Raw genomic sequence first — 72,089 nt, forward strand, 5'->3', positions numbered from 1 at the left:
CCCCATTTGCTTGCTGACTCTCAACTGAAGGACTGTTCCCATCTTTAGAGACTACCCACATTTCTTGACTTGTGGTCTCCATTCTCCATCTTAAAAACCATCAATAGCAGGTCGAGTTCTTCTCATCCAAATCTCTCCTCCTTCTCCTATCCCCTCCCTCAATGCAGATGGAAAGTTCTCAATTTCAAAGACTCTTGTGATTAGATTGGCCTCACCTGGATAATCCAGGATACTTTCCCCAACTAAAGGTCAGTAAATTTACTCACATCAGCAAAGTCCCTTTTGCCATGAAGTTACATATTTACAGGTTTGGGGGATTAGGACTTAGACATCTTGGTGAGCAGTTAAGTGTGTGTGCTTTGGAATCCTCAGGGGTTTGAATCTGAGCACCTAATGGCTGAGCAATCTTGGACAAGTTACTTTAAATCTCTCCTTTATAATAATGGCATCTTCCCCAACTGACTCTCATAAGAACTACAGAACACATACACTTAGCAGGTGCCTAACATACATAAACGCTCAGTAACTGTTAGCTATTATTATTAAACTTAAATGAGGAACCTTTTCTTATCTCAATTAAATTCCATCAAATTGTTTCCAACCCAGGGCCACAGCCAGTCAAGATAGTTTTTAATCTCAATTCTGTGGTCTGCAATATTTTAACTTCCTTTTAGATTTGTGTTATCTTCCCCTGGATTAGCACGCTTGCTGCTTCATCCTGGTCACAAAGTTAAGGAAGGTCAAGCTGTAGCTTTCACACAAATGGAGACAGCTCTTATCTTTGAGAACAATCATGTGAGAGACCCTGACTCTCTGGGTCAGGGGCTAAGAAGGGGAAAGGAAATACAAAGGCTCCCGCCCTGAACGCATTCCTGGTCTAATTAGTAGCCCCTTTCAAAATAAGAAAAAAAAAAAAAAGGGTCACTGCAGATGGCACCCAAGGCCCACTCTAAGACAATTTACTTTTAAGTGGATAAAGGGGATAAGGAGATATTAACATCCTCACTTTATAGATTAATAAACAACTGAGGCTCAGGCCATTTTAAATGACTTTTTGGGGCTCAAATAGCTGATAGCAGAGGGAGGCCATGAACCCAGGATTTCTGACTCCAAATCCTACATTCCTTCCCTCTCCACACTCTTCCTTCTAATGGTTTGGAAACCAAAATGGAAAACATCTTCCTATGAACTGGAGCAGGTATACCACCGGCATATAGTTCTGCTTGCCACACCTTGGAACCTGAAAAGCCCCAGAAAGGGGACAACTAAATGATGGAAGAAATCCTGGGCCTTTGATGAAAGAAGAGCTACTTCATTAGAATAGAAAAAAAAAAAGAGAGAGAGAGAAATTGGAACTCTTCAGCTTAGAAATGTTACAGCTAAGGGAAAAAAAAAACAACCAATCCAGACTGACAGAACAAAGACTGATGGGCACTATTTCTGTAATCTAGTTGGCACCTTTCAAACTCCTGGTAAAGTACTTCTTCACAGAGCAGAAATGTATCCAACTCTCTACTTCCATGAAGTACTGCTAGCCAGAAAAATCAGTCTTCATAACAGTGAGTTCCTGGAAAAAATTTATAAATTGATCATTAGGAATTAAATTGTGTTTTCCCATTATTTCCCATTTCCCAGTAGCATGATCAAGCATCTTGACCAAGGCAGTATTGTGTCAAATAAATCACAGATATGGCCAACATAGATGAAAGCCCAATATTATGACTTCAAAATTCCATATTCATAAAAAAGGGTCAATATGTACCACATCCTGGTCGTGTGAGATCTCAATTTACTATAACGTGTGTATATAAATATACACAATTCATATATATTCAATACTAAAAGTGAAATTCTATCACATAAACTTCTCTTAAACTATTTAATTTTGCCTGCCTTTAGAATTTAGGAGGGCTTTTATGGAGATCATATGAGTAAGTCAAGTCTTCAAGAAAACAAACAAAAACTGTCCAGATAGGTTGTAATAATTCAAACCACCAACTAGTTGGATTTACTATTATCTGAGATATACTACATTTTAATCTATAAAATCCATTTTTATTGTTGAAAAAGTCTCAAAGGAGCAGCTGACCATGAATCTGAAATGACAATGATTGGGTTGTGACAGCCTATATTTCCCTCCCAAGTGTCAACCCCATGGCAGTGCCGAGGCCCTCTCCAATGGAATTGCCCCCTATCTGTCCTGAAGATTTATACTACCACCAGAAGCACGTTTATATATATTATTTCATTGTGAGAGATAGGACAGATATTACTGTTCTCATTTTACACAAAAAGATCTAAGGTTTAAGGTACCTTAAATGACTTTGCTCAAGGTCACACAGCTCATTAGTAGAACAGCTGGGACAAGAAGTCAGGTCTCACAAGTCCCGATACACAGTGCTACCTCAAAGTTATTAGGAGTTATTTTTGACTCATCCAAAACAACCAGAATGTAGTTAAAAGAGTTCTGTTTCTGTCCCTTCTCAATCTCAACACATTATCTTGAAATATGTATAAATTGTGCCTTAACTGAAAAATACCACTCTTTGCTGCAGTATATCCAGTCACCTGTCTGCTAGGACAAAAAGATATTTCTTCTAAGAATCTTGGGGAGTTGGCAAGATGTATACGTGATCAAAGCGGGACTTCTGGTTGATACAGTAGGACTACAGTCCAGACAGAATATAAAGCTAGGTCTTTCCAGTAAGGTATCTCCCACTTAATGGAGCGGTTTTTAAAATGCCTATGATCACTCCCTCTCATTAGATGGCCAATGGCACAGTGAGATTTTCTTGTGATCATAGATGTCTAGATTTTTCTCAAAGCCATATAGCTTTGGGGATGGGGGGGCGGGAATCAAAGTTCTAACTACTGTATTTCTTTTTTTCAACTGAGTTAGAATCTGGTACACCTCAGATATTTCTTCAAGCTCAGAAAGGCAAAATCAATACCTGGGTGTGCCAACACTATCATTCCCCTCCCCCATCACAGCAACCCATCCCATAACCTGGCCCCATCTATATTACCCATGACCTGAATAGAGGTGGCTAGTGTCATTAGGGAATACCATGGAACAGAAGCACTGTTGCTTGGCAACAATCTCCTCAGCTAGCTTCCCATAAGCTGGGATAGAAATTTCTTCCCCTTATCCAAGTTACCTCTGTGATATATACCAGCTTTAAGGATCCTCACATGAGCACTCATGATGCAAGAAGTTGGTAGGCAGCCTGAGCCACTCCTTTATTCACTAAAACTTTGCTACAAGAGCAAAATTACTAAGGAACAAGAATAATTGGATCAATTTACGAAATCTATCTGGATAATTCAGACAAGAAAAAAACTGTTACTCAAGAACAATTTTACTCATTTTATCCAAATAATTTTGGACAGCCCCTTCCCCCAAGTGATAACTCTTGGGTCAGAAAAGAATTTAAAACAAAAACAAACACCACCACATAGAACTGCTTCTTGAGCAGATGGTGTCATCTAGCCTAAACCATATATTGTATCAATGCAGAGGTAGACCTAGGAACTCTTACTATAATCCAGGTCTCCTCCCTCAGTCTCTGCCCTTTGCACTATACACAGTCACGTGCTCTTCACTGGAAGAGCATCACAGCCCACCAAACAACCCTGGGTTTGTTCAATCCAATGCGTCACACCTGGTGGCAGGTAGGTTGGGAGGTAGGCTCCAAGGGGTTTTCCCTGTGCATTTTCAGTGGCTTATGCTACAATTTATAAATCATGTGGTCTCCATTCACACATAATGGAAATAATCACCCAAAGCAGTCCTACTTCCTCAGAAACATAAATGAACTAAGGAAAATAACAGGTTTTACTGATTCCAAGACTAGTGTATAGAGCGGAAAGTGTAGGGACTCCAAGGTTATTACACAGCAGGAGGAGGTAAAACAGGCTGTGAACTATTTCGGTCTTTTTGGTCCTGTGGTAGAAATTTCAGTTCAAATAATAGCACTTTGCTAAGAAATATTGTGGTATTAAATAAACAATTGTATGAGGCCTTTTTAGAACAAGTCTATCAGTCCTGTAGATATTACTTATCCTTTTAACAGTTTAGCAAGAAAAGCTCTACCATGATTGAGGTCACTGATAGTGGAATCAGTCCTCTCGATTAGTTTGTATTAGGCAGAAAAAGCTCAGGTTTTATCATGTATCATACAGATGCATAAAACAAAATGCAATAGCATTCTCATTTTAGATAAAAGCCTCCTAAAGCCCTCTTGAACATACCATGAACAAGAATTTATATACTATAGGGGCGCCTGTGTGGCTCGGTCGTTAAGCGTCTGCCTTCGGCTCAGGTCATGATCCCAGGGTTCTGGGATTGAGCCCCGCATAGAGCCCCCCCATCACTCAGCAGGGAGCCTGTTTCTCCCTCTCCCATCCCCCCTGCTTGTGTTCCTGCTCTCGCTATCTGTCAAATAAATAAAATATTTTTTAAAAATTAAAAAAAAATTTATATACTATATACATAAACATTTTTGGTTTTATGTATTATTTTCTACATAAATCAGTCTCTTAATGAATTTCTCAAGCCTTTGAACAGCTATGAATGTAACATATGTATCAAAGTCTAAATAAAATCAGGTAGACTAGATAAGATAGTCTATTAACTTTCAAGGAAATTGGGTATATTCATAAATGTCTGCCTGTAGTCCAGGGCTCATTAAGTAGAGACAGCTCAAAACTTTAGTACTAGTGTCCCAGCAGAACCTGAACTGAGAGCTAGTGTACTACTCTGGTTTAGGAGTGCAGAGAAATGCTACTTTCTACTTACGGAATCATACGCTCCCGCTTCTCAAACTCTCTTTCCTAACTGCTCACTGTTGACAAGACCCCGGTGGTTTCTCTTCCCTGCCTCCAAATCCCCTGCCCCATAGTCCAGGATGACAGAACGGAAGCAGCCAGCCATCAGAGCAATGCAACCATAAGCCAGATCTAGAATCACATCTTTGGCTGGTGTTGGGTGAAATTAACCCACACTCCCCTTGGCCCACCCCCTTCCTCAGCCTATCTAACCAGCTAATGAAAGCCCTGACACACCCACTCTATTGACCCTTGTCTAAACTGAAGGGCTGCTGAGCCAAACCTTTTTTTTCCCTTTGTTGAAAAATACACATAAAATTACCATTTTAACCAATTTAAAGTGTACAATTTTATGGCATTTCGTATTTCACAATTTGCCTAACCATCACCACTATCTAGTTCCAGAGCAATACTATCACCCCCCCCCCCGCCCCCAAACCCTGTATCCATTAGCCATCACTCCCCATTCACTCCAGCCCCCGTCCCTGGCAACCACTTATTCTGCTGTCACTTGCCACAGTGATGAATAGTTTGGGCTAACATAGCTAATACTCCAGTCACTAAGAAAGACCAATTAATTCAATGAAACAAAAGGGCTTTTTTGTTTACATAAGAATTTTAAGGATTAACATCTGGAAGTCCAATTTAACTTCAGGTCCTAACCTCCCTATAGGTTTTGTTAAACTTTAACAGATCACAGTATCTGGGTCTCTCATCATTAATTGGTGAAATAGAATATCATACCTGTTTCCCTCCACACTCCATGCAGTGCTAATCACTCCTTGACCTCATTTTTCCACTTTGCAGAATTCATAAAAGAACAGATTTAAGTTATATTACTCAAAGACTAGAGATTCACTAATCAATTTTTAGTTCCTCCTTCTTAGGAAATAGTGTTTCCTATCCCGGAAGATACTTTGCCATTCTTCTGTTGGTTCCTTTATAAGCTCAAATTAACCTACTGACTGCCTGAACTTTTAATATGTGGCACATTCTGTGCACTTAATAGATGTTAAAAAAAAATAAATGAGTTAAATGTTCAAGAAGCCAAATGGTTGCAAGTGACACTTCTGGAATGGTTTTTGTAGAAACTGATATTTGTTGGCTCCAATTGTTGTCATCTTTCCTTTGAACCTCTAAGTAATAACAAAAATAATCTTATCTACTTTACATTAATGCTTTGTGACATCATAAAATCATAAACATAAACTTCAAATGAAAAGCAATGAATAATACAATTTGCTTTGACTATTAGAAACACACACATATAGTCCAATTAGCTCAAAATCTGCAGACGGACCAGGATAGCAGTATGATTCTAGTTTGTACTCATGGAATCATTCCCTCCCCCAGGCCCCCAACACCTCCCCGCGTCCCCACAAAATCCTCTTTTCTGTTCAGAATCACTGTCAAATATTACTGGGCAACTCAAGCATCATCTACCACGTGTTTTTCTCCTACTGTCTTAAGAAGAGTGTTATTTCAAATAAACAAAACCACATCCATAATCATATTAACAACCTAAGTTTCACAATCCTAAATTGCAATCAAATTTCAAGTCCCCAAATTATCCCACTGGTATTCAGTTGTCTAATCAGCTACACTCCAATTATAGTAATAATCACAATATTTCAGGCCATTTACTGGCTTACTTTCCAGGCTCTCAAAAATCCGTAACTACTCCCCAGAAAGGATTAATATTGCTCTTGATTTCTCTTGGTATTTCTGGGGAGAAAAAAACCAAATGATAACCAAATTATCAAATCAACTCAAAGCAAATATTTCAGGGTTGTTCAGCTGCTTTAGCCTATCTGATTACTGTATCACAAAAGGGAGCTATATATGTTTTCAAATCAGAAATTGCCACCAATTCAGTGCTTCTGCTTAATTCAATCAAGTTCTGTAAGATTTTCATAAAAGGATTTCAGTTACACAATAGAATTTGTGGTTGAGTATATATTAAAGTTTTCTGCTCTTGAAAATAAGGCAGCTCATTAACAAATCTACAGAGAATAGTTTCACTGTAGAAGAGTCCAGAAATACTTTACTTATGTTTAAACTTTAAGATAGTACTTATGACGAAAAACTCAAAGTGAGAAAATACAATGGGTCATAGGCCCAGACTGGCAAAAAGATAAAAATATCTCAGGTTTAAAAATAGGGTTACCTTGGGTGGTTCAGATGGTTAAGCGTCTGCCTTCGGCTCAGGTCATGATCCCAGGGTCCTGGGATCGAGCCCCACATCGGGCTCCTGGCTCAGCTAGGAGCCTGCTTCTCCCTCTCCCTCTGCCTCTCTCCCTGCTCATGCTTTCTCTCTCTCTCTGTGTCTCAAATTAATAAATAAAATCTTTAAAAAAAAAATAAGTAAGACTAGGGCTACCCGTCAAACAATTGTGTTCTTTCATGTGATTGTGCTGTTTTACAACAGCTAAAGGTGAGATTTAGGCGCTTAGACATTACTTCAAACTGAAAAGGGAACACTGAAGACAGCAGTCTACTGAGCATGATCAAACTAGCCTATGCTCACAATGGTTTCCACAAGTTGTCTAAATTTAGGGTGTCTTTCTCTTCTGTGTATTTTTTCTCCACCTGCCGGTTTCTCTCAAGATAGCAAAGCGGCAACAGCAGTCCCAGGCCTACCTCATAGATGCAGGCCATACCCCCTTGGGAGAGCATCCCCTCACCCACTCACCAACAAATCCTAGGCTTCACTATCTGTGGATCAACCTAGATTTACCTGTTCAACCCAGAACCAGATTAGTTTAAAGCAATGCTTCCCAACCCAGACAATCTGACATCCTTATATCATGCTGAAATAAAATTCCTTGACAATACCTACCTACTACACACACACAGTATTTGAAGAAAAACACATAAAAACTTATATTATCAGGGAGAAATAAAACTTATAATCAATGCATATTGTGATACATAACTGTTCGGGAATGACTACAATAGAAGACAGAGGAGTAGGACTGCTGCAAATGAAAACTGACCCTGATGTGCTGTAATGTCAACTCAAATACTTACATGTAATGATATAATTTTCCAAAACAGCAAACAACTCTTAGAAATATTCCAAACAAAACAATCATCTTTCCTTGCTTTACAAGGCAGTTGCATTCCTAGGAAATTCATTGTACTGTATACAAAAACACTGAGTTTCTATCTACAAAAGAGAGTCAATTCTAAGATCAGATAATATCTGATGGGATACTGGCAATTCATATAGGACAAGGGACAATTCTTCCTAGTCCCTGCCCATCAAATATTTGTAGTATTAGCCCCCTAAACTGTGAAAAAGCACTCCTACAAACTGTTGAAATGTTCTCCAAGGGAGCACTAGGAGCCACTGGGGTGCAGGAATCAGATTAAGTCAGTAAGGCTCACTCAAACCTCAATTACTCTACAAAATGAAGAAAGGCGAGAGGCAGCAATTAAATTCATAAATTCATAATTCATAAATTAAAACTAAGAGAATTTCACCCAAAAAACAAATAATATGATTTAAAAATGGGCATAAGACATGAACAGACATTTCTCCAAAGAAGACATACAGATGGCCAACAGACACATTATCACTTAACATCAGGAAAATGCAAATCCAAACTACCTCACACTTGTCAGAATGGCTAAAATAAAAAAGAAACAACAGGTGTTGGCGAGGATGTGGAGAAAAACAAACCCTCTTGCACTGTTGGTGGGAATGCAAACTGGTGCAGCCACTCTGGACAACAGCACAGAGATTCCTCAAAAAGTAAAAAATAGAACTACCCTACAACCCAGCAATCCCACTACCAGGTATTTACCTAAAGAATACAAAAACACTAATTCAAAGGGATACATGCAACCTAATGTTTACAGCAGTGTTATTTACAATAGCCAAATTATGGAAACAGCCCAAGTGTCCATCAGCTGATGGATAAAGATATGAGATATAGATATATAATGGAGTATTATTCAGCCATATAAAATAATGAAACCTTGCCATTTGCAATGACATGGATGGAGCTAGAGTATAATCCTCAGTGAAATAAGTCAGTCAGAGAAAGACAAATAACAAATACCACACGATTTCACTCATATGTGGAACTTAAACAAATGAGCAAAGGGGGGAAAAAAAAGCAAGAGAACAAACTGATGGTTTTCCAGAGGGGAAGTGGGTGGGGGATGGGGTTAAATAGGTGATGGGGATTAAGGAGTGCACTTGTCATGAAGGGCACCGGGTGATTCAAATAAAAACTTAAAAACAAACAAAACACGAAGAGATTTTCAAGTGCTTCCTCAGATAAAGGGCTTTATATTCAAGAAATTTCTAGTGGTAAAGCAAAGTCTTCCGTATTTGTTCAAGTTCAAAGCATGTTAAAATTAAAATTGAGATGGCTAGAAAGGTGATTAGCTGAATGAACTAAATAAAATGTATCAGTTTTGAATTAGCACTCGAATCCGTTTGGTAAAAATGCTAGGCTTTGTTTCGGCTTTTTTTTTTTTGGTTTTAGGGAAAAAGCAATGACATTACAGATTAAATATCCACTAGATTTCAAATTCCCAATGGTTTTCTTGGCTTTAAGCAGGAATCACATTTGCACCACTTATTTTTTAGCTGACATTGGAAATCATCATAGTAGAAATAATTTAGAAGGAATAAAACATGCTGAGGGACAGAACCTATGAACCTTAATTTTTTGTTTCCTCTAAATCGTTTTTTGTGATTAACTCTATGAGCAAACAAGTGGTACTATGATAAAAAAAAAGGCTTGCTACTTTTTTTAAAAAAGATTTTATTTATTTGAGAGAAAGTGAGCGAGCATGAGTGGGGGAGGGAGGTAGAGGGAGAAGCAGACTCCCCACTGAGAGGGAGTTGGACTCACGGCTCGATCCCAGAACCCTGGGATCATGACCTAAGCTGAAAGCAGACGCTTAAAGTAGTGAGCCACCCTGGGACCCCAAAAAGGCTTGCTACTTTACATGGCCCTTTAATGGACTAAATTTTCTTAAGTCAAATGGCCATATGGAGGCAGGAAGGTTTATTGCAGTTATCTTTCTTACAAGGACCTTTGCGACCTGAAGAACTTTTTAAGTGAAGCAAAGCTCCTTGTGCTTTTGATTCTTAATTATGGAAGAATGCTCTACAGTCAAAATTGCTTTGCTCTGGAGAGGAATACAGTATCACTGATAACTACTAAAAAGCAGTTCCCTAGCAACCTATCCCTACAAATAGTGATTTAAAAAAAAAATGAAACATAATTGACCCTATTTGGTCATTTTTATTCTCTTCTCCCAGTTCAGTCCTAGAAAATATAGTCTGGATAACCAAATCACTAGGATGCTGGTAAGTCTTCTGTCAGCTACAATGGCAGTTTTGTTTTGTTTATTTGGGGTAATACCTTCAGCAGGAAAGTGGGACTTTAATAGGCAGCTTATATTCCTTAACTCAGTTATACAGAGGTATCATCAAATATTTAATGGAATTTAGATATGGAATAGGATTCCAATATTTAAAAAACAAAAGCTAGTATTATTTCTTTACAGCTATAGAGTCTGTTCTTTCATGTTCTCCTAAAAGCAGAAAGATAGCACAAGAAATGTTGTTAAGGCTAAGGAAAGAGAGAACGTTGCCAAAGCCAATTCCATTCTAGGATCGGATAATATCAGATATTAACAGCAGGGATGCCCAAGTAAACTGTCGAAGACATTACTGATAGCAAAGTATAGGGCTGACACACCAGTGCACAGATCAGTAAGGTACAACTTAAACACACTTTAGGAGCGCCTGGGTGGCTCAGTTGGTCAAGCATCTGCCTTCAGCTCAGGTCATGATCCCAGGGTCCCAGGATCAAGCCCCACATCAGGCTCCCTGCGCAGTGGGGTGTCAGCTTCTCCCTCTGCCTGCCGCTCCCCCTGCTTGTGCTAATTTTTTTTTTTTTAAACATACTTTACACCTGAAGAATTTACTCATCATTTTGTTGGGGAAAGAGAATTAAGAAAGAGTTCATATCTAAAAGTCAATACCACTTAGGGGCGCCTGGGTGGCACAGTCGGTTGAGCTACCAGTTCTTGGTTTCGGCTCAGGTCATGATCTTGGGGTCCTGAGATCTAGTCCCCCGTCAGCTCCATGCTCAGCGCGGAGTCTGCTTATGACTCTCTTTCCCTCTCCCTCTGCCCCTCCCTGTGCTTTCTCTCTAAAACACATAAATCTTTTAAAAAAATAAATAAAAAATAGTCAATACCACTTAAACCAAACCTAAAGGGGCACCTGGGTGGCTCAGTTGGTTAGGCGTCTGCCTTCGGCTCAGGTCATGATCCCAGAGTCCTGGGATCGAGCCCCGCTTCGGGCTCCCTGCTCAGAGGGGAGTCTGCTTCTCCCTCTCCCTCTGCCTGCCACTCTGCCTACTTGTGCTGTCAAATAAATAAATCTTTAAAAAATAAAAATAAATAAAAAATAAACCAAATCTAAATTAAATAAGCCCTGTCATCATCAAGTTTTTGTTTCCTAAAATACAAAATAATCTATAACCATCACCATTACTTTTCAGAAGAGGGGAAGAGAAGGAGACAATTATTACATAAACTCAGAAGTTATCTTTTAAAATTAAGACATCTTAATTTTGCAATAAATGTAGAAAAGTATTGAGGGAAGGGGGAAAAAAGCTTTGTTTATTGTAGAGTTAGGTAAACTTAGGTTTTAAATTGGCAATGAATGAATGAGGAATGTACATACACAACACAGTACCATACACTTAGAGTTCGTACACAAAGTTACCCTCGGCAAAACATACTGTATTCCATCGTTAAGAGTCTAAAACGCCTCTGGACTGAATTTAAATTTTTCTAGGTCTTTAGAGGGCTAAAGGGACATTGTCCGCAGCTATTAAAATTCAAGGGGAAGTAAATGTTAATGTGTGTTTAGTTTCCAGCTTAACTTTCTATTCAATAGCTCTAAACTTTTTAAACCCCTGTCTCATTTCTAAAAGGATTAAGGCAAACTCTTTTAAGTTAAAATTCAAAATAAAACTTTTACAAAAGATCTAAATGGAACGTCTACTTACAAATTTAAAAGTCTCAAGATCACAAAACTGCTATTGCCAACTATTCAGTTAATCTGGGTAGATGAAACATTTTCCCTCTTTTGAAGATAAATATAAAATGGCTATATCACATTTTTATTATAAAAAAGCTATGAATTGGGGGCACCTGGGTGGCTCAGCTGGTTAAGCTTTGTCTGCTTTAACTCAGGTCATGATCCCAGGGTCCTGGGATTGAGCCCCGCATCAGGCTTCCTGCTCAGTGGGGAGCCTGCTTCTCCCCCTGCTTATGCGCTATGTCAAATTAACTAACTCATCTTAAAAAATGAATTTGATAACAAGTGTACTATAGTCTCTCTTTTTTTTTAAGATTTTATTTTTTACAAGAGTGAGAGAAAGAGAGCAAGCACAAGCAAGGGGAGTGGCAGGCAGAGGGAGAGAGAGAGGCAGACTCCGCACTGAGCAGGGAGCCCAATGCAGGGCTCCATCCCAGGACCCTGGGATCATGACCTGAGCTGAAGGCAGACGCTTAACCAACTGAGCCACCAAGGCACTCAAGTGTGCTACATATAGTCTTTTTTTTTAAGATTTTATTTATTCATTTGACAGAGAGAGACACAGCGAGAGAGGGAACACAAGCAGGGGGGAGTGGGAGAGGGAGAAGCAGGCTTCCCGCTGAGCAGGGAGCCCGATGCGGGCTCGATCCCAGGACCCTGGGATCATGACCTGAGCCAAAGTCAGACACTTAACGACTGAGCCACCCAGGCGCCCCTATATGTAGTCTCTTAATACCATGTTTTACACCCTACTTACACCTTCCTTACGATATATTCTTTCTAAAAAAAGGAAAAAAAACAGATCCAGTGGGAGAAAGAATGTTTAATAAATGGTGTTGAAACAAATAGCTATCTGTTTGGAATAAAAATAAAATTAGATCCTTACACCTTGCACCATATAGAAAAATACATATATTACTGATGGATTCAAGAGTAAAAAATAAAAATGCAAGTACCCAAAATTCTACATACAATTTTAAGGGGTTCTGGGACTCCCTAAAGCCCATTCATGGATCTCAGGTTAGGAATTATTAATCATAACTTCTATTAAAAGCTTAATGCCAAATACCAGATGTGTTTTCAAGATCAAGTCACATGCAACAAATGAAGATGAACACATTAACTCATTGTTGTAACTTTATAAAATCTCCAAACTGGAACTAGAAACAGAGGCATGGCAATACAAATGGACAATGACTTAAAAAAAAAAAAAATTACACCAATTTAAATAAGTTTGAGTGCATACTGTACAAGTGTATCCATGTCTGTTAGCCTTTCAGAAATATAAAATCAGCTAAATCTTTAGTACTTAAAATTCATTGTGTGCAATGTTATTCTCAAACTTGATTAAAATACTTAATAAATACAAGTTATGTTTAATATGAATAACTGCAACATACTTAAACATCTAAACATATAATAGGAATTCTATAATATTAAAATGCAATACTTTCACCTGCATTAATCTCATACACAATGGAAAAATACTTGCAGATAATTAGCATTAAGAATGCAAATATATTTTCACTGTGGAAGAAAAATAATAAGATTAGAAATCATATATTTGCGTAATCTACAAGGAAGCTGTAGATAGTCTACATTAGGACATTCTATTTTAAAATGAAAACAATTCAATATTTAACTTTACAACAAGTTTACTCAAGGCAAAATATTTGTTTATTACAGAACAGGATCTTAAATCAAAGTAAGCAAGGCAACATTAGATCAACCATCTTAGTTTTCTTTTTAATGAAGTGTAGCTTTAAAATTGTAATAAAGGTGAACATAAATTCTAACATGCTCTTCTCTTCTTATAAATGGGATGATGTAGAAAAGCACAGCTTCAATGTGTAGGGATTGGAACCATCTGCAAAAATTAAAAAACAAAGTTAACAGGTCACTTCATCAAACTTTCAAGATTACCTTGAATTAGCAGAGTAAATTATTTCACATTTTTATAAAATCAGAAGCGGAAACATAGAGAAGGAAAATTTCCATGTAAGGTAAGGGGAAGATTACTTTTGTACATCTCTACCAGCAGGTAAGCTACATGAAGGTAGGAACTTTGTCCACTGCTACATTCCTACTGCTCTAAACCTTATCTGACACATAGAGACACTCAATATTTCTTAGTGAATTAATTAATCATTACAGATAAACAGTATGGTATTGGGCTTATGTCCATCAGCAAAGTTCACTTTGCAGAATATATTAGAATGGCAATTCCTCTATAAAAGTCAGTTCAAACTGAATGGGAAGTAATCAGAGAGGGAGACAAACCCTGAGAGACTCTTAACTCTAAAAAACAAACTGAGGGGGGCGCCTGGGTGGCTCAGATGGTTAACGTCTGCCTTCGGCTCAGGTCATGATCTCAGGGTCCTGGGATCGAGTCCCGCATCGGGCTCCCTGCTCCTTGGGAGCCTGCTTCTCTCTCTGCCTTTCTCTCTCACTCTGTCTCTCATGAATAAAAAAAAAAAAAAAAAAATCTTAAAAAAAAAAAAAAAGAAAACTGAGGGTTGCTGGAAGGGAGGTGGGTAGAGGGGATGGGGTAATAGGGTGATGTGATGAGCACTGGGTATTATACGCAACTGATGAATTATTGAACCCTACATCTGAAACTAATGATGTTCTATATGTTGGCTAATTGAATTTAAATTAAAAAAAAAAATTCAAATACAGGCTGGGAAATGGGTAAGAATGGAATGTACAGGAAGATATTAATAAGCTGAAAAAGTTCCAGGAGATCTAGTATTAAATTCTAAAATTACTCAAAAAAAAAAAAAAAAACAACAAAAAACAAGAGAATAAGCCACAAAAATTTTTCCATTTTATACATTTTTCTTTAACTTCTCAGACCAGGCAGAGATAATTCCTCCTCAATTAATTATACAAAGAAACAATTCTGGTATCTTAACATATTAAAAAAAATTTTAATTCCTATAAAGGAAAAAGCATATAAATTAACAAGTATTTGCATGCACTGGAGAGGATGAAAAGATAAATAACTGTTCCTGCCTCCAAGGAGTTTAAAATACATCTTGGGTATGTCTCAAATATGCATATAATTTTAAAGCCTTTAAAAACCTTCTAACAAATATTAGGCTTGATTTACTACTTAAAATTTACTTTTGTGGGAGCCTGGGTGGCTCAGTTGGTTAAGCGACTGCCTTCGGCTCAGGTCATGATCCTGGAGTCCCGGGATTGAGTCCCGCCCCTGCTCGGCAGGGAGTCTGCTTCTCCCTCTCCCGCTCCCCCCTCTTGTGCTCTTTCTCTCTCTCACTCTCTCTCTCAAATAAATAAATAAAATCTTTAAAAAAAAAAAATTTACTTTTGTGACTAAAAGTTAAATGAAAGGAAGTATTCCTATTTATTTTTTATCTTTTAATTAAAATTTTTAAACATAAAAAAATATATAGATTGATATGATAAACCACCTAGCTTCAATAATTGTTAGCATTTGGCAGTCTTATTTCATCTACCTACCCGACACACATTTTGGGAGCTGGAATATTTTAAACTAAATCCTAGATAAGTTTATTCTACCCATAAATCTGTCAGTGTGTATTTTTCTTTTTCCACATCACACCTAATAAAATTAATATTTTTTTCTCCCACTATTTAGAAAAATAAGGGTTTAACACCCTTTAGATCCAGAATCAAAATAAAGTACACAGCACAAAGCTTCAAAAGTTAAATACTTGAGCATACTTTGTGTGGTAGAAAAAGAGGTCGTTTACCATTCTGGAGAGAATAAACAGTGACAATTTCATTTAATACAAATTAAAACAATGGAATACCATTTTTCATCTATCATACTGGTTAAAGATTCAACATCTGACAAGACTCAGTGTTGGTAAAGAGTGTTGGGAAACAGGCATTCTCACATACCACAGGTAGAAATGTAAACTGGTGCAACCTTTTTAAAGGGCAATCTAGCAACATTTATCAGAATATAAACCTTTACGTTCTCCACTACTAGGAAATTGCCCTACAAATACAAAAAGTGCAATGATAAGGATGTTGTATTATAGTAATAGAAAAAACAAATTGGAAAAAAACTGTATTCATTAGTGGGGAAATGGGTAAATCAAACTGTGGTGTATATCTCTACTATGAATAGCTACTCTGCGTATGCTTTAAAAAAAAAAAAAAAAAAGTAATAGCTTTGCAAGTGCTGATACATAGTTCCAAGGCATATTAAGTGAAAATAGCAAGGCACTGAAGAGTTGTATAGAAGAACCATTTTGTATAACTTTTAAAAATATAGATATACATACACCGAGGAGGAGGAATAAAAGGAGACAATTGGTTAGAAGTTGTAGAAAGCTTTAACTTTCATTTTGTACCTGATGTGCTGTTTTAAGTTTTTTAACCACATAAATGTATGTATTGCTTTCTTCTAAAAAGATCAACAGAGACTGTGGAAGCCAGCATCCAAGATGGCCCCAATGATTCCTACCCTCCTGGTATTCACAGCTCTGTACAGTCCCCTCCCACACTGTACCACGGGTGGTCTGTGTGACCACAAGAATACAGCATAAGTGATAGTATGTCACTTCCAATGTTAGGTTATAAGAGACACTGTGGCTTCTGTTTTAGTCTTTTGCTCTCATCCCTCTTGGATCACTCACTCTGAAGGAAGCCAGCCACCATGATGAAAGGGCCAATGTAGCTTCACTGGACTTGCAAACCACCACATAAATGAGCTTGGAAATGGATTTCCCAATCTCCAATCATGACTTGAAATGACTGTAGACCCAGACAACAGCTTGACTGCAACCTCAAGAGACCCTAAGCTAGAAACACCCAGCTAAACTGTACATAGAATACTGACCCTCAGTTTGCTGTTTTAAGATGCTAAATGTGGTAATCTGTTACACAGCAATAGGTAACTAATACAAGGATTGTGTGGGTTGTGGGATTTGTAGGACTTTTTTCTTCATACTTCTCTATTAAAAAAAAAAACAAAAGCAGTAAGTGTTATTTTAAAATTATTGTCGATGTTTCTAAAGTAACTCCTACTGAATAGTTATGACACAATTTTACTTACTTGGAACTCTTATCTGGTAGTGATTAAGTGCTGTAAGGGCTTCTACTGCATCAGTTTTGCACTCCCATTCTAATAGCCCAGAAAGTGTTTTGGCAGAAGCTAAAACAAAACAAAGAAACACAAATCCAGTTGTTACGTGCTTGTCATCAGTTTAACCAGAAAACTTAAAAAGAGGGCATGTGCACTTACGTTTTGCATCAAACACTTTATATTTGATGAATGTAAGAACTTCGTGGTCATTACATAACTGTCAAAGAAATGTGAAACTCCATTAAAAATATGGCCAAAATAATATTCCCGCCTTTTACTTTTTTAGAAAGTAAACTTTATGGGGGCACCTGTGTGGCTCAGTTGGTTAAGTGTCCGACTCTTGATTTCAGCTCAGGTCATGATCTCAGGGTCGTGAGCACTGGGCCCCAGCGTGAAGCCTGCTTAAGATTCTCTCTGTGCCTCTCCCTCTGCCCCTCCCCGCCCCCCTGTGTGCACTCATGTGCTCATCATGCTCTCACTCTCTCTCTGGAAGAAAGGAAAATAAACTTTATGGCAGCATTTAAGTCTGGCATGAATGAATTAAATCAAACATGTTTTTTTTTTTTTGATAGAGAGAGAGACAGGGAGAGAGGGAACACAAGCAGGGGGAGTGGGATAGGGAGAAATAGGCTTCCCGCTGAGCAGGGAGCCCAATGCAGGACCTGATCCCAGGACTCTGGGACCATGACCTGAGCCAAAGGCAGACGCTTAACGACTGAGCCACCCAGGCGCCCCCAAACATATTTTTAGATTGGTAAGTTCTATGAGAAAATAAACTTTAAAAAGTGATATTCTATAAACTATGTAAATAATTTAGTGCTGTACAATAAAACCACAGATTTATAACTGAAATATGTATTCTCAGAGTTGTTAGGATTTATCTAGTACCTAAAGGACAGAGTGGAGTTCCCAGAAATTTTCCCAGAAAATCAATTCTTTTCTGAAGCATTTCCTACAGTTTGGCAAAAAGGCAGGGATATATAAAATTTTGTTATGGGCAAGATTTTTTTTTTTTTTAAAGATTTTTATTTATTTTTACGAGAGAGAGAGAGAGAGAGCGAGCACACATGAGCACGAGTGGGAGGGAGGGGCAAAGGGAGAGGGAGAAGCAGGCTCTCTGCTGAGCAGGGAGCCCAATGCGGGACTCGATCCCAGGATCTTAACCGACTGAGCCACCCAGGTGCCCCGTTATGGGCAAGATTTAAGGGCATAATAAAAGAACTCTCTGAATGCAGAAGTCAGGTATCTCATTCTAATTCCGACTCTCAAAAAGACCGAGCCACAAACCAACAAAAGACTAAAAAGGCTAATGCAGAATGGAGGCCAGAAAAGTACAATGGTCAAAGAGTGAACTAAATAACAAAATACTAATAATATCAAAAGCAGATGATGAACAGAGCAAGACTTTAAAATGAGGCTAAAATATTATAAATTTTAAAGTAAGAAACAGAAACATTCTACACAGCTGTATTTCAGCACCTACCTTCGTGAAGGTCTCTTCTGTGACACACAATGGAACATTGTAATAATGCAGCACACATGAGGGTGGCTGGATTATATTCTTAGATGCTTGACCAGCACTTGTAAAGCGATTATTTTTGCTCATTGCAAAATCTTTGTAGCTACTTGTACCATCCTCCAGCTCAAATATTTGACTTGGAACAACTGAATGTTGTTTAGACACACTAAAGGTTGGGAAGGAAAAAAGGTATAGAAGATACCTTGTTAGATAAAAAGCAACAAGTAGGCAGTGTCAAAAGGTTAATATCTATGCCTGCATCAATTTTAACAAATAAGACAAATGTAGCTATTTAAATGGGATTGAGTTATTTAATATTTTAAACATTTATTTGAATACTTAAATTCAGTTTAAGTTATAATCTATCACTCTTATAGTTTAGGAAACTTTATACAAAACTTGCCCATTTTTAACATGCTGCTTTATAATCATAACACTAAAAACTAGGTATAGGTGAGCAAAACCTGAATTATATGAACCTAACATACTTTGTCTAAAATGATAACATTATAGGTGCTAGTTTCAAATGTGCTCTCAATTACATTAAAATATTCTGAAATTGAAATTAGTATCTCTAATAAAAATGAAGATTTTTTTAATACTTTTAAAATGTACCACTTTTAAGATAATTACCAAACATTAAGTCTTTTCCCAAATAATTTGACATTGTTAAGGTGTGTGACAGCTCTTTCTACAGCATACTCATCACCCATTTCTACCAGTGCTGTACCAGGAATGGTCTTCATAAATTTTACCTGTAAATACAAAATCCCAAAAAGGTGACTATTTATTTCCCTTCTATAATAACGGAATTTCTGAAAGAGAGTATGATTTAAGTGGTTGAGGTCAAATACAGAAGATCACCTGGAATCTTGACTTTACTCTGCTGTGCTGTTAGACACTCGTAACTCTTACCAAAATTCAACAAAGTTAAAAAGGAAGCCTATAATTCTATTGTGTAGCACAATGAAGAAGAGCACAGGCTCACCCTGGCTCTGCTACTTATTGTGTGATTTGGGGTGATTTTCTTCTCTGAGCCACAGATCTCCCTATAAAACAGAGACAGTGATAATACCTGGTACAGTTCATCAACATTTATTCATTCAACAAACATTTATTAGGTGGCTAATGTTTTGATAAACACTGTGCTGGATACTGGGTATTAATGGTAAACGTAATAGACACAGTCTTCTTGAAACTTATATCTGGTAGGTAGGTCAGAAATTTAAAAGTAAAAAATAATTCCCAACTACTCAGAATGCTGTTAAAGCAATAAACAAGATGCTGTAAGAAATAATGCATGACGGCCTTGAGACAGCATGGCCGGTAGGAAGGCTTGTACAAGGTAGGGGCCGTTTTAAAAACAGGCCTACTTCACAATTCTTCATGGCATCTTGGGCAGAGGCCATACTTAGCCTCTTATATTATTCTAATTTTAGTAGATAACACTATAGTAGTAAGAGTTAAATGGGTTAATATATGATAATCATTCAGCATAGTACCTACCCCCTACCCCTTAGAAAGTCCTTCAATAGCTATTCTGTACCACGAACATTCATGACACCTTGAAATATTTATTTGTTAGCCTTAAAATACTACAAAGGTATTTACATAACAAATGCAGCATAGCATTTATATCCACCCTTGCAACTACCAATTTTAATGGGCTATTCCAGCATTTTTATACTATACCTGTACTTGAACAAAACTCAGTTGTAGCAGGACTTTTCAGCTTTACTCGAAATCAATTATCTTCTTGTGGGCAAAATTTCTATACCTTGATTTAATCCAATAACATCCTACAAATCTAACAATGACTAAATAAATATCTTATGTTAAATATGTAGCTCTTGTACTTGTAAATCTAAAAAAAAGGTGAGGCATACTTACCTATATATAGGTCTTTTAAAGGACTAGCATAGCCTAAGTTTCATGTATCATAATAGATTGTTTAAAATATTTTTTTTGACATGTGAGACTGGAATTGTTCAAATAGCACACAGAAAACTTTTAAGTTTATTAGACAAAATGACTTAGGTTTCTAAATCATGAGACAATTAGTTCATAACAGAAAAGACAAAGATATACTAAAGATGTTGATTTAACTGACTGATCTGATTGTCTACAAATGTGAAAAGCACGAAGAGAAAAGTAACATTATGTGATAAGGTTAAAATACACATTAAAGCCATTTAGTTATCAAACATGCAGTTCCTAAACCTTAACTAACAACTAGGTGTCTAAGATAAATGTCTGTGTGAAAAAATCTGAACTCCTTCTCCCAGTGTTGCTAAATCTGTCCATGTATTCCTGGCAAGTTATATAAGCAGAAACACCCCATATGTTATCCCTAGACCAATGTGGGATTTTCTTTCTTTTCTTTCCTAAATGCGGTCAAATGGTTATGCTGAGAAAATTCTTGTTCCAGCGATTTTCTGGGTTGCTTTCTCAGTTCAAGGGGCCTTTCCTTTAGAATGAATGAACTAAGAACTCAGAGCACCAACTTTGAAGCCATGCTCCCGCTCCCTCCCATTTATGACTCACATGCTTGTACCTTTTTGCTGTTGTGAAAAGAACATGAAAATCACTTGAAACAACAGAGAAAAATAACATTATCTCAGTACTGAAACTCAAGTTGGCAAGTGTAGCAAACAATTGGTAACTTAAGATGACCCATCATTTCCCCCAGTTAAATTTCCATGATTCTTGGGGCGCCTGGGTGGCTCGGCTGGTTAAGCGACTGCCTTCGGCTCAGGTCATGATCCTGGAGTCCCGGGGTTCGAGTCCCGCATCGGGCTCCCTGCTCGGCAGGGAGTCTGCTTCTCCCTCTGACCCTCCCCCCTCTCATGTGCTCTCTCTCTCATTCTCTCTGTCTCAAATAAATAAATAAAATCTTAAAAAAAAAAAAAAATTTCCATGATTCTTTAGAAAATAGTTTAAGTATCTACTTTATGATACTATTTTAAATATTTATGAGATATCAATGAACAAAACAGCACAGATCTGGGGAAATGGTTGTCTAATGAAAATAAGGTTATAGCTTTAAAGATCTTTAAAATATGTAAAATTTAAATATTTTGCTACTTTTTGAGTGTAAGCCTCCAGATAAAGTTTTGAACACATTTTGTCAGTTTCAAATACTGATAGAGCTAAAAGCACATTGTTCCTCAGAAGATACTGGAAATCTAGCATTTGGGAGGCAAGTAATTAAATCTAGAACTCTCCTAAAATTCATGACTTGTGGCCAAGCACCATGAAAGTACTCCTCTTTCGAATTCTATAGTTCGACATGTTAAGTGCTAGAAACACTTTGCAATGATAAAAAAAATACAGGCTAGTAATTAATTAAACTACTGTTTTGGACTTCTATTTATATTAGCTATTTTTAAAGTATTTTTAGTACCAACAACCTATACTGATCACTTACCAACAAAAAACAATTTCTAAAGCTCCTACCTAATGAATTTTTAGCTTATGTGGTTTACTACTAAAAGAACTTGTATGTTCCTAATACAAGGGGAAGACACATGTATTTGTTGCCTTTTCAAACTTTCCTACTAGATATCCTAGCAGAAGAAATTAATATAAAACGAAACTTACCTTTTCAATATTTCCATATAAGCAGAATAGGTTGAACACTCTTGAACAATTCATTTTTAGCTGATGTAATCCACTAACCATTACAACTGAACCAGAGGGATTTCCTCCATGCATGTAAGAGGAAGAAGCCTGTGGCAATGGATATGCAACAAGCTCAGGTGTATCTCGAGAGCCCATTCTGTAACGACTCGGTAAAGGCAATAATGGACCATGGGATCCTATAAAAATGATAAACAAAACAAAACACAACTTTAGCAGATATTCTTCACCACATTAAAAGTAAACTATTAATATTAGCTAGTTTGATGTATGTCCAAGGAAAACTCAAATAAATGTGTTAATATTCAAATAACCTGTGGGGATTAATAAAATCTGTATTTCTGTGTACCAGATCTAAGATACATTGACCTGCACATCCCTGCATATACATCAGGCTTTAAGTTTGTATTTTTAAAAATACGGTTTAACAAAAAAGTATATAAGATCAGGCCACAGATAGCAGGGATGGGGAGAATCAGTGTAAAACTTTGGGTCGCTGTGTATAAATTGTATCTTAATTTTTTTTTTTTAAAAACCTTCTGCCAACACCTTTTGGAGGATAATACAATAAGATATAGAGCGAAATCTTGGAAACTATCTCTATACAGACATAACAAAAAGAACATCTCTAGTTCCACTGAAAAGCTACCTCCTTGAATATATTTTACCATAACGTGCTTTCTGGTATTTTATTCCCCTAATTCTAATTTAGGAAACAAAACTCCTAATTTCATTAATATCTCACCTACTCAAAGGTGTCATTTATTCAGCATCCTGCATTATCTGAAACAACATCAAGAACCCAGAATAATGCCTGAATATCTGAAACCGTTGTCACAAAACACACGCAAATCTATGTCTCATGCTGAGAATCCTTATTAAGAATCAACTTTCTAATTTTAGAGTAGTTCTAAACAACTTTGATTTATCCAGTTTTCCCATCCATAACAGATTGGAAGTAACAAGAAAAATAAAGCTAAAGTGAATGGAACAGACAGGAATGGGGGAGTCTGGAGAAACTGATACTAAAAGCAGGCAGAGGGCACATTCACAAGAGCAAGAAGAGAGAGTCGTAAGAACTGAGAAGCAACTAAGAAACTGACTCATAAACTGGTGGTTGCCGGAGGGTAGACGAGAGGCGGTGAAATAGGTGAAGGGGATCAAGTACCAACTCCCAGTTACTAAAAAATAAGTCTCTGGGATGAAAAGTACTGTGGAGGGAATATGGTCAATAATATTGTAATGACGTTGTATGGTACTACACTTATCATGGTGAGCACTGCACAATGTATAGAATCATCCAATCGCTATGCTGTATACCTGAAACTAATATAACATTGTATGTCAGCTATACTTCAATTTAAAAAAAAGCAGCAGCAACTAAAATGGAGGCATAGCTCAGAAATATAAACCCATATATGTTAGGTGCTCCTGAGTTAGTGATTACAGACGTATACTCTTATAACATGCAAAGGTCCTCCTGATGTGCAAGAAACCAATCCAAAAACCCAAGTCTTTTCCTCATTTCTCAAGAAGTAAAGAATATGTAATGCTACTGACTCTCATTTTTATTTAAGGGATACTTGTCATCTACTAAGTAAGGTACTAAGAACTACATTTTGGTATTCATAGCATGCTATCAGAGCTCATGTGGACTCCAACTCAGTATTTAGTATTCTAAATATAGCTGCCATTCATAACAACACAGCAATACTACCACTGAGCACACACACAGTGTGAATTCCTACAATTTCATGGAGGAAGAAACACTTCATCAATGTATCGTCAGTGTTGCCTTAAATTGGAATGGTTTTCAACTGCCCTTCTCGCTGATAATTAGTTTATCAAAACAAACAATATAGCTCATGGTGAGTTACTTGTTAGTAACAACACATGTTTTGGCCTCCAATTTAAACTTTATATATACGCTGGGGTCAAATATCAATCATTCTTATCCCTATTGCAAAAGTACATATCCCTACTATACCGTCCCTCCACTACCACCATTTGCTTGTACAGTAATGACACTTCACTATTACCACTAAATTTTCTTTTTCATAGAAAGTAGAAAGATGTGTGGTGCATGGGCAGTGAAAACTTCCACTCTACTGAAGTTGGCCAAAAATGTTGAGATCCACTGCCATAGGTAACAACTGAATTCAGTGCAAGAGAATATAACTGATCAGGATTAAATTACGTTATCTACACTATTTAAATTGTTGCCTATATTGTTTAAGAAAATAGAAAATCTTTTTAAAGGTTTCTATACATAAAAAAGTTCATACAAAATGTTTTGATGCATAAAAAGCTAGTACTTCAGGTATTAAAAAAATTCACTTATGTGGGAAAATGCTACATAAATGGCATTATTATCATTTGGAAGGCATTTCTCATCCTTGTACTTTAAAATCTTTGGTCCAGGAGCCATATCCAAAGATGCTTGCAATTAATATACAAACTTTTCTTAGACCCACAGAAAATAAATCTGTATAAAAGTGGTAAAAATAATATTTTTCAAGTATAAGGACGTCTACCACCTCCCCTCATCGGACAGGGCTTCCCAAAGTAAAAGATTTAAAGAATTCTGAAAGCACAGATTTATACTGCTGTAATAAACCAATGAATAAATTTAATTAAATAATTAAGGCTTTTCTATTCCCTCATTCTCATATACCATCATAAAGGAAAAGCCACCCATGATACGACACCAAAATGCAAAAACACCTGTTTTGCTGAATTGCTGATCTGAGGGGATACAGCTACGCTTTGCAGTTTTTAAAAAGGCTCAATATATCACTAGCACCTACTCCCCATCTTCTTCGCTTTCCCCCCGATTTCCTCACCTTACTTCTCTTCTCCACCTCTTTTTATTTATCTCTCTCTCCTCCTATACTCCCCTAGGAAAGCAGAACAAGTTATCCTCAGAGAGTTAACTGTTTCAATAGACATAGCTCAGAATGGATGCCCCTACACAACCCCACCACAACCATTCCTCCTCAGCAGGACCCTATTTAACTGCCAATGCAAAGAATTTTGCACCTCTCTTTAAGTAAGCTTACATTAAAATGTACACACACACAAACATGCAAAATCAATTAGAGTATGAAACTGACAAAGAATTTCACAATAGGCTTTTTAAAAATACAAAGTTCTTCTCGGCATGCATATATTTTTATTTATACAATTTTTCAGTAAGATATATTTTATAAAGAAAGGCAAACCTGAAAACCCATACTGAGAAAATAGTCTGTGTCAACACTACCACAGTAAGGTTGTTTGTCCTTCATTTATTCTTTCACAGATTTTTCTAGACCCCTTTGGCAAAATATTTAAACAGTTTTTAGCCTTCCGCTGACTGCCATGACACATATACTCCACAACTACACTACAAACTTGTGGTTAGCAACTCTTTGTAACCTTCCATTATGGAAAGCACAGGAGGCTCTTAATAAGTGTTTCTTTACTGCAGGAGAACTATCCATATGACCAGATTTAATATTTATGCTGTTAAAGAAACAGCTAAGAAAAATGATCAAGGAACTCACTAAAACAGTAGGAAGATTTTCATTCTATACCACACTTACTGTTTTGACAAAAAAAAGAGATTGTTTCAATCACTTCTGCCATATAGACTACCATAGCAACCTGAACAAATAGACACACACACACACACACACACACAGAGGTACTAAATCCCAGAGTTCAAAAAACGACACTAAGGAATAAGCTAAAACTCACGGCTAAAGAGAGTCTTCAAACAGGTAGGCAATTTGAAAAGAGGCAACACAGGGAGATTTTCGAAGATAAATCCCGAGAGTACAATATAGCAATTTCTATCTTCTACCACTTCAAATAGCATTGTACTTCAGCTTTAAACCACAGAATAGGTGGGGCCAATAACTACTACTAAAAACTAAAAAAGATTAAAAAACACAGAACTTATAACCAGTTAAAAGTCTTATCAATAGCAATTCTCAACATCTACCCCTACAAGGACAATAGTCTGATACCTAACTTTTTCCTGGGGAAGAATATTCTAGGTTTCATGATCTTAATCTTACCAAGACAGCAAACATTAAAACTGAGAAGTTTTAAAAGAGGAATTAAATACAAACAAATTTTGCCAAAGCCAAAATACCAACTGTAGAACTAAAAAATTAGGCTCTAACCAGAAACATGTTTCTTTTTGACAAATGCCCCATTCTTTTTGCCTTTATTACTCAAAGTTCCTCTTTGTTCATAATTGCTAGAATGGAAGAAAATATACTTACTAACCAATAGTATTTCCCTTTGGTCCTCTAATAGACCAGAGCCCATTACTAATCAAAACCAAACCAAACCAAACCAAAATGGTAAAAAAGCTTTCAATCCCCAACCAATAGCTCTCATTCATCTCAAGGATTATATGATATATCAATATCCTAAGAAAACAAAGGATTTTGGACAACTCCTTGGGAGTACATTATAAGGGACTGATCCCCTATAAGCCAAGTCAGGTGAGCAGGAAAAATAGAGACAAGAAATGTGCCATTCTTCATCAGAAATGCAAAAATTCTAATAGTTCATCTATACTACCTTCCTTCTGCCTTGACAAACTTACCATAGCCATCATGTCTAAACGAAGAAGGGTGTTCTCCCAAAATGGCTTGTCTCTGGCGACCCTTTCCTCTATCTGACACAAAAGTAGAAACATGGTTTTAACAATTTTGACCCAAGTACTTAACAGAGTACTCACATGGGAAACACCCATTCAAAACATCCATTACAATTCATAAAAGAAATATGATTCCTGGTTAACTTTAAACATCCATTCATATCCAATTTAAATACAAACACCAAGAGTTTAAGGAAGTAATTCTATCTAACAAATTCCACTTAACTTGAAATATCTTTTTGGCAAATGCCAAATACAATCACACTTTCAAATTTAAGGAAAGAATGGATACTTTTCAGAAAGTGAACATACACAATGCTAGAGTTTGACACTGTACAGAAGTTTTTACCAATACATGTCTTTAAAACAAGCTTTAAGTGCAGTACTTTTGAAAGACAGTACCTGAATCATACTATTAGCTTCAACAGCAACACATTTTCAAAGTGGGCTTCTTTCAAGAAGTTCAGCATAAGCCAACAACAACCTGTATTACATGGTTTCACAATCAGTAAACACAGAGTATTTTGTATGTATATACACATATTTACAAACACCTACTGACTTGAGAGCTGGAAATTTGCACATCACTGGCCCATATTATATCATGGATTGGTCATTGTCTATAGACCTTAACACCAGGCAGGACTATGAGCACCCCCCCAAAGTTTAAATATGCCAAGATAAAGCTAACCAAGGGGGCTACATTATTGGATGAGAGTACTACAATACTCCTAAAAAATAATTTTTATTCTAGCTACGTTTTCAGGAAAGGCATGCCAATTTTCCTAAATTTAATTTGAGACATCAAAAAAAAAATTACTTGTAAGTTTCTAAAATAGCACTTCCTATTTTGGTTGGTAAATTTTAGAAATTACTGTACAATACTTTTAGAAAGTTTGCTGATCAAATTATAGTACCAAATAAGATTTTTTTTTTTTAATGTAGCTTATGAGTCTGGTCATTCTAATCTTTGAAAATTCATAGAAAGGCTTTCTATAAATCCTTAGTCACCTAAACAAATGAGGTTTATGGGAGATGAGAAATAATTTTCACTTCAGCCTAGAGAAGTATCATTTTAAGTACCTATTCCAAGTTATCATAGCATTATAAAAGGGACCTAAGAGGTCATCTTATTCAACTTTTATTCAGTGTATAAATTCTCTTTACACCATCTCTATCAATTGGAACTATCTAGCCCTCTGCTTACCCAACACCAATAACAAGGTACTCACTACTTTCCCTTACATTTTCAGTTGGTCCTAAATAATGAGATAATTTTTATATTGTATAGAAATTGGTTCTTTACCCATATTCTATCCCATTTGGGCCTCACAGACTTCGTCTTTCTCCAAAAATACTCTCAAATGCTTCCAATTTATCAAGATCCTCCCTCCATTTCCCCAAAGTCATTTCTTCTCCAGTCATTCACAGTTCCTTCTTTCCATTACATGGGTTCCAGCATCATAATTTAAGTCCCACTCCTCCTGAATTAATCCAGTCTGCTAATCCCTTCTGTTAATATTCTTCTACTTAAGCATGCCACCAAACACTACATGCAATTCCTTATCTGATCTAAGGAATCTTAACCAAAACCACCATAATGTCTTCATGGCTCAGTTTTATTGATACAGTTAAGAGTGTGCTATATAAAGGAAAGCGCACTAGACTCAGAAGATTCCAATTTAACCACTAATTCACTGTATAATCACAGAAACTCACAATCTTCATTCATAAAATGAAGGAGTTAGAGTGGATGGTCTCCCAAGGTATCTTTCAGCCAAACATTCTCATTATTAATAATTCTCTTCATTCGAAGCATTCACTACCTAATAAAAGGTCACATAAAACAGAAGTGTGCCGAAGAGTCAAATACTGATCACATCAGCCTACAAATAGTGGTTTGTGACTTTTCATGAATTCATCTGAAATCTGATGGAAACTGTACACCTTCTCCCCAAAAAGATGCACACATACACAAGTTTTTGTTTAACATTTCTGGAATGATTCTCTGGAGTCCAGGTTAAGAACTTTTTGCACTAAAATGTAATTTGGGCTGAAAAGGGACTTTAAAAAATGAGGTTATATTTATTACAGAGTTCTTTTTGGTAGAAAAAGTTACAATTCAGTATCAACTTGAGTGGAAGATGAAGTCACTACAAAAACAAGAACAGAAACTGCTAGTCTTGCCAGACAAGTATCAGGAATTAGAAAGCAAGAATGTTTTTCCCTTGAAAACCAACTAAACTTCTGCTTTACTACTTCTTTATATTTCACTATTTAAATATCTACCTCACACGTTTCTAACCTTTTCTGATTGTAATTCTTTGTATGAAAAACTAATCTAAGCTGGCTCTGTGGAAACTTTAGACCTAAAAGAACAGATGTAAACACTATTAAAATAAGAAGCACATCTACAAATGTTTTAAGAGACATTAAGAGAGAAAAAAAAAAAGAGAGAGACATTAAGAGAAATGTAACCAAAACTCACTGTTTCAAATGAGTTAAAAAAAAAAAAAAGTATTCAATAACAGACTGTAATTTGACAGAAGTGAGAGATTTCTCATCAACCACTTGTTCTGTTGTTTGAGTACTAAGGCTTTGTTTTCCAATACTGTATTCAACTGTACCAAGCCTATGCCAAACAGATTTGTAAATAGGGAAAAATGTGGGGTCCAGCCAAAGCTGCATCACAATACAAACCTCTGCAACCCCATGCATAAGGCAAGATGATTTCCTAAGAATTGAGAATTAAAGGGGCCAATCAGCCAAAGTTCTAAATACTGGAACATGCAAAGGATCATCACATTGTCCTTCATTTTCTCTTTTGGCAAGAGTACATGCACTACTGAGTCCCTACTGCCCAAGATATTTTGGATGCCATAAAAATTTTTCCTACTTTATGGACTTTTACAGATATGCTCATCTTGGTGAGTTTTTTCAACATGTGGTTCAAACACTGATATTGTAGTTGAGGTGTAGCCAATACTGCAGCCCCCTTGTTTTTACAAGATCCACATTTTAATTTGTATATTCCAGAATTGCCACACAGTTAGTTGAACAATTTTATCAGTCAAATCTATGCTCATGAAATCTAGCATTTATAAGTTATAGGTGAAAATGCATCTCAAATGAAATGCTCTTATTTTAAGATTTATCAAGTTTAAATATAGTCTACCTTGAACAGACATGTTACTTTCACCTACATTTGAAATGTCGAAATTTCTAGTTACACAAATTAACATGAGTGATAACCTTAAATCGTTACAAAAAGTAACAACTTATAAACAGCCACTTTACAAAAAATCAAACCACACAGACACCATCTTTTACATATAATGCAACTTTTCATCATTACGTTAATCTGTTCGATGTCCACAGTTAAGGGAAAAAACCCCAAGAGAGTAAATTTAAGTGCAGCAAATGTGCACCTTTCTAATCCTCTTATCTTTAATATCTGTGTGGATTGGTTGAGCATTAGCAGTTCTCAAGACCTATAGATAAATTGGCCCTGGTTATTTGCCAGTTAACAATTTAAATCTAAGCTGAAAACAGTTACATTAATGGGCATTAAGATTTACAACATTGTAAATAAAGTCTAGTACCCGTTAGTGAAAAGTCTTAAATTCTACAACTGAAACCTTAAGGGAAATCAGACCAATATTAACACATACAACTTGAATAAATGGGCACAGTCTATCATGGTGTTCATCCCATGCAAGTCTGAAGTACTGTTAAGTGTCCTCCTTTAAAAACTTGGGGTGATGGTGCATGCAGTATGCAGTCAAGGTGAATTGCAAGTCTGAGTTTTTCAGAGGGCTTTTTGCTGATGCCGATGTTGTGCATGATGAAGTGTAGAGTCAGCCTGCTGGAGTCCTCTATCCTTCTTAATGCCTCGTCCAGCTTGGGGGAAAAGTCCTTTCCATAGAGAAGCAGTGTGCAAGTTTGCAGTTTGTAAGGAATATTCTGAATCAGTTTCCTCTCCTCCAAAGAGAGAGAGCTGCTTGGAGAAATGCAAGTCCTTGAACTGCGGGCGTGCCTGTATGTGTGGGCTCCTTGTTGAACTAAATATAAATAACTCAGTACATACCAGTAGGGGGCACTAATTTCAAGGTTATTTTCCAGCATTACATGGCCTTTTGCAACAAAAGCATTCACCAACAAGGTTTTCTTTTGAATGAACTAGCTCACCTCCGGAAAAAGGAATCTAACTGTATGTAAAAATTTGTCAGCAGATTTAAGTACATTCTAAAATGCATAAAATACTTACCTCGTCTTCCCAAATACGGTTTAGTGTAGTCCCAACTGTCATTGTCATTCCTAATAACATTTAGACGAGTTGGCTGTTAAGATTAAAAAGAAAGTAAGCTCAAATTATATATCCAAAGCATAAATATTTCTTTGGCAAAGTGTTGAAAAAATATTTACCCTTGCATATTCGATTTTTAGTGTGCAACATCCAGCATATATATCTGCTCCATTGAGTGCTGCTTTAGCTTTCTGGGCACAAAGGACTGATTCAAACATAAGCTCTATTAAGGAAATTTGGTTTAAGGTGTCTAATATTTAATCATCATTCACTGCCTAAGAAAAGGACTGAAAATAAACATAATTCTCCCTTCTAGAAATGTTTTACCAATAAAATTTCTAGATGAATTTTAGGCAAATTCATTTTTAAGATCCAGGGTACCAAAGAAAACATAATAAACCAAACTATCTACATTAATCCTTCTAAATAATCAAAAGTACTTTATAAATTGAAAAGAAGAGGGGAAATGGAGCATGGTCCCATTCCCTGGTAAACGACAGTCTGCTATCTTGAAACAGGAAATATTTTACTCTTAAAGGAGGAAAAATGTCACAAAAAACCAAAACTATGTAAAACAAATATTTGATTTTTATATATTTCTGAGAAGGCAGAGTTTTATAATCATTTAACTATCTTCATTTTATTGGTTTTAAAAAATTACTTGGGTCTACAGTTGTTTAAAAAAATCAAACCACCAAAGTGGTTAAAAAAAAAAAAGGGGGACAAAAACACCTTGCTTGAAGTCAGCACTATTAAGAGTTTGCTGTATAGCCCCCACCTTTTTTATGCATACACATGTACACACAAGGTTGGGGGATAGTTATATCTTTACATGGGATTATACAATATATACTATTTTGCAACTTGCTCTTTTTACTCAACAATTAAATTTAACAAAAAAGTTTTTACATAAACCATGACCATTTGAAAAATTCAACCAAAAAAGGGAAGAAGAGTTTTGTATTACTGACTCTATAAAGTTTTAGTACTTCCAAACTACCTATTTTAAGGACAGAGTCAGAATAGTCCATTTGGGATACATTTTAAAAAGGTACAAATGAGCACTGGGTGTTATATGCAACTAATGAATCGCTGAACACTACATCAAAAACTAATGATGTACTATATGTTGGCTAACTGAACATAGTAAGAAAATTTTTAAAAAATAAAATAAAATAAAAAGGTATAAATGTACATATTATCAAATAATGTTATTTTTTCCCCATTAAAAAGACAAAGCATACTGTGAGATGAAGTACGGGAATGTTCTTAGGTAGTAGCAAGTTATTCTTATCTGTGGGTACTGCAGTTTCATTTTTTAAATCTAAAACAAGTAGATCTTTGGGGAAGAACTGAGAATAAATACCACTTGTCAGGATATGAGTAAGCAGGAAAAAATAAGACCATATTACACAGAAATCTTATACATCAATAAAAAAAATTTATAAGTAAAGGATATTCAACCATTGCCTGTATCCCATTTCTCTTGAATATAACAATACGTTGTACTTTTCCAACAGGGTTGCATACAGTGTATAAAACATCCTATGAAGGAAAGAAAACAAGATTTCTTCACATTTTATATTTGGAAAAACAAGAAAATTACACCCCGCTCTTTTCAACTTAAAAAAAAAAAACAAAACCTCAAGACATCATTTCTATTCATTACTAATTAAACTTTTACTAATTAAACTTTTAAAAACTGTTACACTTCTAAAGTTATTTCCTCACCCATACAGTATATCCAACATTAGAGAAGTTAAAATGAAACATTTCAAAAGGACTGCTACCTATTTTATCTCCTAAATAAATCCTTGATTCTTATTTTAAAAGGTACCTAAAATAATGTCTGACAATACACAATAAGTAAACCGAAACTATAATCAATTAATTTGTTTTGTTTTCCAAATGTGACTCCAGATTGTTTTATAATCCCTTGAATTATAGTAATAAATGTTTATTAAGAAGTAGTAACAGATCAACTTGGTATTCATTTTTCAAGGGACAATGACTATATAGAGAAAAGATTCTGGGAAGATCATTTATACAATGTTAGATGTCAGCAAACAAGATCTCTGAATTAAATAAGAGAGAACTTAAATACCTACTTAAGAACAATTCTTCAACTATCAAGAAATTTCTTGAGCACCTACAATTAACACAGTGGCACCATTAGGTTCTAGGGATACAACCATAAACAAATCAGAATACTTGTACTAGATTAGGTACATTCTTTCTCCCCAAACATCAAATACTGTAATTAATACTAATTAATACTGCTTATTAATAAGTCTAGAAGTATTACAGAGGTAAATATCTAATTTAAATAGTATCTTATGCTTTCTTTTATGTCCCAATATCATATATCCTTACTTGAAATCATACTAATTGAAGCTTCCCTTACTGTGATATACTATTCATCACAAAAATAAAGTGTCCTTGTCACTGGCTTATTATGAAACAGCATCTCATTATGAAGTAGAAAACTTAACTGGTTCAGGACATGAATCCTTTGTAAAAATTCTGCTAATATCACTTTTTTAAAGGGCGAAACAGGAAATTTTAAGTAAATCAGACAGGTTTTTAATAAGTTATCTCAAAACCACTTATAATATATACATCTTTGGGATTCTGTCCTTACCTAGTAGATGCTCTTAACACGTGCTGGCATGCAAGTGAGAGAAATTTCTTGGATTATTTCTAACAAGTCTGTCTAATTCCTTATCAGAAACAGTTAATATTGATGCTAAATAATACAAATTTTTAAAAGTGCTTATTTGTGACAACTGCACTTCTGACCTTTTTAGCTTCAGTGCTCACCATTTCTTTGTTCATTAAACATGATAGTCAAAATTAAGATTCATGTTAAAAATTCTTTTAAAAAACACTGTTTTTAAATATCTAGATGGCAGTGAAGAAAACTACAGGTTAGTCACTCTAGAGGCAATTTTCAAAATCACTTTTAATTTAGTTTATTATACTAAAATGCATACCACTGTAATTGGATAGAGAGGATTCTGAATTGATAGCAGAAGAACTTTGTTGCCTCCTGATGGATCATCAGTATTTCCTGGTCGAGTGATCCTTTTGCTTGTAGAATAGTTGAAAAAAGCCTGTTGACCAGCAATGTACACAGGTTCATCCGCAGCAAACGTCACACATTCTTTGGCACTATCTATGTTTTCAAATTCCACTAGAGCCTGCCGTTTAAACGGCATCATCATAACATAGCTGAGAGGGAGATTGGAAAGAATACCCAAATATAATAAATTCAGTTAACATTATTTATTCTCAATCAAGGAAAAGCAGACTTTAATAAAAATGTGTCAAATCACACAGATTAGTATCCTTCACTACATTTATCCAGTGTTAGTCAATTCTTAAATCATCCAAATAAATTGTGGTACACCAGATAGATGATGCATATTTGAAAGCTTATCTTCCTGTGACCGAAAGGTTTTCCACTTTTTGCCCTCCTCAAGCATAAGTCTCTGTTACCAGTTACTAATGACACCGCCCCATTTATTCTTCAGGCTGCCACTCCCAAGCAGTATTAGAAAATATCTAGATATAGAAACCAATGGAAATAAAACTCAAGAGAAGATTAGCAGATAGGACCCCTAAACAACAGAAACTACTACCTCTATTAAATTTTCCAAATAAATAAGTGCCCACGCTAATAACTAAGAACTGACTATATACTTTCATTTATCTTACTAAAAACTAGAGAATCAAAAGATACATAGAAGCAACTCCAAACCAACCAAATTTCATACAAATAATCTCCTCCAAAATATTTTTAAATATTAAAGAATCTACGAAAAGATATTCACTAGATTATAGTAATCATGGTTGCCTATGAGCAAGAGGGTGAAGTTATTCACATCTCACTGGAGGAACATATTTTAGTATATGAAATGAAAAATAAAGCAATGAAGGGAGGAAGGGAAGAAAGAAGTCAAAGCACATGGATCATACCAGGGGAAACAACATGTCCTCTGTTCACAAGAACAAGCACCTTAAAAATGTTTTAAAAAAACAATTATCATGGTTTTATAACAGTAGAAGGCTGCAGAAAAAAACATCAGATCAGGTACTCAGTGAAAGCACTGTTTCTCAATAAGCATCCAGACCTACTGCTACCCTTTAGAAAGTGGCAAATGGCTTATTAATAAGTAACAGACCACTTTGTAACCTGGCAAGTTACATAATTTCTTATGAATTTCAGCTTCCTCATTTATAAAACTTGAAAGAGTTTCAACTTGACAATCCTGTTGTCAAGATTATGTTACTACATACAAACTGCTTGCCTTGCCTCATTCATCTTCATATCCTCAGAATCTAGAAACAGAGCTGATGCATAACAGGCATTCAATCAATATTTGTTGGTCTATGAGGCTTGTTAGCTCTCCCCACCCACATCGTTCAAAATTAAAGAATACAGAAACAAAAGACCTTGAATTAAAGATTTACCAATTATGAATGCAAAATATAAATCCCAGGAGAGAAAAACATTCCTTTTAGAAATTTCTTGCTAAAGTTCTGAAGTCTTGCATACAAAAATTAGAAAACCCTGGAATCAGGACTACGCTAAAGAAATGAAAGAAGAATAAACATTCCCCTCTCACAAAAATATAAGTTGGTTGAATAGCTAAATGGTATTACCAAGTAAATACGTTAATAATGCCCTCTGATTCTTTGGCACACAGAAAATTATAAAGGTTCAAAAATAAATTCTTTATTTGCCTATTATAGACATGGTCATAGTAAAACTGCCTTCTATAACTACAGTAAGTGAGCTAGAAGCACAGACTTAAAAGTTAAGAAGTGCCATTACATGAAGATAAAGAAGGGGAAACTAGAATGTCACAAACATTTTAGAATGCACCTAAACTGTCTGGCACATAATTTACAAGAAATCTTTAAAAGCACTAGTATTGAGGAAGACGGGAAGACCAAAGAAAAGAAAAAAATTAACAAAAGGGCTAAGGGACATGGTAAGGTCACAGTGCTTTCAACTTGTAACTCGAAACACATTTACTAATTTTTAAATGAAAACAGGAGGCGGCAAAAGATTTATTATACAAATTAGGCCCCAAAAGTTTTGTTTTAAAATTTTAAACCAATACAGCTAATTATACGTCGCATCCTCTCCTTTAATGGAAGGGGAAAAGGGAGGAAGAGAGACTCAGTATGAATTTTTAAACATTCTTTTGATCCTAATACATGAATACATTACAGAATAAAGACAAAAAATATATAGAATTTTATTATACTGACACAACCATTCTCAACATTGTATTCTATCCTACGCATTTAGTTTTTAGGTATAAACTTACTGTATGTTGAACTTAGCGACACATCTTTTTAATATGAGCAGTTTCTATATAATCTTTATAATCCCACACACACCACTAAAGAAATAAACAGAGAAAGGTTCTATACATGCAATATTTTGAAGCAAAACTCCTCTTTGGAGGCTATTCAAGGTTCTTTCAGCTTCAACAGTAGCCACCTCTTATTCAAGAGCATTTCATACAATTAAAACTCCTATTCCACATATTTATGCCAATTAAACTTTTAATTATACACTAATTTGTTCCAATTATTTCATGACTTTTTTTTTTTAAGATTTTATTTATTTGACAGAGAGAGACACAGTGAGAGAGGGAACGGAACACAAGCAGGGGGAGTGGGAGAGGGAGAAGCAGGCTTCCTGCTGAGTGGGGAGCCCGATGTGGGGGCTCGATCCCAGGATCCTGGGATCATGACCTGAGCTGAAGGCAGACGCTGAATGACTGAGCCACCCAGGAGCCCCTATTTCATGACTTTTTCATCCACAAAACTACCAATCCTGGGGGTAGAATGATGTACTATGCAAATTATGAATTACATTCATATATAAAACACTCTACCATATATCTACCTGTATATCAAAAAGTATACAGGCTAAAAATGTACAGCCACTCAAAAGTGATTCAAATAACTCACCAACTTCAACAAATAGTCCTATTTCTTTAATGCCCAACATCTGGGTCATGGTCATAATTAACATCAAAATATCAACACAGTTATTATTTCTCTAAAGTTTCCACCAGTATTTGCTCATCAACTTGTTTTCTAATATTGCTTCAGTATTTCTTCACTTTAAGGAAATAACTTTAAAAGCCCAATATAAAAAAACAGAAGAAAAAATAAGCCAGAAATAACCATCTCTTTCTAACTCCATGGGATAATGCAACCCATAGAGTTAGTCTAGTGCCAACATGTCAAGTCTAAATAAGGTCTAAGGGTCTGCTTCAATATATAAAGCTCCAGACAAACTTCATTTCCAATATCCACTTGAAATGACAAGAAGTGATACAGTCATCTTAATGACACTTTAAGAAATGGACTTTCTCCTGCCCGTGTAGATTGCCAATAACAATATGTAACTGTGGTTTCTGAGGTACATAAGTTGAGGATAACAGGTGTCCCAAGTCATCCACCTCTCAATAAGGTCATCAAGGAAAATAAAATAAAATTAAAAAAAGAAAAAAGATGCCATGATGGAAGGTGTTACCTAACACTACTACTCCTTTGAAGCAACGATTCCTGCCAGACATCTCTGATTACTCCCTCACCATCTAGTTATGCATCCTTTCAAAACTCAGAACCCCACATAAATTTTTGTAAAATTGAAACAATCAATCTCAGCAAATATACTGAAATTTCTCTGCTGTTTCTATATTTTGAGTTAGTCTGTGTCTCTGATGCCTATAACCAAAACCCCAAACGTATTCACCAAGGAAAAAATAATAAAATCAACTCCAGGCTACCCATACTAAGAAGAGAACAACAGCCGGGCATACTCCAAAAATAATTCAGAAAGAATTTTTGAGTGTCTATTTTTGGCAGCAGATTCACTTTTCTGATTATGTTTTCACTTAAGTCAATATCCTTAAGCATACACCAGCTGTGGGAAGAGAAAGGAGGAGCCTGAGTGAATACTAAACACAAAAATAAAACAAACTAGGATAAAACACTGACTGCTCATGGTCTGCATAAGAACTCAGCAACACACACCTAAGCAAATAATGCCTATCCTTAATCTACCCACTGTTATTTGCCTATTAATTCTTAAATATTCCAAAATAAACAACAAAAAATCAGTTTTTAAGTACCACTACTTAAAACTCTGAAGACGAAGGGTGTTATCAACTCATTCAAACATTAAAACAGTGCTTAACAAGGAATCATGGACTCATTTGAAAATCAGATGAAAGATGCCATAATCTATTTTACATAAAACCTGGCTGAGGAGTGTGAGGTGATCATGGATCCAAAAAATACATCCATGCATCATCCCAGAAGGTTAAAAATAAGAGGCTTAAAAGAAATACAGAGGTTCTAAAGAAATAGTCACAGGCAAGCAATATATACTATGGTTAAACATCAAGGCTTTTACCATACTGTTCTCAATCTGCATGAAGTCCCTATGAGCCTTACCATATTGTCCCAAATTTCTCCAGAGCCTCCACAAGGTCTGCTTCCACCACAGATTCACAGAGTCCTCGAACATGGACAACAGGTGAAACAGAAACTTTATGATGACTTCCACCTGCCTCCTAGCAAAAGAAAATAATTTCTAGTTAAAAACTTTAGAAGTCTAAATTGCATCTTTAGTAAATTCAATTCTGCATTAAAAAGCAAACATTAAAAAAAAAAAAAATCCAAACCAAATTGCATTCACAAGTTAGCAAAAGGACCTGAGAATAAAATCATCAATTAAATGTTTGGCATGAACATTTTGATTTCTCAAAAGGGAGTATTCTCTCTTAAAAAGAAGTACAACATTAAGTTAATAACTTATTTCAACTTCAATAAAATCTCAGAAACAAATTCAGCAGATACAGAGTATGCTATGACTGGAATTATATTTTATATTCATAATTTCATAGTTTCACCTCCATAAAATAAAAATCTCAAGTAGTCCAAATGAACAAAAAGTCCCAATTTAAAATGTTTAATATAAAGATTGTAAACTTTATTTATATCCTCCTTTGCCCTTGTTTAATTGGTTATCTAGTCCCACTATAATTTGAAGCTTTTTTTTTTTTTAAGATTTTATTTGTTTATTTGAGAGACAGACAGATAGTGAGAGAGAGCAGAGCAGGGAGGAGAGGGAGAAGCAGTTCCCTGCGAGGAGGGAGCCCGACATGGGAAAGCACTACACTTGACAGCTTAAATTTATACAAGGTACCATCTCTATTGATGAACAAGTAACACTCAAAAATGCAAGCCTTCCAGGGCTTTTACGGAGTACTGTGTATCTCTGAGTACTCCTAGAAGGCAGTTTTAATATAAGTATATGGACTACATATGAGAATTACTTTGAAAATGAAAATAGGTCTCTCATTTACTTATTCAACTTCTATTAAGACAAAAATCTGTATTTACAACTAGCTACTGGGCATCTCTCTTATTTCACTTCAGAAATGACTTCCACATACGATCCATATACACACACCAAAAAAATCTATTAAATGAAAGGTTTTTTCCTCCTACAGACAGACAAAAAGCACCAATATTTTACCTTTAAAACTTAATCATTTTAAGAAAGTTAAATCTCTTTATGACTATTTTAAAAGACTCACCAATTTCTCTTTACTATAAAGACTATTAGAAAAATATAACAGTCCTGTGCCCTGCCAATAAAAAAATTACATCATGGCTTAAAGAAAAGAGCTGGAAAAAAAAAAAAAAGAAAAGAAAAGAGCTGATTTAAATATGTAAAGCAACCATGGGACGACTATTCTCTTACACTACTGTCAAATTCAACAAATAAATTCAGTCCTCTGCAAATACTAATTCAATAGGTGGAATTTCATTTGAATTGCTTATGCTGAGTCTTTTCTATGGTCAAGCAGATATTCATTAAATGCCACTAAGTTTGAAATGAATCATTCTGATTGTACACTATGTAACCAAACACTCTATTAACAACCTTAACAAATGAGACTCTACCTAAGTGAAACTCAACAACCAAATGTGCATTATCATTAAGCTACTAAATATAACTGGACAACAATGCAGGAAAAGAGCTCTAAATCACACCTGAAAACTTAATTCCGAACACATATTTAAACAAGTTTTACTCTAAAAACAATGAGACAACAATAAACTTCAAGAAATAAGTCATCTCAGTTGATCCTTAGAAATCAGCTGGTGAAGGTAAATGTGCAGAAGAAAACTACATTGGCCAAGACTCTTCAAAAAGTTAGTATAAAAAAAGTGGAAGATTTTAGATTAAGACTAAAGAGAGACAACAACCAAAGGCATTACTTGAGTCTTTATTTTATAATAGATAAAAACTGCTATAAAAGACATCTTAGGGACAACTGGAGAAATTTAAATACAGACAGGATATTATATTATGTAACAGAACTATTTATTGTCTTAGGTACCATTATGATAATGGTAATGTTTATGTGAAAAGAATATCCTTATTCTTAGGAAAGCTGGGATATTTAGGGATGGATTGTTACAGTGTGTACAAGTTACTTTCACAGTTTAGGGGGAAAAAATGTATATAAATATAGATATACACATATGGAGATAAAATCCCAAATGGCAAAATGTTAAAAACTGCTGAATCTAGGTGAAGGGCATATGTAATTGAATATTTCACATAATAAAAAGTTGGGAAATTATTTTACTATATAATATTTAAGGCCTACAATAAGGTATGAAGAACAGTATAAACAGTCATTAACTCACCACCCAGTTTAATAAATAAAACACTACCAATCAGCTGAATATATCTCCTACCTCCCTTCCCATCGTGGATAACCACTATCTTGAATACAACGCTAAAAAATATGACTATTTTTCAAATTGGTCTTCTCACAAAGAAATGGATTATAGGACCAATTTTTTAAAATCCCTCAAAAATATCTGATATTAATATATTATTATTTAATTTTATTTCCTAAATGGAACAGTTCAAGACTTAAGTCATTCTTCAGAAGCTAGAAGCTATTAAATGCAAGCAACATGGTACTTAGGGGAAGATACAATTATCTCAACTTCAAGGCAGAGAACATATCCTATTCCCCTTGTATTTTCCTAATTCCCACTCGGTGAATATGCCATTCATGAGTTTATCTACCTTGATATTTCTCTAATCTTTATATTATGTCCCCTTTTCCTGAACTTAAAAATTTTTTATCCCTTCTAAGTAAAAAAAGAAAAAAATCCTAGGGTTGTTTCCAAATATAAATCTAATATATTAGTGATATCTTTTCAAACAATATTTTTACCACCCCTTTTGCCCCCAATATTAAAAGTTTTGGGGTTTTTTTTGTTTGTTTGTTTGTAGAGAGAAAGAGTGAGTGTGCACAAGGAGGGGAAGGGAGGTAGAGGAAAAGGGAGAGAGAATCTTAATTTAAGCATGCTCCATGCTCAGGGCAGAGCCCAACGTTGGGGTTCAATCGTGACCTGAGGCAAAATCAAGAGTCAGATACTTAACCAACTGAGCCGCCCTGGCGCCCCCTAAAATTTTTCTCAAATCAGTATTTTCTTATCTCTACCTATGCTACATACTGGTGGTAAGAAATCTGAAATCATCTGTACTTCTTTTACTTACCCTAAAATTACCTCTTTAAAGCATCATCCAATTCCTAAATTGGTGACTAAATAAGTATTATTTACCCCATCCATGTATTAACACTTTGATCATGTCTTCGCCAGTTCAAAAAGTTTTTTTTAATCCTTTCTCATACAGAAGCCCAAAGTCCTTCCATTTCAAATATTTAGTTATCTAGGCTCCCTCCTGATCTATTTATACTGATTACTTATCAGACTAAAAACAATATTCCAAGTGAGCACTTAGCAAATGAAGGCATGCCTTCACTTTTACATATACTTTTTTTCTTTTTTAATTACTCTATCCCTTCTTTAGGCAAACTTTGTCAACTATAATGGAGGCATTATTTGGTCCCCTTTGCAGGCTATAGACCAGTCTAGTCATAATCATTCCAAACTCCCAGCCCCTTAAAGGCTATCTCAAGGACCAACTCTAATAATACCAACTTTAAGTGCTAATTTTGACTATTGCTGATTGAAGACCACACTCTTCTGAAGAGAAGGGAAGCTCAAGAGAGTATAAATGAAGATTCTGAGAGGAATAAGGGCCCATTAGATAAAGAAGATGTGGTGTATACACACACACACACACACACACACAATGGAATATTATGCAGCCATCAAAAAATGAAATCCTGCCATTTGCAATGACATGGGTGGAACTAGAGGGTATTATGCTAAGCAAATTAAGTCAATCAGAGAAAGACAATTATCATGTGATCTCACTGATATAAGGAATTTGAGAAACAAGGCAAAGGATCATAGGGGAAGGGAGGGAAAAATGAAACAAGATGAAACCGGAGGAGGAGACGAACCATAAGAGACTCTTAATCTCAGGAAACAAACTGAGGGTTGCTGGAGTGGAGGGGAGTTGGAGGGATGGGGTGGCTGGGTGATGGACATTGGGGAGGGTATGTGCTATGGTGAGCCTGTGAATTGTGTTAAGACTGATGAATCAGAGACCTGTACCCCTGAAATAATGCATGCTAATAAAAAGAAAAAAAAAAGGGCCCATTAATGTCTCTTCACATAGTAAAGCAACAACTGTAAACCAGTAAAGGCCAGGCACAATGTCCTTATTAGGCTTTTCTGTTTTCCCGACATCTCTATACACAACACATGCTTAATAGCACAACACATGCTCAAGAGCAAATGAACAGCCTTCTTCTGCCCTCTTACAATTACAGGATTAAAAAAGACCAACCTCAAATTCAATAATTCATACCCCAACACCAGACACAGAACCAATGCCAAGTGATTATCCAGCTTCTCCTTACACACCTCCAATGACAAGAAACATACTACTCATGAGACAGTCCATTATATTTTTAGAAAATTCTTCATAATATGCACCCAAATCTGTCTCTCTGTAGTTTTGTACCCAAAATGGCCTTTGAAGTCAGACCAGCATTTGAATCTTTGGACACTTACTGGCTCACTGATCTTAGGCTAATTACCTTTTCAAGCCTTGGTTTCACTATTAAAAAAAAAAAATCCGTATCATGTAAGGTTGCAGTAAATAAGTGGAACAATAAATATAAAATGTCTAGCACAGTGCAAGATGTAGTTATTTAGCAAGGGTTCAAGAAATATTAAATGGTGCCCCCTGCCCTTATCTACATTTCCCTCTTCTAATGATAACCCTCCAATTATTTGTAATGATTACTCAAACCATACCTAAATATACCCTTCAGGCTAAATAGCCCCAGATTCTTCTGTCATTCCTCTTATAATGTGATTTCAAGTGTCTTTTCCATTCTGGTAATCATTCTCTGGATGCATTAGAATTTATCAACATTAAAAAAAAAAGAATTGGGGCGCCTGGGTGGCTCAGTCTGTTGAGCGACTGCCTTCGGCTCAGGTCACGATCCCGGAGTCCCGGGATCGAGTCCCGCATCGGGCTCCCTGCTCGGCGGGGAGTCTGCTTCTCCCTCTGACCCTCCCCCCTCTCATGTGCTCTCTCTCTCTCATTCTCTCTGTCAAATAATAAATAAAAATCTTTAAAAAAAAAAAAAAAAAGAATTTATCAACACTATACCAAGAAATGAGTACAGTATTTCTAGAGATTTAAGGTTATCCCTTTTATTTGGGTTGTTCATACAAATGAAGAAAAAAGGTGTTTTAAGGGACAGCTGCGAATATTTTTTAACTCACACTATGCTTAGAGTGTTACAATTTTTCTTATTAAACAATCATATCTCTTTACTTCTTCTACTTTTTTTTTTTTTTAGAGAGGGAGAAAGGGGGGCGGGGAGAGAATCTTAAGCAGGCTTCATGCCCAGCATGGAGCCCAACATGGGCTCGATCCCACCACCCTGAGATGATGACCTGAGCCAAAATCAAGAGTTGGACACTTAACCAACTGAGTCACCCAGGCACCCGTTTCTTTTTTTTTTCCTAAAGAAACAATACAGCAGATCCAAAATACGGGAAACCCTTTAATTTTCTTATTTAAAGTTTTTAGATACACTTGATCACATAACAGAGCGAAGATTAAAAAGAACAGCCATATGATTCAAATAACTTTTTAAAAAACCTTTGCTCTTGGGGCTCCTGGGTGTTAAGCATCTGCCTTCGGCTCGGGTCATGATCCCAGAGTCCCGGGATCAAGCCCCGCATCGGACTCCCTGCTCAGTGGGGAGTCTGCTTCTCCCTCTGACCCTCCCCCCTTCCATGCTCTCTCTCTCTCTCAAATAAATAAAATCTTTAAAAAAAAACTTTTTTTAAATTAAAAAAAATTTTTTTAATTAAAAAAAAAAAAAAAACCTTTGCTTTTTTGCTCATGTAGTAGAAATTATTTGGTTTTGCCTACCCAGAACCCCTTTCCCTTCTCCTGATTAAACACATACACACATACACACACGCACCTGGAACTCTGTTACTCCACTGGTATTCTCAATCACACAGTCATGCCTGACCAATTTCAGAGGTAGCCCAGTGATTAGTTGCAGGGAGAGAGAAGATAAAAAGTGTTGATCAGAAGGGATACATACGGACACTGGGGAGAACGGTGTTCTCCACTTGCTAGCTGTAAGAATGTAAGTCTAGGGGCGCCTGGATGGCTCAGTCGTTAAGCGTCTGCCTTTAGCTCAGGTCATGATCCCCAGGGAATGGGATCAAGCCCCGCATCAGGCTCCCCGCTCCTCGGGAAGCCTGCTTCTCCCTCTCCCACTCCCCCTGCTTGTGTTCCCTCTCTCGCTGTGTCTCTGTCAGATAAATAAACAAAAATCTTAAAAAAAAAAAAAAAAAAAAAAGAATGTAAGTCTAGCTTTATAACTACAGAGAGGAAATAGAGCATACAGAATCAAGTCTCAATGACATCATCTAAATCCCTAGATCCAGCCATGCCTGAAACCACTGCCACAATTTGGCTTTCTCAGTTACATGGGCCAATAAACTCCCTACCTCTGCCAACTTTTTGTTTTGCTTAAGCTCACCTGAATTGTTGCTGTCGCTGCAAGTACAAGCTTTGAAAGTTGTATTCAATTCATAGAGGCAAAAAAAAGCACTAAATGACGTAGAATCACAGATTTTTAGATACGGAATTTTTTTTAAACTTTTATATCTCCATCACTGAGAACAGCACCTAGCACACAAAAAGGGCTCAAGTATTGTTTTTTGATGAGTGAAGAGATCACAGTGATCATCTAATCCAACCTTCTCATGTGATCGCCGAGTTCCAGAGAGGTTAAGTCACAAAATATGTTGGTAGCAGATCCAAGACACCTGCCTTGGTTGGGCTTACGGCTCTATTAGCAGCTCTTTTCACTGTATGTACTAACACAAAGAAATACAGTGACTTGTTAAAACCGAAAGATAGTAAAACCTATTACTTTTCACTTCTTTCCTAATGCCAAGCCAAAAAATCCTCACTCTATTGCAACAGCTTAGCTAAAGGAGACAGAAAACGTTATTGCTATAGAAGCCTCGAGACGCTGGCACTTACCTCCAGGGCACACATCCTTTAACTTTTTTATTGCCCAGGGTGTAGTTACTATGCTCACTGTCAGCCTCTTAACTTTTTCCTGTGGGAGTTAAGCTAACAAAGTGACCTCATCTCATCTCCCATCCCATAGTCATCCAATAAGCCATCATAATATCCCTATGCATCTCTGTAATTCAGACCCTAAAAGTATAGAAGTGTATCTTAAATTCAAACTAGATTTTCTACCTAATACATACCATTAGAAAATCCTAGGATCTACACTTTTATCTTGGCATTTTGCCATCTTGTGAGTCTATTTATTAAAAGTTGAGAAACTTAAATTTTCACCTCATCAGCAAACAAACCACTTTAACAACCTGATTTGCCTGCTTACTCACTGGCAGAATAGAATAAAAGAAAAACTTGAAAGTCTCCAAAATGAATTAGCACTCCATAAATCTTTATTGATACCGGTCTTTATAAAAGCAGATCTTTTCTATGTAACCTCCCGATTTAATTCCTCAATTGGTTTTGCCAAGTAAAACCCTAATATTTGGAAGTCAAGCTGCTTTCTTAAAAATAAGCAGATACAGAAATTTACCATTAATATGATCTTGAAGGTCCTGCTAAATTTAAGAACACCACTCACTCTATGAGAATAAACTGTATAATACATAGCACAAACCTCCATAATCCAGCTTTGTTCAACAATGCAGCCCAGTGAATCTGAAACACTCTAGGAATTTTTGATCTTCAAATTAAGTGCCAGAAGCCATAAATTTGAAGTGTCTTATTTCTCATATCCAACCTGCTAATGCATTTCTTTTTTTCTAACTCATTTCTCTATACACCTTAACACATCATTATCATTCACAATGATCAACTCATCTTTAAACAGGGGCATTTGTAAAAACACTACTTTTCTTTTTTTAAAAGATTGATTTATTTGACAGAGAGCACGTAAGAGGAGCGGAGCAGAGGGAGAGGGACAAATAGCCTCTAAGCGCAGAGCCTGAGTTGGGGCTCTATCTCACGACCCTGAGATCAGGACCTGAGCCGAAATCAAGAGTCAGATGCTTAACTGACTGAGCCATCCAGGCACCCCAACACTGCTCTTCTTAAATACTCACTTTCCTCTTTAAATCTAATACATTATTAAAGCACTAGTGGAAACTTAATTATCTAAAGCTAAATAATATAAATTTTTGAAGTCTTACTTTGCACCTTACAAACCTCCAACTGGAGTTGAAAAGATTGCTTATCATTGTACCTAATCTGCATTTACTGTTAACAGTTTGACCACAAGGTATTTCTTCCCTGGCTGGACTGGAGGACAACTGAGGTTGAGCCAAACTCATTTCGGTTAGATGAATTACCATATTTCTGGCTGATGACGCACTAGACATTAAACTTCTATCCAGGGAATGCCTATCCTAATAAAATTTTATTATGTACAGGTTTCCATAGTTGCAATAATTTCAAAATAGTACCAAAATTTACATGAATAAAAAGGTTTAAAACAGGAAAAATAAACCTTCATTAGATTTCACAGTGCAGTATTGGTTCTACAGTTAAATAAAAGCAGTTCACTCTCTCCTAAGAAACAAAACAACAGTAAAATAAACAAAAATTAGAATTTATAACTCAATCTGCATATAGTAGTTTCTGCTTGGGTAATTTAAAAGCTGCATTACAGTAATCACTGAACTACAACTTCAGGTATGGAAAGGTTCAACTTTTATATTTTACAGACTAAGCGAACTCAAGAGTAGTAGTTAACGGACTTTCCCTAAGGCACATATTGTATGTTAGCTAAGACTTCTGACTCTCCCCAAGCCCTGCCCAGTGCTATTTCCACTGCCAGATACAATTCACTCTGGATATATTAATTATGTATTATTTTCTTCCCAACATCCAAAATAATACTATTGCCTTAATATCTAATCTATTATTCAAAAAAATTTTTTTCATAAAAAGATTAAAGTATCTTTTCAAGACACTTAAGGGAAGACATTTCATGCTACTACACAAAAAACTTAGAGGACTTTTGGCAAAAGAAATACACTGATCCATTGGCTCCATCTAAAATATCAGTTACAATATTCCTGCTTCCAAATTCCACAGTGGAATTGGCTTTGAACTGAAACTTTAAGAAAACATGCATTTCTTTTATTCACATGCCCAAGCTACATTTTGAATATTCCAAATACCTAGGCACAAAAATCAAAAGCCATATCTAGCCATAAGGAAACATTTATTTTTTTTTTTAAAAGATCTTATTTGACAGAGAGAGAGACAGTGAGAGAGGGAACACAAGCAGGGGGAGTGGGAGAGGGAGAAGCAGGCCTCCCGCCGAGCAGGGAGCCCTTGTGGGGCTCCATCCCAGGACCCTGGGACCATGACCTGAGCTGAAGGCAGACGCTTAACGACTGAGTCACCTAGGCGCCCCCATAAGGAAACATTTTTTAGAGGAAGAAGAAGTTCCTTTATTCTAATGTGTTGAAACCTACCTATGTGTCACTGTTTCATATTTGGAAACTCTTAACACTGGGGACTACTGACCTGAATTTTTTACATAAAAATTCAAACAACAGCTAAAAGACTTATAATTTGCCTCTTAATACTTTTATTAAACATTCTAAGTAGAATATACGTGTACAATTTCTTAAACTTCAGGTAAAGCTTCCTTTCAAAAAATCACAATTAAAATGTGATAAATGTTTAAAGGTCATCTAAGCCATTAAGACATCTTAAGTGCACCAAAAAAGGGCAAAAACTTTTGCTTTGCTTTGTTTCCTTAAAGTCTCTATGCAACTGAAGCTGAGTTACTACTACTTGCTGTGGATAAGACGATTTTCACATTCCTTCTGCCTCCAGCTCACATTTCTGATAAGAGCAACAAGAATGCAGGAATGTGTGTTTAATGCAGTTCCGAGTTCAGTTTCTCCTTCCGTGGGGCAAATTTGGAATAAAGGGTCAATGAACAGCTGATACGATTTTAAGATTCGTTTTATTTGAAAATAAGGCTGGTGTTAACACCTACCAACACTTTTTTTTTTTTTAATCGAAGAGCTAAAATCTGTACTGAGCAATAATCATAAAACTGGGTAGCAAAGCAGGCACGCCATGCCTTCCAAGAGTAAAAATTCTGAAATTAAACCTTCAGGGGAACTAGGGTGTGAGCGCCAGAGCGCAATTTGTCATTCGGTTACGGCTCTGCTCAGGACCCAGACGAAGAGAGACCCCGGGGGAACCCACGCAACCATCCTGTGACCGAGACGGGCGCGCGGACGCTGCGGCCACAGGGGCAGAAGGGAGAGAGAGGGTCGCCACGACGCCGGCCAGCCGCCGGAGGAGTTAAACTAACAAAGAGCTAATCGCGCACCAAAGCCCCCCGAGCGGAAGCAAAGCCGCCCCGCCGCCCCCGCCCGGCTACCCTCCCCAAGTTCAGGGCCGGCAGACAACTCGCACGCGGGGCCTGCAGCCAGGCCGGAGCCGGGTTCGCGGTCGGGATGCGGGAACCAGGTAGGGCAAAGAATAAAAGCCCTAAAGAGAGGAGCCGGCGCTTCCCGACCGGGTCAGCGCAGCAGCAGAGGGAAACTGGGCGCGCGGAAGGCCCCGGGGCCGAGTCCCCGCCGCTGGGCCCTGCTTTCCCGAGGAGCCGCCAGGCACAGGGGACGGGGCGCCGCGCTTTGTTACCGGCTGTGAGAAGCTCCGGCCGCCGCCGCCGCCATCGCCCCCGCCCCGGGGCGTCGCTTCCCGGCGGTTCTCGCCTTCCTCGGCCGAGTAGTCGATCTCCCCCTCCTCGGTCTTGAGGCGCTTGGCCTGGCTCTCGTACTCGCGGTCCTCCTCGTACGTCTCCCTGGGAGAGGATGAGGAGGAGGACATGGCGGCGGCCGGAGGGACCGGCGGGCTAGCGGGTGGGGGTGGCGGCGGGGCGCGGGCCTCGGACGCCGCCGGCCAGTCCCCGCCACTGGCCGAGTCTCTTCAGCGAAGGTCTGCGCTGCCGGGCCGGCCTCGGGGGCCGGGCGTCCAGGAGCCGGGTGGGTCGCAGGGAGCGGGCGAGATGAGGGGGGGCGCCCCGGGAGGAGGCTCCGGAGCGGCCGCTCCCCTTTATTACGGAGCCAACATTCAGCCTCTCCCTCCTCCTCCGTCTCCGCTCCCAGCTCGGGGGAGCGAATCTAAGGATGGGGACGCGACCGTGGCTTCCGGTCTTCCCTCCTCCCCTAATCCGCTCCCCGCCGCCCAGGCCGAGCCTCCGCCCCCGCCTTAGCAGCCGCCGCGCAGGATCGAATCCAGCCGCAGCCCGCGGGAAGCGCCCCTCAGCCTGGGTCCTGCTCCCTATTGGCAGGGGGAAAAGTCGACCAGGCTTCCAATTGGCCGGAAGGACTGTTCGTCAAGGGCCGCCCGGCTCGGCCTCGCCCCCCTCCCTGCGCCTTGTGAATTCGCCGCTGGCCTGCGAGTCCCGAGCGCACAACGCTCGCAGCGCGCTGCCCGGGAGCCGTTGCTGCCCGGCGGCCGTTAGCGCTGTTGGACTCAGCCGAAGGCAGGCGCGGAGTGAACCCCCGCGGGCGGTGAGGCGTGCAGTGGAGCCAGGGCTGCGGGTGTTAACCGCCCTCCCGCTAATTTAAATGCTTTTTATTACTTCTCTTCAGAAGAGGACGAGGAAAACCTCTAAAATCCCTGCAGATAGACCTCGTACAGCCCTTAGAACTACAGAGGCTAAGCGGAGAAAAGGGTTTGGAACCATGAAAGTAGCCTTCTCCCTATGTTGTGTTCAAAATCTGATGAAAGTGGGTGCACTGTCTTCCCGCCCCTAACTAGATTTTCGAGAACAGCAGTCAAGATGTACATTTCGCAAGGTGCAAGTCTGAAGAAGACGCTGCACGGGGGTGAATGTCAGTTTAATCAGTTAGCACCCATTTGTCATCTAGACCCCTCTTTCCTGACAGTTATAGGGGACTGGTGTGTTTAAGTTCCTGCTCCAGTTAAATGTGTTTTAAATCTTCCATATAATACGTCATCCTTCATCCCAACCCTTTTCTTTCGGGATGATCTCTTTATTTCACATTATCGTTTATTTTTGAAAGATAAAAAGCCTAACAAAATTCTGTTTGTCCTTCGGACCACAACTCACTTCCTCCGTGGAGCCCTGAGGACTCTTCCAAGCTTCTAGCTGCTTTCTCTTTTTCCAGCAGGGCCCTTTATACTTACCTCTTAGGGTGTTCTGTTTTAAAGGCTAGAAACGCTTGAAGACGAACTGTGCTCTTTTTCACCTTTGCAAATCCAGTTCCTGTGCAGATCCCTGGCACAAGTTAGATACTCACTTGAGTGGGCTGAGGTCCTTGGGAAATAAAAGTCCAGTATCTTTCAGGAAAGAAACTAGCAAATCTAACACAACCTAACTACCCTCTGTGACTTACCCCTTGGAGGACTGCGTTGGATCAAGATGCCTTACGAGTTTCCACTGTCCTTATCCCTCAGATGCTCCTCTAAATGTGGCTTTTTCCTAACTGTGTATGTGGACGGTTTCCTCCTCCCGCCTCGTTCTCCCTCATTTCCAAAGTTATTTCTTCCCCAAAAGCCGTTTTTATTTATTGCTGGCAGTGCTTTAACATACACTATTTTGTACTTTGTAATTTACACTGCCTGTCATTTGGGGGGGGGGGGGAATTGCAAGCTTTTCACAGCACCATAGAGCTTATAATCAAATTTGTGTGCAGCTGCAAGTGTACGCTGACAAAATAGAACTAAAAAAATTTTAGGAATTTATTTTTTAAATTAAGATAGAATGGAAGTGGACAAAAGAAATATCCAAGAGGATGGGGCGCCTGGGTGGCTCAGTTGGTCAAGCGGCTGCCTTCGGCTCAGGTCATGATCCCAGGCTCACATCAGGCCTCACATCAGGCTCCCTACTCAGCGGGGAGCCTGCTTCTTCCCTGCCTGCGGTTCCCCCTGCTTGTGCTTGCTCTCTGTCTCTAGCTCTCTCTAGCTCTCTCTGTGTCAAATAAATAAAATCTTTAAAAAAAAAAAAAAAAGAAAAAAAGAAAAGAAAAACATCCAAGAGGGAGCTGCAGTGCCAGCTACATGAGGAAATATTACTGGCAGAGCATTGGGAAGAATGAGAAGAGCCAGAAGGAAGGCCTTATCCAAACTTTCCAAATATTTTATAGTGATGGTGAAAATATTAAATTCTCAAAGGCTACCTCCAACTCCTAGATTATACCAGGTTAAAATGGGATTCTCACATTAATCCATAAGGAAACCAAGCCTTGCCAAACATTGTTGCTATACTCAGTGTTTACTAACAGAAGGCAGGTAATTTTTTTTTAAGATTTTATTGATTTATTTAACAGAGAGAGACACAGCGAGAGAGGGAACACAAGCAGGGGGAGTGGGAGAGGGAGAAGGAGAAGCAGGCTTCCCGCTGAACAGGGAGCCCGATGCGGGGCTCGATCCCAGGACCCTGGGATCATGACCTGAGCCGAAGGCAGACGCTTAACGACTGAGCCACCCAGGCGCCCCAGGTAATTTTGATAAATAGAATTTAAGTTTAAATTCTAAATACTAAGTATCAGCATGAAACTTAGTTCTTTTTTGGAATAGCTCCAACTGTTCAATAAAAAAACTGAAGAAGTAAAGCATAGAAAGCATGTTTAAAGGACACAGATCAGTAGGTTGACCATGGGTTATCTGTGAGCTTGTTGCTGATAAGTTGTTCAGTGACAATAAGTCCTTTGATAAGGAAAATGATAGCTAGCTCATCACTCTACCATGAGAAGAGCTAAAGGAGGGCATAAATTATACTCTGCATGATTTAACTTAGATGGGATAAAGAAATTATACACCACCCAGTAGCGAGAAATGCCTAAGAAACCCAGAAACAGCTCCTAAATGCCACGACCATCTGGAATTTCTGTTGCACTGCATATAGCCTCAGGCCTTTGGCTGATTGTCTGGATGCTTGATTGGATTGGCTGCTCTTGATTAGGCTAAGAAATGGCCATGAACTACCATTGCCACAACTCAAAAGTGGATTCAGGGGCTCTACTAGAGTGGGAGACAGGTCCAGAGCAGCCCTAGGGAAATTGATAGTCAAGGTCCTTTATAATCTAACCCTCAGTTTCCCTTTAGTTTTAAATCTCAGGGCCAACTCTGTTAATTTATAAGATAGTGTGCTAGGTGATGAAGGGACCAGAAAACTGTAAGAGATGGTCCCTGCCTTCTCAAAGTTTGCAATCAAGTTGAGGAAACAAGGCACATATAATATACATGTAATAATAACAGCCATTTACAGTGTGCCAGGCACTGTGCTAACCGTTATACGGGTCTGTCAGCAAATTCTGACAGAAGCCCTCTAATAGGTGTTATTGTTACTATGCCCATTGTACAGTTAAAAGAAACAATCCAGGGGCGCCTGGGTGGCTCAGTCATTAGGCGTCTGCCTTCGGCTCAGGTCATGATCCCAGGGTCCTGGGATCGAGCCCCTCATCGGGCTCCCTGCTCCGCGGGAAGCCTGCTTCTCCCTCTCCCACTCCCCCTGCTTGTGTTCCCTCTCTCGCTGTGTCTCTCTCTGTCAAATAAATAAAATCTTAAAAAAAAAAAAGAAAGAAAGAAAGAAACAATCCAGGAAGGGTTAAGGGACCTGCCCTAGAGACAAAGTAAACCAGAGTCAGAATTAGAATCCAAGCTATCTGATTCCAGAGCCAGTACTCTTCATCAAGAAGAATGATTTAATTATTGTTTTATTTTTACTGCCATGAACACAGATCTTAAAGTCACTTATCATGATACCAGTTTATTCCGTAATTTCTACCAGGGCTATGCAGCTGTAATTCTAGAAAGGAGTGAATAGATTATAGTTTTCACCATTTTTGTTGATACAAGGAAATTTAATTAGCTTCCATAAGAAATTACAAATTAAGCTGTTTTCATGTTCATTTTTAAATTTAATTTCTATAGAAAAGGCTCAGAAATCATGAGAGAAGTGTCTCTATTTTGTGATGGATACATAATTTGAACAACTGGAGATACAAATTATGAACTTTTCATACCCAAACTCAATTTCCAATATTGCGGCTATTTCACTGAATATACAAAACGTTGTTTCCTGCCTCAGCTCTTGCAAAATCAGGTAAATAAAACCCTTATGCACACCATGCTCTTGAGCCACATTTCCAAAGGATTGAAACCATAGAGGTATATTTTAATTAAGACCTGTTTTAACACCAACAAAGTCCATTCAGGGACAAATCAATTAGTTCCTATGCAACTTTGTCAAATCCAGAGTGTATTTGTGATGATACCACTTCTGTGTTTGACAGAGATCCCCAAGAAAGGGCACTGTGGTGCTGTACCCAAGCTAGCCCTTTTAATTTGATCTACATTGGGTTTGTTATGGTGAAAAGAAGCCACTGGTTCCAAGAGGATGCACCCTGTAGGAAGTGCCCTGAGCACTATTCGCTTGCTGTGTAGTCAAGTGTAACCACAGTGGTATTCTTTTTCAGGTACTATCATCATGCACATCTGCTTTGGGGCTAGAACTGCCACCATGTTTGGCCTCTTTAAAAAAATAACAATTTGTGATAAATCAGCAAAAATAAAATAGATTTACCTTAGAGGACTAGCTCATCTACCAAATAATGACAGGTAAAATTCAGATTCTTATTATCGGTGATAGCCACTTAGTCTTAGAAATAATACTTAAATTATTTCCACTTCGCTCTAACTCCTGTGAATTGAGAGTGTTTTAGACATCTTTAAAAATAATTTTAATAAGCAAAAAGAGTAAAACCATAGCATTTCTATCCCCAGATGAGAGTAAATAGAATTTATCAAAGTAAATTCACCTTACATATGAAAATATAGTGAAACAAAATTAACAAGTAGTTGCTCACACTTACAAAACGGTACTAAGTGCTACCAATGATTCCCAATTGTGTAGAACGTAAAATAACTGGGAATGATCAGTAGTACTTAATACCTTTTTATTGTTAAGTATGAGGTCTCGGTTCTTCTTTTCTTTTTTAATTTGAGAAAAATAAAAATTTCTTGGAAACACCCCACTTCATCCCATCAAGGAAGTTTCTTTGGTAAGCAAGTTACTAATTCACCCATTCTTTCCCGATCTTTTATGCTGGGACAACTTTAAAAATGACAAGGAATACTAAGATAAAGATAAACTAGGTTTTTTAGGCCTCCTTTTTTTTTTTTTTTTTTTTAACCTTTCCTATCTTTAGCTTTCTTGGCCTGGCAATGTCTTTTCATTCTGAATATGTTAGGGGACATTTGAATCAAAAGGAATGGATTTTTAACAGAATTGTATAATTGTTTCTCTTGATATAATGTACGGTCCCAAACCATTGTGGCACTTTCCCCACCATCACCCCTATGACCAGAAGATCAATAGACTACCTGTATTTTAAGACAAGGACAGTGTTTTGCCCATGCATCCTAACCACATGTCAGCTCTTGAGTTTGGCTAGACCTGTGCCATCCAATGCAATGGCCACTAGTCACGCATGGCTATTTACATTTAAATTAGTTAGAAATAAAAGAAAATGCAAAATTCTATTTCTGAGTTGCACGAGTCGCATTTTAAGTGACCAGTAGTCACATGTAGAAGCAGCTGCTGCTTTGGACATGCTGGACTGGACTGTAGCCTAGAGAATGGCTGTATTTCTTTCATCTTTGTGTCTTCATCACCTACAACATTGTACATAGTAGCCACTGATGAGACATTCGTTGGTCTGAATTAAGCTCCTCTTTCTCGTAGCTCAAGAAAAAGAAGCCCATAAAACATGTAAGCTTTGCAAGTTATGTCTATGTTTTTGTCTCAAAGATTGATCTGCAATTTGATTTGCTCCTCACCCATACTTGAAATGAGATCATTTAAAAGATGTAATTACATTTTTCAACCAAGCTCATTTTGTACACTGGATGTACCAAAATGTGTATGATTTAAATTTGTCAATCAACCAATTGTATTAAATGAGGCACATCTAATGAAAGATTTCCTATTTTGAATATTTTTCAAAAGTGAAAATTCCTTTCACAAAGTAGTCATTCTCTGATTTACCTTTAAGAATGCCATTACATGGGGGCACCTGGGTGGCTCAGTTGTTAAGCATCTGCCTTCAGCCCAGGTCGTGATCCCAGGGTCCTGGGATTGAGTCCAGTATCGGGATCCTTGCTCAGCAGGGAGCCTGCTTCTCCCTCTCCCACTCCCCCTGCTGTGTTCCCTCTCTCGCTTGTGTCTCTCTCTCTGTCAAGTAAGAAATAAAATCTTAAAAAAAAGAAAAAAAAGAATGCCATTACATGAACATCAGAATTTGCACTGAATTGAAAATTAGGCAAATAAAAATAGTATTCTTTAAAGGTGCTATCATAAGCATCCAATGTTAAAAGTTTGTAGGATAAATTTACTATTATTACTAATTATAAATAAATAACCAGCACTGCATAGAACTTTACTATATACAAAGTAGTTTCACATACATTGCCTTATATGATTTTCACAGAAACTTTATGAGGTAGACAGGGCAAGTCCTTACTGTCTCCATTTGGTCATGTTCAGAAAAACTAATATTTTGTCTCTAAATTCCCATCTTCTTTCCAGTATACCAATGAGGACATAGGAACTATTTATGGTGATTAGATTGGAGTTGGAACTTTAATTTTTCTGCCCTATTTGGATGGAACTACTTTCTTAGGAATATGATTTTTAATTATATATAAATACATAACATATACTATATATAAACACCTGTTCAGAGAAGACCCTCAATAAATATTTGCTAAATAAATCAGTGATTACATGCATCGTCCTGAAAACAGAGCTGACTATATCAGTCAAAGTTCAGTTGCAGAGAACAGAATTCATTCCAGTAAGTTTAAGCCAAAAGTATTAAAATACTTAAAGAATAATTGAGAGTATTAATGAGATGATTCTCTTTCTTTCTCTCTCTCTTCTTTTTTAGGGAGAGCGAGCAAGTTGTGGGGGAGGAGCAGAGGGAGAGAGAAGGAGAATCTTGAGCAGGTTGCACGCGCAGCGTGGAGCCCAATGAGAAGCTTGATCCCACGACCCTGAGATCATGACCTGAGCCGAAATCCAGAGTTGGATGCTTAACTGACTGAGCCATCCAGGCGCCCCCAATTTTGCATCTCTAAAATTTTAGAGCCACCCAAATGATGCTGATGCTGCTGATATGAAGACTACATTTTGAATACCAGAGTTTTAGATAAGTCTTCTCCAACCAGGCCACCCAATGAATGGAGTGTGCCAAGGCAATGATTCCCTTAAACCCTTGGGACAGTTAGGTGAGGCAGGTGCATGCAGAGCCTCTAGGTCAGTTGGCCCCAGCTCCCATCAGTGTGTCATACAAGTACTAATATTTTCCACCTGTGCTGTGATGTGGGAAGCATTGTGCTCTTTGCATAAATATATCCGTCATTGAGTCTTTGTCAAGTATTGGCCAATATGTGTACTCTCTTTTGGAATCTTTTATTAGTAGCAAAAAATTTTTTTAAATGTTAACTATTCTTGCAACAAACGTAGAGAACTAAAGATAGCTTGGGATGCCTGGGTGGCTCAGTTGGTTGAGCATCCGACTCTTGATTTTGGCTCAGGCCATGATCTCAGGGTCCGGGGATCAAGCCTAACATCAGGCTCTGCACTCAGCATGGAGTCTGCTTGAGATTCCCTCTCTCTCTGCCCCTCTCCCTGCTCACTCTCTCTCTAAAAATAAGTAAATAAATCTTAAAAAAAAAAGTGAGAAGTAAGATAGCTATAATCAACTTACATATCACCAAGTCAACTCTTATAATTAAGATTTACAGTGAGAAAAGATAGTAGTGAGGGACCTGGGTGGCTCAGTTGGTTAAGAGTCCGACTCTTGATTTTGGCTCACATTATGATCTCAGGGTCATGAGATGGGGCCCTACATTGGGCTCTGAGCTGGGCATGGAGCTTGCTTAAGATTCTCTCTCCCTCTTCCCCTGCTCTGCCTCCACCCCCCATGCACATGTACAGTCTCTCTCGCTCTAAAAAAAAAGAAAAAAGAAAAAAGATCTAAGATGGCTTCAGCTCTTCTGCCAATGACATCAAAATGACCATAGGAAGGGAGAAGAGAGAAAGTCCATCTGCTTGATTGTTTCTATAGTGTGCAATGCTTTTTTGCAGAAAAGAAGTGGAAATTTACAAAAACAATATTTAGAATTGTTTCTTCCTGAATACCAATATATACATCTGCAATTTAAAGTTGGGTTGTTTTTTTTTTTTTTTGGTTCTACAGACAGTAAGGTGTCTGTAGTGTTTAAAACACTAGTCGTTTTAAATTAGGTGAGGCAATAGTTCTACCTAGACAAATTGAGTTCTTGTCACAAGCAGCAACATTTCCACCACTCCTTATATCCCTTCTCTGCCCCCAACTTCCCATCCTTATCAACCAGCTAGAAGTGGAACACTAAGGGTGTATTTTGTTGGGTAAGAAAAAGAGAGAATTTTGCAGCCATAGCCTTACATGGAGAGCAGCCCTGTGTGCCCTATGGTGTAGGGTTCTGAATGGTCAGTAGCACCATGGCTATTATATGTCCAGGGAAGGGAGGTAAAGAACTGAGATCACCAAAGATAAATTTCACCCACTTCACAACTTTAAAAGATTAAGTCTGCCCAGTGTTGTTGTGGGGAAGGACAATTGCCAATCACCTCCAGATTACCAAGCTCCAGCCTTACAGATTCAGATAAAAGAGAGAAAAGAATGTGTTAAAGAAGATAAATGATCTTGGAGTGGTGGCTGGCTCAGTCAGTAGAGCATGTGACTCTGGATCTCAGGGTCATGAGTTCAAGCCCCACACTGGGCACAGAGCCTACTTTAAAAAAAAAAAAAGACATAATCTAGAAATGAAAATGGGTTGAAGCATCAGGTCTGTATTGACTGCTATTTACTTTATCCCTGGTATTTTGAAGGGATCTAGTTATAACATGCCAGACATTACAATTCAATACTGAGACAGATTCAATGATTCACAATCCAGTTGACATCATTGCCACATTGTGAAAGAATTGATTCTCACTCTTTTTTTTATAAAGATTTTATTTATTTATTTGACAGAGAGACACAGTGAGAGAGGGAACACAAGCAGGGGGAGCGGGAGAGGGAGAAGCAGGCCTCCCGCTGAGCAGGGAGCTTGACGCTGGGCTCCATCCCAAGACCCTGAGATCATGACCTAAGCCGAAGGCAGACGCTTAATGACTGAGCCACCCAGGCGCCCCCTTACTGTTTTTTTTTTTTTTTCAAAGATTTTATTTATTTGAGAGAGAAAGAGAGAGAGCACTTGAGCAGGGGGAGGGGCAGAGGGAGAGAATCCCAAGCAGACTCTGCACCAAGCCCGGAGCCCGAATGCGGCTGGATCCCACAACCCTGAGATCACGACCTGAGCCAAACCAAAGAGTTGGACACTCAACCAAATGAGCCACCTGGTGCCCAATTCTTACTTCTAGACACCCACAGCTATATCACCTCTCTTCTGCATTTTCAGTTGGTCTTACAGCCACCTGACTAAAAACTACATTCCCATTCCCCCTTGCAGCTAGGTGTGGCCATGTGACAAAGTTCTTGCCAATGGAATAGGAGTAGAAGGATGGTGGAATTGCTGCATCATTGCTTAGAAAGAAATTGTTTGCCCTCCATGTTCTCTCTTTCCCTTCCCACATGCGGGAGAACACAGGTGGGACTGAATCAGCTTCCACCGTACAGAACACTGTAAGAGAAGGCAGGGCAACAAGGTCCCTCGGTGATTTTTATGGAGTAGAGCCACTTCCCCAGCCTGAGCCACGTACTTCCAGACTGTTACATGAGAAAGGCAAACTTCCATTTTGCTTGTGTGCCTTATTTGGGGATCTCTTGGTAATGGCAGTTTCTAGTCTAGACCTAACAGATCTATGTCAGACCCCCCAGGGAGGGAAAACAGGATTCCTGGAAACCGCAGCTTGAAAGAATACATATTCTTTTATACTTTTCAATTTTGTGCCATATACACATATTCCCTAGTTATTAAAAATTCATCAATCAATTCATTAATTTGTTAGTACCTTTGTATCCCAGTTAAATTAAACAAAACTAGTATTATCTTACAAGAGAGTGTTTTTTCGTCCTGGCTGAGAGAAAGAGGCATGTTGTTTGTCCCTAGATCTTCAATATCTTGGCTTCTACCACCAACTTTAGCAGATACTCCTAGAAGAATGTGATAGTGGGAGCAACAATCTAAATCATTAAGTATGGTGATAACTAAGAACCAAATGCCACATGAGTACTAATGGTTTCATGGGAACACAATACTTTCTGTGCTGTCATCTCTTTCCCTCCCCCACTTTGCTCATTTGTTTTGTTTCTTAAATACCACACATCAGTGAAATCATATGGTATTTGTCGTTCTTGACTGATTTCGCTTAGCATTATACTCCCTACCTCCATCCACGCCATTACAAAGGCAAGAGATAATTTTTACCTTCCCACTATAGTCATATCATCAAAAGAAACTTTATTTAGATGATTGCAAAATCATTTTTAAGGAGGCCAAATTGATATATGATTCAGATGGGGAAGAAGGACACAATGACCCATTAATAGTGGACATGATTCTCATTCTGCAGAATGCTTCCAGGAGCTAGCCCACATTCAGAATTACCGCTGATTTCTGGAGAAACTTTGTACAAGGAAAAAAATGAATTCAGAATTATTTCATCACTGATTCCCATGATTTGAGTAAGAACTTAATGTTATGTTTGGCTTCAATGGGAAAGTTACTGAAAATATTTTGGCAGTGCCCAATGTTATAAAAAAAATGTATTGGGGATTACAGCAGCATCTAACATTTGCAGAATACTTTACAGCACTCCTTCTCTTATATAATGGATGTGAGCACAAGAAATAGAACCTCACTTGTGAACATGTGCTGAGTAATAGGGCACGTGTATAATATAGGACAAAGTGTAGGCTACTCTAACACTGTAAGATTGGGAAAAGAAAAACACCATTGTCAACATTGATATAGCCATTCTGTTCCTTGCTCCATTAGTACAGATGATTAGAAATGATTTTTTAATGTCTCAATGAAACTGTTCTGAAAAGCAATCTGTCTGAGAGGCAGGTGATCAGGTGGACTTAAGCCTTGGCGGAGGGGGGATGTGAATGATTGACACACACCTTCTCCTGGTCTGGGGCATATATTTGAATCTGTAAACAAATGCAGGGGTGTTTGACTCTTAGTGAGTTATATTCAGAGATTTGGGGAATTTGGAGGCTGAGAAAGAAAGGAAGAGAAGATTGGGAGCAAGAATCTGGGAGAGCAGAGTGGAAGGTATGGCTTCTCACCACTCCACTTCTACTCCATCCCAACACACTGGGGCCTGTGAACTCGTTAGGTCCTTGCGAAAAGAAGTGTTAGAATCAGAAACTGAAACTTTCTCATAATACTTTGTTGGACTAGGCACATATAGTGCTGTTTTGAGACCTAAGTAAGAAAGGACAGAGTGGGATGGGTCGTTGTCTTAATTGCGGGGTGGGTGGAGAAAATCACGCCTACCATGTGCCTCGTAGGATGGAGCAGCAGGTCCTAGCAACAGGGTGGGCGCCTCCTTCAACCATATTTTGAGCAAGGAACTTCCACCCCCACAGGAACATGAGCACATTTGTGCCTCAGCACATGTAAGAAACTCATTCACAACTCCCAAATTAATTAGTGAAGGTTTTATGAAGGAGTTACTGAAGTCTTTTAGGTAGGCATGTATACATCTGGTTTACCAAAAAAATACCTCATTTATTCCCAATTTTATATTCCATAGGTATTCCTCACTTTATAAAATGATTTCAGAAAAGTTGACTACAAATAAAACGTGAAGTAAATTCTTTTCTAGTGGAGGAAAAATTCCAATAAATTGGATTTAGAACTTTTGACAATGGGGGGAACTGAGATGAATGGAGCAGGGTGGGCACTGACAAGCCAATGGGGATGTACCCCCTACTCTGAAATGACTCCTCCACTATTAGCCTCTGCCAGAGTCGCCATGTTCACAACTCCAGATTTTTAAGCTGGTATTTGTGGAGCCTAAAAAAGGAGACTGTAATAGCATCATTTCTGCTGGTACTATTATCATACCAAATTAAAATTTACTTAAAATTATGTAGAACAGGGGCACCTGGCTGGCTCAATCAGTGGAGCGTGCAGCTCTTCATCTTGGGGTTGTGAGTTCAAGCCCCACATTGGATGTAAAGATTAATTTAAAAGAATCTTTAAAAAAATTATGCAGAACAAATCAGTTCCATGTTCATTTTCCAAAAGTTTAGAATGTTTTATATCAAATGTTGTAATCCCTCTTAGGGACCGTGCTGATCAGCACACAAGGACAAGATTCTAATCCATCAGTGGTAAATGGACCTATAATGGACATCTCTTGTTTTTAACAGTCTGGTTTCTCCCCTTTATATTAGAACTCTTCTTTCCTGTAAGGAACCCAGTCCTGATGTCTCAGGTGGGGCTGAACTCTCACACAGGCATCATGACAAGTGTGCAAGTGACCAGGGCAGGCCAACCAGAGTTCCCTGTTGCCTCAGTGTCCTTGCTCATTTCAGAGATGTATTTGTGACCCAGCAGAACATATCAGAATTGCTTCCAGGAGTTTTTGGTCAGAACTATTGGGATAGACTTGTTTGTGTTGGATTTGCTAAGCTGGGAGCTTAGGCATCTGGGACTGGAGAAGCCCAGAATGAAACTGCAAGAGATAAGCAGAGCTAGGAGATAGGGAAACAGGCCTAAAGACATCATTTGAAACACTGGATTCAGTTACGCCTGAAGCCAACTTCATGTTGACTCCCCTTTCTTCTACCATCCGCTCAAGAGCAGTAGGCTCAATTACTCCAATCCCAAATCAATTTACCTGGCTCACCAGGCGTAAAAACTCCCACCATTTCCCAGTCCTGGGTTCCTGGGGTTTGCTTCCAGGCCGTGGTGTCAAATGAAACAACTGGCGAGACAATAAGAATATGCAAGCACATGATTCTTTATCTTCACTAACTAGGGAGTTAATGAAGTCAGGGAGAAAGACAAGAGTTTAGAAGTACCTAAAAGCTCTCTCAGGCCCACAGAATCTAGAGAATCTTTTTTATAAACAGAAATCATTTTCCTCATGATACAACTCTTTTATCTGTGGTCACATCACTTCCAAAATGCCTCTCCGGATAGTCCTCCAAGGTTTAGTTTGTTTACTTTTTGGCATGTGGTCTTTGCCATTATCATAAAGAAGGTGTTGCATCATGAGAACACCTGGGGGGAGGGGCACCTGGCTGGCTCAGTGGATAGAGCATATGACCCTTAATCTCAGGGTTGTGAGTTTGAGCCCCACATTGGGCGTAGAGACTACTTAAAAATAAAAGCTAGGGCGCCTGGGTGGCTCAGTTGGTTAAGCGACTGCCTTCGGCTCAGGTCATGATCCTGGAGTCCCGGGATCGAGTCCCGCATCCGGCTCCCTGCTCGGTGGGGGGTCTGCTTCTCCCTCTGCCCTCTTCCCTCTCGTGCTCTCTGTCTCTCATTCTCTCTCTCTCAAATAAATAAGTAAAATCTTAAAAAAAAAAAAAAAAAAGGAACACCCGTGGGGAAAGAGCCCATCACAACTTTAATGAAGCTTGAACCACCCCAGGTTCAATCCCCACTGTGTTCTTGGCCCCTCTTGCCTTTGTATTCACAAAAACAGACTTTCTGCTGTCCCTGCCCACCTCTCTCCTTGTTCTGTCTCTTTCCAAAACTTGTGGTGGACACATTCATTTTGCCCTGAATTTACTAATTTAACTTATCTTTACTAACTAATATGGGTAGCTTTTCTCCCTCCTACGTAACACATTCTCTCTCTGAAGTTCTCTTTGAGACCAAAAATGTCCATTCAGCCCCCTTAACCTCCCAGCTTTCCTGAGCCAATAAATTCTTCATTTCCGTAAGCCCATTTACGGAGGGTTTCTTTCACGAAAAAGTGATTCTAGTTCCTGCCACAACGTGCTGAACCATTAAACCCTTCTCAAGGGTTTTCATTGCTATAGCCAGTTATCAGGATGTTTGCTATCATAATTCCTGAGATGAGGGAAAGCATGGTAGCATGACCACACACCTATGCCTCCTCCCAAACACTAGTAAAATAACAGTAAAAGAATACAGTAAAAAGGTATTAGCCCCCAACAAAAAATTGGAGAGGAAATGGAAACAAAGACTATTCAACAAACTTATGGAAGATGAAAAGTAGATGGAGAAGTCATAACTAACCTAATAAAACAGAGGAAGTTGAAATCCAAGCATCTCAGAGGGGGATTTCCAATGAATAATGAGCTAGAAACTGAGAGTCTCAGGGCTTGGAACACAAAAGGTAGAAGTGAAGGTGTGACTCCGAAAGTAATGTGACTGGTGAACTATATGTGGGAAATGGTTGGGCCTCTAGTCCCCAGACCCCTTCTCAATTCTAAGGAGCCAGAAAAATACCACTCCACAAGAGAATGGAGGTTCATATTCTGGAGAAATTAACCCAAGAGGCTCTGGACTTGAAGACTAAGCCACATGCAGGGTAAGGACAAGTCATCAAGTTGAAAACAAGAGTATCATGTAAGAAGCTCATACTGACCTATGGGGAGCCTCAGGCACGTCCCTCTCCCCCACTCATACCTAATCAACTAGAGATTCTCCTCTGAAGAAACCAGACAGTCCCAGAGGAAAGATCTACAGACCTACAGACTGACATTAGGCAGTCCCCAAATAATAAGGCTGGTTCAAGACCCAGTGATCCTACAGCAAGGCCCTTCAAGCAATAAACCTTGTCAATGCACCCAGACCCCCAAAGAGCTTTCTCATAAGTCAGTCTTAAAAATTAGTGGCCAGCCAAGGAAGCCAGACATTTGAGAAAAAACCTGCAACATGAAAGAAGTATCCCAAAGCAAACAGAAAAATGGAAGCCAGAAAGTCCTTGACCCTGGAAGAAGTAAAGTCTAGTTACAATCACTGCTTCTGAGGATGTTTGATCAGCAGAGTTAGCACTACTATGCCCACAAAGTGTCATATCGCTTGGATTACATTCAATTGCAAGTAACAGAAAACCAGACCACAATTAACTAAATAGCAGTTTTACTCTAACATAACAGGAAGTTGAAGATATTCAGCAATATCCTGCTAGAACTCAAGCTCCAAGTTCAGGGATCTTTGCTTTGTTTCTATCAAGAGTGCCTAGAACAGCACCTAGAATATAATAGGGCTCAAAAAATATTTGTAAATTGAATGAATGAATCTCTTCCTCTTTTCTCCTTGCTCCCCTACTCCACCTCTCACCTTTTGCAGAAGAAAACCGTAACATTTCAGGCATGTGAGAGAACTTTTTGCAAAAGGTAGAATCATCCCCTAGTTCCCATTCTATGCTATACATTGTCCAGCCATCAAAAGGTACTATCAATCCTATACAACTACCTGAATGACTAGACTTTTAAGAATTATGCCAAAAAGGGACGCCTGGATGGCTCAGTCATTAAGCGTCTGCCTTGGGCTCAGGTCATGATCCCAGGGCCCTGGGATCGAGCCCCGCATCAGGCTCGGGAAGCCTGCTTCTCCCTCTCCCACTCCCCGTGCTTGTGTTCCCTCTCTCGCTGTGTTTCTCTCTGTCGGATGAATAAATAAAATCTTAAAAAAAAAAAAAAGAATTATGCCCAAAAATGTGATGAAGAGAGTGTGCACAGCCTTTACTTCTGCCACTATTGCTGGTTGTGTATGAACAGATCCTTAATCACCACTCCCACTAGCAATGCTCCTATGTTCTTTAGGCTGAAGTTTCAAGAAGAAGGAAGTGGAGTGGTTACAATAGACTGTGGTTAGAAGACCAAATAGGACACAGGTCTGAAGCAGGACCTTTTTAAACAGCCATTTTGATGTAGCCAGATCCAAATGGTCAGTGTAAATGTAAAATCACTATTTTATTTTATTTTATTTTATTTTTTATTTTATTTGTTAAGATTTTCCCACATATAGTTCACCAGTCACATTACTTTCGGAGTCACACCTTCACTTCTACCTTTTGTGGTCCACAGACGCTTAACGACTGAGCCACCCAGGCGCCCCTAAAACACTATTTTAAAAATGCACCAAGTAATGGATGCAGCAGACATTCTTGACCGTAGCACCATTATTAAGAGAATTATTTTCAAACTTAATGAACTGAGAATAATGGATCCTGTTTGATATATATACCCAATGTAATATATACCAGATCAAGATAAAAGATAACATAATCACAAGATCTATAGGAAGTAGAAGTATCTATCCTCTAGTCTAGAACAGTATTTCTCACCATTTTTTTTTAAATCCTTCTCCTCTTTCAGTAAATACAAGAATCTCATCTCCTGCAGAAATTCATTTCCTATCACCCAAGGAGACTTTGTCAAACTTTACTTTCTTTAGTTACAATGTGAAGTTTGTTTAACCAGCCAATCGAAAGTCTCTGAGTCTCAGCTTTTGAGCAGTCTCTTGAATAACTCAGTCATGAGGGCAGATGCTCAGTGACATTCTGAGGCTGGAGGCTCAGTGATGGGAGATGGCAGGGTAAAAGGGGAGAGGGGCCTCAGATCCAGGCGGTATCCAGGATCCTTGCTGGCCTCTGCTGTGGAAGGACTGCTTTGGTCTTCTCCCTGCGTGATGGATCCTGAGTGCAACTGTTCCTTCCTCTCTAGCCATTGTGGTATTGTGCTGCCATTGCTGATGGAGTTGCTGGTTTTGTCCATTTCTTTTGAGTCATAAAATCTCTACGTACGTGGCTCTTTGTCCCAGCACAGGCATCTATTCGGTCGTGTGCTGCTACATGGTTAACAAGTGTCTATTTCCAGCTCACAACATGTCCTCAGGCCCCTAACTGCACAGGGTACTCCCTAGGGTGCCTCTTCGGGGACGGCATGTTCCTCTGGTGATGGCTTCATGAATCCTCTTGAATCTCTGGCTGCTACGGAAGAGGAGAGCTTCTCAAAGATCTCATAGTGTTTTTCTCTGGTCTCTAAGTGAAGATGAGAGCCTGGGGTAGCCACGAGTGGACAGGGACTCAGAGAGTTACATTGAGTAGATTCATGGTGGTGTTCCACACCTACCCCTTGGGCCCTCTTCTCACGCAATATTGTCATTGGCTAAGGAAGAGAGAAGCTGAGAGAACAGGAAACTTTGCTTCCCCCTTCTGGTCTCAGTCTCCAGTAGCTGCACATCCATCTTGATAGGCCCCATTCACTTTTCAACAAATGTTTACTATTGTCCTTTATGTATAAAATGCACACTATGTATTTCAGGGAATGCAACAGTGAACAAACCATGATCCTCATTTGTTCTCTGAGATTATGATCTAGAACAGGAGATGAGATGTGTATACAAATTATGATTTTTTACTAATTGCTACTTTGTGTCAGAAGTTTTTTGGGGGGGTTATTTTGTTATTTATTTGAGAGAGAGAGAGAACAAGCAGAGGGAGAGGGAGAGAGAATCCCAAGGAGACTCCGCACTGAGCGCAGTGCCCAATGCAGGGCTCCATCTCACGGCCCTGAGATCATGACCTGAGCCAAAACCAAGAGTCAGACGCTTAACCAACTGTACCACCAGGCGCCCCATCAGAAGAGTTTTTTAAAAACAGATGAGTCAAACCTCTCGTGTGCTCCTATCCTTCAAATGCTTTGTAAGCATCTTTCATAGCTCATGCAGCTTGCATTTGGATTAATAATTTATTTTTTTTTTAAGATTTTATTTATTTATTTGAGAGAGAGAGTGAGAGAGAGAGCACAAGAGGGGGGAGCAGGAGAGGGAGAAGCAGACTCCCTGCCGAGCAGGTAGCCCGATGCGGGACTCGATCCCGGGACTCCAGGATCATGACCTGAGCCGAAGGCAGTCGCTTAACCAACTGAGCCACCCAGGCGCCCCTGGATTAATAATTTATAATTTAAAGAGATATGTCAGTCACCATTAAAAGATAAATAGACTAAACATGGAAACATAAAAATGGTTAATTTGTTATGGTGATGGAATTATGGGTGATTTTCCCTCAGTAGTTTTGATTTATATCACTATTACATGATGATGTTTATGAATTTTTTATGCTTTAAGAAAAAAGGCTAAAAATTGTTGTCATCCACAACCAGCTCCAGAGACTGATTCTCAAGTTAGCCTTGTTCCTCTCTGAATTAATCTCCTGAGGATCTGAGAACTTGATAGGCACAGAACACTGCTGGCTTTACATGGTCATAGCAACATATTTTAAAACCATTTGAGGATGTTTTATGTATCATAACATGAAATACAGTTTTAAAATAAGCGTTAAACCTTTAAAAAGTGATGGGCTCAGAAACAAAATCATACAAAAATCAGTTGTTCACCAACAATGAAATATCTGAAAAAGAAATACAGAAAACAGTCCCATTTACAATAGCATCAAAAACAATAAAATACTTAGAAATAAACATAACAAAGGAGGTGAAAGATCTGTACACTGAAAACTATAAGACTTTGATGAAAGAAATTGAGAAGACACAAATAAGTGGAAAGATGTCCTGGGTTAATGGATTGGGATGAATTAATATTATTAAAATATTCATACTATCCAAAACCACCTATAGATCCAGTGCAATCCCTATCAAAATTCCAATGGCATTCGGCATTTGTCACAGAATTTTTTTTTTTAATCCTAATATTTGTATGGAGCCAGAAAAGACATCAAATAGCCAAAGCCATCCTGGGAAAGAACAAAGCTTTAGGCCTCATGCTGCCTTATTTCAAATTATATTACAAAGCTCTAGTAATCAAAACAATATAGTACAGGCATAAAAATAGACACAGAAACCAATTGAACAGAATCAAGAGCCCAGAAAAAAATCGTGTACCTATGGCCAACTTATATTTGACAAGGGAGCCAAGAATGCTCACTGGGGAAAGGACAGTCTCTTCAATAAACGGTGTTGGGAAAATTGGATAACTAATCATGAAAAAGAATGAAATTGGATCCCTTACACCACTCACAAAAATTAACTTGAAATGGATTGAAGACTTAAAGGTAAAGCCTGAAACTATAAAACTCTTAGAATATAACATAGGGGAAAAGTTCCTGGACAGTGGTCTTGGCAATGATTTTTTGGATATGATACCAAAAGCACAAGCAACAAAAGTAAAAATAAACAAGTGGGACTACATCAAACTAAAAAGCTTCTGCACAGCAAAAGAAACAATCAACAAAATGAAAAGGCAACCTATGGAATGGGAGTAAATATTTGATCTAATAAGGGGTTAAAATCCAAAATACATAAAGAACTTCTACAACTCAATAGCAAAAATAATAATAATCAGTTTCAAAATGGGTACAGGACCTGAATAGACATTTTCCAAAGAACACATACAAATGACCAACAGGTACATGAAAAGATGCTCAACATCACTAATCAAGGAAATCAAATCAAAACCACAATGCAATATCACTTCAATCTGTTAGAAAGGCTATTTTCAAAAAGACAAGAGTTAAGTGCTAAGGAGAGTTTGGAGAAAAGGAGAGAACCCTTATGCACTGTTGGTAGGAATGCAAATTCATACAGCCAATATGGAAAAAGAGTTGGAGGCTCCTCAAAAAATTAGATCCTAACCATATGATCCAGCAATCCACTTCTGGGTATATATCTGAACGAAATAAAATCACAATCTTAAGAGTCATCTGTACTTCCATGTTCACTGAAGCATTATTAACAATATCCAAGACATGGAAATAACCTAAGTATCTGTGCACAGATGAATGGATAAGGAAAACACACACACACACACATAATATTATTCAGCCATGAAAAAGGAAATCCTGCCATTTGCCACAACATGGACAGACCTTGAGGGCATTATGCTAAGTGAAGTCAGACAGCGAAAGACAGATACTATATGATTTCTCTGATACATGGAATCTAAAGAAGCCTAACTCCTAGAAAGAGTGGTGATTGCCGGGGAGAGGTGGGGGAAATAGGGAGATGTTCATCAGAGGGTACACACTACCAGTGATAAGAGGAATAAATTCTGAGGACCTAATGTACAGCATGGTGACTATAGTGAACGACATTGTATTATATACTTGAAAGTTGCTAAAAGAGGAGATCTTAAGTGTTCTCACCACACACACACAAAAGGTAACTTTGTGAGGTGATAATGGAGCTGTTGACTAACTTTATTGTGGTAGTGATTTTACAATATATACATGTATCAAATCATCACTCTGCACACTCTAAACTTATACAATGTTATATTTCAATTACATCTCAATAAGGCTGGGGAGTGGGGGAGAAAAATGATGTGCTTGTAGAACTCTTTTTTTCAAAACCCATTTTACATTTTTTTGATGCTGGTTGTTAACAGTCCCACATGGACACACTAACTGCCAGTTAACTAGACAGGAAGTTTCCTTAGGGAAACGGTGTCAGCAGCAATACCATCTGCTAATTTACCAATGATCATTATCCTGATTCCCTGTATTTAACAATTAGTAGTCTAAACCAAGGGTCCTCAAATGGGAACTGGACTCTACTAAAACTAGGAAACATGCACCTGAGCCTTTGGCAGCCATCAAGCCACTCCTATTAACAACTTCCCTCACAACCTTCACACATCCCCAGTCCCCCAAAAAGACAAGGGGCCAGCAGCAGCCTCTTCTCTGCTGCAGCCTGGGGGCTTCTCTGTACCACCTCCTCCCATTGACATCCTCCCCCACTGTTCTCAGCCCCCACTCAGGTCTCTCCGTGACCTGAGATTTTCAGGGAAGTGCTTACTTAGGAGGTAGAGATCTCTGTTAGTGGGTGACAAGCCCAGGAGGGTATCTGAATCTTGGTGGCAAGTCATGTTATGGTGGTGTCGTATAACCCTTCATGGCTTCACAAAGTGCCCTGTACGGTATAGTTACAGCCTGACTGGAAAAAAAAAAACAGTAATAAAAATAGCATCTAATGTATGGAGAATGTACCACATGCCAAGCACTCTGTTAAACACTTTACATTTATTAACTCACATAATCCTTACAGCAATCCTGGCAAATAAAGATTCTTACTATCCCATTTTACCAATGAGAAAAGTGAGGCGAGGAGATTCAAGAACCCTATAGTTACACAGCTAGTAAATAATTGTTAGAATCAGGTTTTCTTACATTGTAAGCAATAGAAACCTTCTTGAGCTAAATTCAGCTCCATCCTCCTACACGAAAAGGAGATGTAAGAACAGAAGGGTATTACCGGGAACCCAAGGGTCAGGAACATCAGGCATCAAGATGGACTTGAATCAGGAATTGGAAATCTGTTAGGAACAGTGTGAATGCCCAGAGTTCATGGGAGGGTGTGTCTGTGGCTAGGAGTTCATCTCTCTTTCTCTTCCTTTCGATCCTCCTTCCTCAAGGTCTCTTGCCTCATTCTCTGCCTGTCTTCCTCCTTCTGTTTCATTCTTTTCTATGCTCCAGGCATAGGCTCTGCTGCTCCATATGTGCACAGCCAAATATAGTTGTCCCCCCCCACCATAGCTTGCAAGTTTACTTGCTCTAAATCCAAGTGGGAATGACTCTAAATATTAGGAGAGGAAATTTGATTAATCTTGTTTCCTCCTCCGATCCAATTAAATATGTCCAGTCAGGCCATCACACAATATAAACATGATTGTAGGGGGCGGGTTCTCAGAGAAGGAGGCTTGTGGTCTGGGAAGACTTCCTAAAATGTGTATTCTCCAGTGCTTGAGATCGAATTAGAACGCAGGTCTTTCTGACCCTAGAGGCAGAGTTCTTAACTACCATGTTATTCTGAAAGAAAGAAAGTGAATACCTATAGGATTTCTACATTGCTAAAATCATAGCAAACGATGTTTTGTAATGCTTGATTTATTAAACTGGATAAAGATTCATTACAATATTCCATACGCTTTTGTGTATCTAAAACATTTCATCATTTAAAAAGCCAAAGCATCAGGAGCAACAAGAAAACAAAGCACTTGCTGCCCAGGGGCTTCCAGAAGTTCCTCGTCCACAAGGTCAAGGAGCTTGAAGTGCTGCTGACGTGCAACACACCTCACTGTGCAGAGATTGCTCACAGTGTCTCCTTCCGGAACCGGAAAGCCGTTGTGGAAAGAGCAGCCCAGCTGGCCATCAGAGTCCCCAATCCCAATGCCAGGCTGCGCAGCAAAGAAAAGGAATGGACAGACAGCTTATGTGCACATCATATTTGTGTTAATAAAACCATAAAATTACAAAAAAAGAAAAGCAAAAACAAAAACAAAAAAAGCCAAAGCACCATAAAACATTGAGATTTTAGAAAAACACACGTTTAAAAAAAACAGTTTTTTAAATGCATGGTTGAGTTTGCTGGAAGATAAAGGAAATCCGTGGGGGC

The 72,089-nt window shown here is 38.1% G+C and overlaps 1 protein-coding gene across 2 annotated transcripts; it reads right to left on the minus strand.

The window, feature by feature from the left end:
* Positions 1-13,032: 13,032 nt before the first annotated feature.
* HNRNPLL (heterogeneous nuclear ribonucleoprotein L like) lies at positions 13,033-49,883 on the minus strand. Of its 2 annotated transcripts, XM_035000946.1 has the most exons (13): positions 49,357-49,881; positions 38,595-38,713; positions 34,100-34,337; positions 32,566-32,651; positions 31,226-31,322; positions 31,068-31,140; positions 26,747-26,818; positions 22,108-22,325; positions 19,141-19,262; positions 18,472-18,673; positions 17,148-17,205; positions 16,959-17,057; positions 13,033-13,775 (listed from the first exon to the last, which is right to left on the minus strand). In XM_035000946.1, the coding sequence occupies exons 1-13, from the start codon at positions 49,543-49,545 to the stop codon at positions 13,720-13,722; spliced, it is 1,629 nt and encodes a 542-aa protein (XP_034856837.1). In that variant the 5' UTR covers positions 49,546-49,881; the 3' UTR covers positions 13,033-13,719. The 2 variants fall into 2 exon arrangements, with proteins under 2 accessions (XP_034856837.1, XP_034856838.1); XM_035000947.1 differs by lacking the exon at positions 26,747-26,818 and having other exon boundaries at positions 49,357-49,883.
* Between the last annotated feature and the right edge of the window lie 22,206 nt (positions 49,884-72,089).

Source organism: Mirounga leonina, unplaced genomic scaffold (assembly GCF_011800145.1).
Source record: "Mirounga leonina isolate KUSES-001 unplaced genomic scaffold, KU_Mleo_1.0 Mir_125, whole genome shotgun sequence".
Taxonomy (NCBI): domain Eukaryota; kingdom Metazoa; phylum Chordata; class Mammalia; order Carnivora; family Phocidae; genus Mirounga; species Mirounga leonina.

What these genes read in the sequence shown, in the direction of transcription:
- HNRNPLL (XM_035000946.1), bottom strand. Translation starts at nt 49,545, where the DNA reads ATGTCCTCCTCCTCATCCTCTCCCAGGGAGACGTACGAGGAGGACCGC. An exon ending in TAAAAATCGAATATGCAAGG is followed by an intron (nt 31,141 to 31,225) that starts GTAAATATTTTT and finishes TAATCTTAACAG; the next exon opens with CCAACTCGTCTAAATGTTAT. An exon ending in CTACCAGATAAGAGTTCCAA is followed by an intron (nt 13,776 to 16,958) that starts GTAAGTAAAATT and finishes TAATTTTTGCAG; the next exon opens with ATGGTTCCAATCCCTACACA.